This window comes from Nannobrachium achirus (assembly GCF_963921795.1).
Source record: "Nannobrachium achirus genome assembly, chromosome: 5".
Classification (NCBI taxonomy): domain Eukaryota; kingdom Metazoa; phylum Chordata; class Actinopteri; order Myctophiformes; family Myctophidae; genus Nannobrachium; species Nannobrachium achirus.
Window position 1 is genome coordinate 24,469,926 of NC_137814.1, and position 72,089 is coordinate 24,542,014.

Consider the following 72,089-nt stretch of genomic DNA (forward strand, 5'->3'; position numbering starts at 1 on the left):
ACGGTTCAGACCGCCGCTTCGTTAAAACATTCAGAGCCGGGACAGTGTTCCGTTAAGAGGAGGGAAGCACGCTGTCAAAATCCCATACTAAATAACCTGCCACAGCACAAACGCGCGTCCACGAAGTAGTAAACAATCTTCTAAAGTCAAATTAACATACACAAGTGTAGGCTACAAGTTACATTTTCTAATTAAAGTGCTTCTGAATTGTTCCAATGTTGTAATCCATGATGAATGATTGTGTTTCGCTGTGTTTGCGTCCATGACATGTCCACACTGCTGGCTCTAACGTAGCCTCGGAAACCCAGACTTTTAGCTCTAACGGGAGCTGTGCCTCCCCCTTTTTATGATCCGTTTCTGAAATGAATCCGTTCTCGACACTGACTCATTACTCTGTCAGTGCTCTGTGTCCCGCGACTGCGGACTGGATCCCATCGTTCATTTAAAAGAGCCGTTCAAGAGAGCGGAATCGTTCGCGAATGTCTCATCTACTGCACGCTGCCGAGAGACGGGGCAGAGTTGAAACAGCGGAGATTTGTTTTAACGGTGTGTTAACTCTATGGTTGTACACTGCTATGCAGATAACATTTGTGCTCGCGCACCGATATCACCGAAAACACTGTGTATTCAATTCATCTCTTAATGTATTATTCTATTATGTTGACGTGGTTTAAAGCAACACTTTTTTTTCTCTTTTTTTTACACAAAGTAGACTATAAAACGATTCGTCGACGCGTCGGATTAACCCCCGCGACTCGAATCGACTTCATAAATCCTGTGTCGAAGACAGCCCTAGTCAACTCCCAAGTCCCAAATGTGTCCAACCTTAGCTGAGATATTGTACTTGATTCTCAGGGTTGGGCTGAGACGTTATTAAAATGTCCACTCCTAGCTTTGATCAACTTCGTCCTAGGATGCCAATTACAGAACACTGCTCCCACACCCAGTGACAAACCACCCCTCCATCCCACACCCATAACTAGTTTCCATCTGCTAAATCCTCTTGCTTTGAGGTCAAGCACAAACTACTACAAACTGTCCAACAGTTTGGATAGGCAGGAATGGAGGATGGAATGTGTGTGTGTGTGTGTGTGTGTGTGTGTGTGTGTGTGTGTGTGTGTGTGTGTGTGTGTGTGTGTGTGTGTGTGTGTGTGTGAGGGGGGGGGGGGTCTGAAGCAGAGGGGGTCTGAAGCAGAGGATGAGATGGTATTAACATGGCAGCTACAGGTCAATGTGCCTAACCAATCAGAAGAAAATAAGGAGACAGAAATAAACAGCACAGGAAAGACAGGGAAACAGAACAATAATATTCAAATACCACAGCTGTGCTAGCAATGTATTTAGACGGTCTGCTTAGCGCTATTCTCTTTGAATACAAATAAAAATGTCATGAAAATCATGGAAAGAGCTGGGTGTAAAAACCGCAATACCGTGGTTGTGTAATGCATACCGCAGTGTCGAGTTCATTACCGCAACGTTTATTTTATATTTCGTATTCATTTTTATTATTTTATTTCATTCAAAACAACTTTTTTGGGGAGATAAAAGTACTGCGATATTGTCATACCTTTGGTAAACAGTGATATATTACCGCGATACAAAAAATCTATACCACCCCAGCCCTAATCATGGGCAGCCTAATTGTGACAAAACTTGGGGTGTGAATATTTGTTTTGGCATCCCACGATTCTATTCAATTAAGTTACTTGGGGGTCAAGATTTGATTAAAAATCAATTCTCCATTCAAAACAATTCCAAAATTCCAAATAAATTGTTGACTTTCCAGCTAATTTGTTTGTTACACCAACATCGTCTTGTCAATAGGTGTTGTCATTGTGGCGAGTTCTAAAGATTAAAACAACAGTGTCTGTGTTCCACACACAGAGCGACGTACTGACACAAACAGGGAAACTATGCGAAATACGGAGACAGAGGCCGATATACACAATGCGTTCAAAAGCGCTTGCTGTCATTGAAAACAGAACCGGCTGTATCTTAACCTACTCCATTTTATCAGCAACGACTGACAGAGTCCACGAGACACACATCATGGAAAGAAAAACTATCACGAAATCGCGATAAGTCTTGATTCCCTCATCACTCCTATAAAAACGACATGCCTGGCTCAAGTAAGGTAGCACCAGTAAGGACGTGCTGTAGATAAAGAGAGACAGACAACTGAATAAGACAGAAGACAAAGCCAGACTTGGGGAGTAAAACGAGAGACAGTACAGAGAAGGACAAAGAGTGAAACTTGGAGGCATGGTGCTACACAATGGTGATTTTCACTAGCAGTGAAACAATAGCATCTGTGTCATCCAACAGAGGCCATAGTGCTCTCTGCATGCCAATGGGAGTGCCACTGTCTTCACACTATCTCCCTCTGTCACACACACACACACACACACACACACACACACACACACACACACACACACACACACACACACACACACACACACACACACACACACACACACACACACACACACACACACACACACACACACACACACACACACACACACACACACACACACACACACACACACACACACACACACACAGCTATTGTCTACCCCTCCATTGGCCCTGATTTTTTAAAGTTTCGACTACTTACTCTGGCCAATCCTGGGACAGGAACAGACTTTATTAGCATGAAAGTAGCGTAAACTGATGACTGAAATGTGAATACAATCAAACAGACAAACACCAAGACATAACTTATGAAAGACATGAAAAATAGTATGGAGGAAATCCATTTTAGCTTCATCCAGCCGACGGCTGCTCAGATGGTTATGGTGAGCGTTCAAGGGGGAGCAGTCAGGGTCAATTGTTTTGGATGCATGTTTACTAAACGCAACCGGGTTTCACCAAGATCCACCCTTAGATGCACCGGCCTCTTTTCCCTTCATCGTTATCCTTTTATTATAATAGTTATATTGGTATAGTTTGAATATGGCGTATTATGTTCCATAATTATACTTTAGTGTAATGAAGTATTTTTGTTTGCGTTATCTCAGTGTATTATTGTAATGGGTAGGTAATCTTGCAAAGTTCAGATAGGCTATGCAGCCTACATAATTAGATCGTAAGCCTAGAGTTATTCATTTTAAGAACCCTTTCGGGCTATAGGCTGCATCATCTGGACGGTCTTCTATCCTGAGGGCTACAGTATTGGGTGCTTTACACTTTTTCATCCGTATGACACATGAACCTCTTAACGTCTTCTTCAAACTCACTGTCATACTCAAGATAACTTAATTGAAAGAGCTGTTTAATTACTTTAAAGTAACACGTCGGGCGATGACAGTGTCCCCACAGGGTGGGTCTTGGTGAAACGTGGTTGCTGTTAGTAAATATGCGTCTTGGACACTTGGCTGGGGCCTAGAGTTGAATCTGGACCGTTTGTTTCCTAGACAGCATCTGTACTGATTCAGCTATGGCTGCCCCAATAAGTCAAACCTGTCTGGTTCAGGTTGCCATTTGTAATATAGAAATACACAACTGCTGGGCGCCCGCTGGCCTACCGGTCCAGGCGCATACGACTTGGGCTCAGTGTAGCCTGGCAGTGTGTCCCTGGTTCGATTCCCAATCGATCCTGAGCTGCCTTTGCTGTGTGTCGCTCCCCATCTCTCTCCCCATTTCGTGTCAGTCTACCGTCCTATCAATAAAGGCATAAATAGCCCAAAAACATAACTGCACTGTGTAAAGCAAATGGGAAACATCAACACTATATTTTTCATTCTTCATAGCCATTAATTCAAGGAAAAATAACTTTGTCTTTGATACCTCTGGTCTGTTAGAACTGCGATTCCCAGAAATCAGTTTGAAGAAAAACCACAGATTAACACCAACAAAGCGAATGCTGCATTGCTGCAGGGTCCTGGCGCGAAGATATTTTGGAAAACAGTCTGACGTTTTCTGACTGTATTGTCACTCAAATCAACTCCAGTTTTACAGGAGGACATGGGGAAATTGTTCCATGCACTGGCATATAGCATTGCATCAATGGCCATTTCAGCTCCTAAAATGTGTACTGTACATGTTAATAATGTACGTTTTGTTATAGATAGATAGATACCTTTATTATCCCAAGGGGGAAAATCAGTTGCCCAGAGGCAGCACAGCAGTATAAGGTTATTTACAGAGTTACAGAGAAGTATGAAAAAGATAAAAGAAGAACAAGAACAGAGTACAGTAAAGAGCAAGGTACAACAAGAATAATAGAATAATACACACACACACACACACACACACACACACACACACACACACACACAGTCAGTCCTTAAGCACAACTATCAATATACAGTGCCCAAATCAAAGTGACCATAACAGTCAATGCTAGTTAGTGCAACAAGTATCTCACCATCATGTCAAACACAAGCAAAATACTCAAAACTACTAACACAACCTAATACAGGCATTGACACTAAGGCTTGCCCACCTGCCCCCGGCAGGTAAATAAAACCTTCGGGCAGGTGAAGTTGGCTTTCAGGTTGCCCGACTGGGCAAGTGCTCATTTGAGAGGGGACACAGCTGTCTCTAAACAACTCAAGATAGCTGTCTAAACACCTGAACGTGGCCAGCGCGCTCTGTCTTCTGGTCTGTGGAATGTAACAAGTGTGAAATATTCAATAATAGCTATGTAGGCATTTGGATTTGAAGGTATTGAGGTATGACATTTGTTTTGCGCACAGCCACAGAAAGTAAAGAAATAAGTGTTACATTGAGAGGTAGTTAAAATCTTACCTACACTATCATTTTATAATGGACAATTTACTTTTCGGGCAAGTGGGCATGACCTTCGGGCAAGTAGAACATGACCTGTACTTGCCCGACGGGCAAGTGCCTCTGAGACCTTAGTGTCAACCACTGTAATAGTGCAGTGTCCAAAAGTCAGTGTGATAAAAAAGAACTAGAAAAATAAAGAAGAAAAAAAACAAGAAAAGGTGACGCAGTAAGACACAAGAGCACCCTCCCTGGAATGTCCTTAGAGGTCAGTGTAACTAAAGTTTCAGTATAGATATAGTATAAGCATTGCCCATGTTGGGCATAGTCAAGTGAAGAACCACTGGTGTAAAGTTACCCTGTGGTCTCAAAGGAAAGTAGGGTTTTGGGAGATTCTATTGTAGGGTGGGTTTCAGAGTGACAGAGTCAAGCGAATTCAAGAGCAACTTTGGAAGGGAATCCCAGCCTGCTGACACACAGACTAGACCTAGTACCTGCTGTCTACCAATTCAAGCAAGGACTATTCCATGAAGAGTTTGTGATAGTTCCAGTTGAGCTTTAATTGGTCAGCAATTTGGGATGTGAATAAAGATTCTTCAGAGCAGTTTGAAACATAGCAGTGATTCGTCCAACAGTTACAGTATTGTTCCATGCTGGGATTTCCCCTCCATAATGCCATCTACATAGATATTATCCCCTGCGCTGTTCTGATTTTAAAGAGTCAAGAGTGACAAAAACACTTGTGCTTGACAAAAAACTAATCCTTTAAAACAAAACCCCCTCCCCTGTAAAACAACTCCTGAACCATTCAAAATGTTCAAATTGTCTAATATATTACCATTAAAATATGCATCAGAAAAACGTGGCCTTGGAAAACATAATTGTAAAAGTTCCAGTCCAGTGTTTTTCTCCCTCTCACCGTGGCCCCTCTAAACAAGTCAACGAAACTTTGCAGCAGCATTCGGAAAAAAGTACCTCAGCTCCGACCACAAGAAAGGACAAGGAAGAGAGATGGGGGAGGAAAAGAAGAGAGAGAGAGAGAGAGAGGCGGAGAGGGGCCACAATAGTGCCTAACATCTGTTGTGTGTGTACGGTCGGGGCCTCTTATCTCTGCCTCTCTCTGTGGCCCGCTGAACACAACTAGCTGCCATCTTGGCTCACAGACACGCTCAGGCACAGAGTGAGTGGGGGGAGCACAAGCAGGCTGCGGGCTATGGCAGTCCGGATGAGGGGAAAAACAGAGCAATCATCACATTTAAAGTGGATGCTCTGTTGTTTGTCGTGCAAAATATATAGGCCTATATGTATACAAACATCGGGCACAATAATGTTGATCACTTTAAATGTCTGTCATATGTCAGCGCAGATTGCGTAGACTGAAATTGGAACGGAGTCAAAGTTGTGGTGGGTGACCGTTATGCAAGCTGACCGATTACAGAAAACGTCATGGAGACGGGTACAGAAATAATGCGCAACGGACCGAGAACAAATTAGAACGAACGAGAAAATCACCGACTGATTGATAGTGGAAAGAAACGTCACAGTAAGCAACAATGTCGAGGACATGGCAGGTGTTTCAGCGTTTTATTCCCAACAACCACCGAGCCGAGTAACAAGTCAAGTCCCCCGAAAAACTTCTCCGCCGGACACACATTTTCACCACAAACAGGCTCTCATCCAAACTTTTAAACTCGCAGAAACGCTGCACGTAGACAATAAAAGAAAACACAAAATGAACTTTACTTTCAGCTCTCAACAGAAAAAGTGAACCGAAATGAGGAAAGGTCGTTTTCCAACGTACAATACGCCGGATAGCACCTTTAAAACAGCCCCGGCAGGTTATTATGAAGTTAGCTCTTGGGGCTAAAATATAGTAGTGGCCTAAAGACAATGAGGACGATCAGTGTGTGAGCTAACAGGCTAACTGAACTTCTGTGTCCTGTAGCAGTGGGCTAACCTCCAGAGGCTAGCATGGCTAATTAGCCTATCACCCGGCGATGGCTAATTTATAAACTTCGTCGCGCAACCCTTGCTCTCAACAGAGGGAATAATGCGTTTTCGTAGTTTCACCCCCAAATAAAGCATTCTAAACTTTAAAGTGTCGACCCGGTGACACTTTTTGCAGTTCAAAAGACATCTTGTTGAGCGACGGACACCGACCCTCGCATAAATGAAAAGCCTTTTTTTTTTTACGCACGTCGTTCTATCTGGACCGTGGAACGAATCGCTCACCTCCTCGGGATAAACTCTCGCATTAAAGGACACCCTCCCAAGCAGCGGACGAACGACAGACTAGTTTTAAACGCAGGTTAATAAGATTATTAAGTGGTTTGTACATAATACGAGGTTATAGGCTATATTAATACATTATAACCGCCTGCTGGCCTCTCTTCAGTCCCCTTCCCGTCCAATAACACTATGGAGTCCATCCATAGTATGGACACTCATCCTGTCCCTTCTGCCTCCGCCGCCACCAAAAAACAACAACAACTACACTTGTAGTGTGTACACGCAACCTGCGGTGTGTTTCGTAGAGAGAAAACTCAAGTGTTATTAGACAAAAAGCGACATACTTCGTCGCTGTGGTGTCCGTGCTCGTGCGTTTTTTGGAACCGTGGGGAATCTCCCTGCTCCGCAAGGCGAGGAGCTGCTCTCATTCAGTCGGGCCAGTGACTCACCTCTACGAGACGAGTACGCTCTCTAGCCACCTCGTGTCTCCTACAGCAACACACACAATTAGCTAACCCGAGCTAACCAGGCTAACACACTCACTCACTCACTCACTCATACACACAACACACACACCACCGGTGTGTAAGTGCGTGTGTGCGCTAGTGTGTGTGTGTGGGGGGGGGGGGGGCCAAAGTAAAGTCCCAACACTTTACCCTCTATAATATTCAACAAGTCGCCAAAAAAGTCGCTTATAAGAGGAAATATAGCCGCCACGTTGCGTGGAAAAATATTCTTTCCACTTTTGAACTCGTTATTAAAGGGGGTGCTTGTGTGTGTGTGGTGGTGATGATGCGGGTGGCAGCGAGGCTAAAGTTGCTATTGTTAGCATGTCGGCATGGCAGCTCCGCCGCGGACCTTTCAATGACTTTCTGTCCAAACGAGACAACAAACGCCGTCCAAAGCGTCCAGCGGAGCCGGCTTCGTCTCTGAGAAAAGTTCCTCTGAACGAGAGCCTCCGCGAGGCACGGACTCCCAACTTCCTTCCGTGGAGGATTAAAAAGTCTCTTTGCACGGAGGGGGAAAAAAGTGAGAAAACTACTTACCAATCGGGCTCTAATCTAAATGAAAATGGTTCTAAAATCACCCCGGCTACAAACAACTCATCGCCTGTGAACTGTGTTTAGATCGATCGTATAATTCGAAATAGAATCATCCCAACAAGAAGGGGAAAAAAAGCTCATCGCTTCTCTTACCCAACAAGCTTGGTCACTTCGGGGCTTTTCTTTATCAAATCAACTCCTCGTTAGTAGGTTTAGTATCTCCGGTTGCTCGAAAATCCACCGTGGTCCTTTTAAATATAAATAAACAGAAAAGTTCAAGTTTTATATCTCATTAGATGTTTCTCCGGCGTGTCTCGTATCTACGACCTCGCCGAGTAGTGTGCGGGCTCTTCTCTCCTTTGTGTTAATTTCACTCAAATCGAGTTTAATCCGATCGATCCCTCGGCTTGGTCGCGCTCCCGAGTCCTCCCCTCCAGACACTCGCTCACCTTCCTCGGCCAGGGGGCGCGCTCCCGAGGACCTCTCATGGATAAACATGCGGCGTGCGCGGTCACTGACCCCAATGTGTATACATGTGTGACGCTTTTGGGGGAGTTTTATTTTATTTTATTATTGCGTTTTATTGAAAGATGGGGAAAAAATTGTGTGCATAGTAATGAGCACGCAGTTCTTTCGTAAATCAGCGATGTTGTTACCTTGGGTGACATTATGTATTTGTATTATTAGGCTAGTATTATATTATTATTATTAATAACTATTTTTTTTTACCGTGAGATTAGATGTAATAGGATAGTGCTGTTTGTGATCCGTTTCTTTATAAATAGATGCCAAAATGTAAAACAGTTTGAAAAATAAACCAAGTAGACTAGACGTAAGTTTTTCTTTCTTTCTTTCTTTCTTTCTTTCTTTCTGTACTTTGATCTATAACCCCAAATATGTAGGCTAAATACCGGTTCTGAAAAGAAAATCAGCGATGGATCACAAACGTGAGATGGCCTACTTTAGTAACATGTAGGTGTAGTCTATGTGCTGTTTACTTTATACATGTAGGCCTAGGCTAGAGGTAGAAACCCCCTGAGGAAAACATATTTAACACATTCTGGATTCGAGTAAATAGGCTGCAATGTCCTCGAGTCTCGCTCTCTGCATGCTCAGCTGCATGGAGAGAGCATTACAGACAGACAGGTGTTCCACCTACATCTGGATAGCAGCAGGATAGTCCTATCTTCCTCTAGCCTACTTCTGATCTGGATCCAGAATTATTTACACCGCTTTAAATGGCCTAGACAAAGATTCGAATGAGCGATTGAGCGCATCAATAAATGCAATTCAACTACTGCCTATTTAGGCCTCAATTGGTCCTGATGCATGGTTCTTATATCGCCAATACAAACAGCATACTTCAGTGTGGGGGCCCATTGCACAGTTTCTGAATGATCAGGGCAATTATGGAAAAATAAAAGTAGGCTATTAAAATAATAAAAGGATGCGTGTGTTTGTTGCCAACAACGAAAGCATTGGTTTGAAGAGTAGAGTTGCATCGTTAATGAACCTCTCTTTTCGTAATTCATTTCTCTTTCCATTCCCATGTATGTTTACTTCCAACATGCACATTGCAGAGATATCGGGCACGGCTATAACCCGGATGTCACCGACGAGGCGGCCGGTAATTTTATCATAACAACCTGGCTCTCACAGGAGAGCGCCATTTAAAGACACAGGACCACTTTAACTCTTCGTTTTTATTTCAGTCTCAATGACACTTCGACCATTTTCAATATTTTATTTGTATCTAATTTATTTAATTATATAGATTATTCTTATTTAGAGGGCTACTTTCTCTAGTCTATAGACCTACACTATACAGGCTACCTGTCTGTATCCTACGTTTCCCATTTTAAAGTTCAAGTTGATTCCATTTGGAAAAGTGACGCCATTCCCTCCCTTTTCCTTTCTTCTCCATTTGTCAAGGTCCAAGTTGACTTTTATAAGTGTGTAGGCCTATTAGTCACATTTTCCCCAAGTTTATCTTATTCTAGCCTATAGGCCTATATAGGCCTATGCCTAGTCAATAGACTGCAAAATGATTATTTAAAATGTGGCTATATATATTCAGGGGTGTTTTACATTCCTAATAATGCTCTAAGAACAAGCGGGTTTATTAAAGTGTTACAAGGAGATGATAGTCCCCTGGTCCTCTCTTTTCATGGGTTCAAGTCCGGTCTCTCTGGTCCCTAGACTCTTGCGTCTGGTCCCATGACAATGAGGAGCGGTTCCACAAGACATACTAATGAACTTTTTATTTTTTTGCCTCTCAGATCAACTTTTAGAGCCTGATGTGTCTGAGTCAGTGATTAAACTAATCCATTAGTTTGCTGTGGTAGAGCCAGGAAAATAAATCTTTCGAAGATTTCGAATTATCTGAATTAATGGTTCAAGGTGTGCTCAGTTTATCTTGCTAGACAGTTAATGACACTTAGAAGTGGACATATGGCTAGGAAAATAACAATGTGCACCCTCCCTTCAGAGTCTTTTTAATGACAGTTATGTCAAAGGCTGATCACGTGTACGCTTCCACATGAGGATCTGTCTCTGCTATTTGACAAATCCCTCCAGTAATAAAAGTTTTCCATGAAGTGTTTTCCACCAGAGGAAAATAGGTCATAGTGAATGACGCACACTGGACTTCCAAATGATATTACAATTTGCTAGGTTTTCACATTTTAGCACGCATACTCCTCCATAGGAGCTTTTTGATCCTCGTTTACAGACCTCATAATCTACAAACAATACAGTATATGTGCAAGCAATTGTTTTTCTTGTTGTTGTCAGTCTTCTTTAATTGATATTACACAGACAAACTAAAGCAGAATTACCAATATAAATGCCTTAAAGGAGAAAAGGAGAGTGATTTATGTCAGTTATTTATGCCAAGTCACAATGTTATTGCTGCGTACAATGTAAACAGAAGAATCTGCAGATATAACTAAGATTGTCTGTACTAGCCTATAAATGGTCTCACCAGATCTGGAAAACATACAGATTTCGATACTGCAAACATCAACAAAACAAATTTCAATCAAAACAACTACAGTATTAGTACTAATGGTGTACTAACCAAGAGAAACTTTCTGCTAGTCTGTTGACATTGCTTTACTTCACTCGTAGTATAGAATCCATGATGCTATTCTAGAAATTCTATAGAACCCTGGTTATTATGGTTAAGTCAAAGCATTGATGCACACAGGAATGTTATCTCTGAATAACATACAGAGTCAAGTTCTGTGTTCATTTAAAACAGAGTGTAAAACATGGACCATTTGGGTCCAGGTTTACCCCCTGAGTTAAATTAACAATGAGGATTTTACCATGCAGTTCTCAAGAACTTTCCTCTTAATCGTGTGAATCACTTATTATGGATATCTGCTTTTCAGGAAAGATTAAAATGTTCAATGCCTGCTGCAGGGACGTGGGACCTTTTTACCATGTTTAGTTTACATGAAGGCTATGGAAACTCAAATAAATCCTACAGCCCTGACAAACAAATAACATGGCAAATAACATTTTGATGCACCCATGAGGACTGGTAAGTGGGAAAAAAATAATAGCCCATTATAGATAATAAAATAAAATAAAAATGTGAGCAGAACAAAAAGAACAATGTTCGCAAGATTACTGAAGATGACAAAGGAATGTCTTCGGTATCTTTATGCTTTTTATGTTCTTCGGCTCCTGCACCTTTTCTGCACCTGAACATCTTTTCTACATCCATGCCAATAGTAGAGGAGATTTATTCTTTCATCTTCTTTTTTTTCTTTACCACAATTTGGGCTTGGGAATTTAGAAGATGAACTGATCTCCCCCCACCCACCAAAAAAGGAAAAATGTAAATAATGTATTTCCCATCAGTACTGTAATGTTGTGTAGGTGATAACCACATCTTGTATGTAGCAAAACCTCCCCAAAACCATGTAATTCTCTCTGACAAGGTCTCAGGTGTATATTCAATACATCCGACAGTGTATGAGCCCAAATACCATACCCAGCATGGACCCCCGATATCCCCCTGTTTGACTTTTGAGTAGAAGTTTAGTTTCCCATATGGGAGAAGTGTGTTGAATTGGAAACTTAGCACATGGGAAAACAGCCATCTGTTGCAGAAATATGCATTGAACTTTATGGCCAGAAAATATATGGGCCAGACATGAACCACCGATCCACATGGGACAGGAAAAAAAAGAAGAAAAAAAAAGAAAAAAAAACATATTTACCTGTTACTCACCAGACTCAGCTACATTTTCCTTGATCGCTTGAGCTTCACACGCAAGAAGAAATGACTTTGAACTGCATTGTGCATCAATGTTATGCACATATGCTGATACATTTATCACTGACATAACATTAAACAATTCAATTAGTAAATTCACATGATATAGTTGTGTGAATGAAACCATACATTTCACTTTGGCTACATTCCTCATGGCAGTGATCGTCCATTTACTGTAGCTTCTTCCCTTTAGTTTCCAACTCAGAAATTAAAGGGATATTTCACTTTAAAAAAAACCTTTGGTCATTTTATTGTCTAATCAGGCATTTATGAACACCCTGAACAGGCCTTCCTCCTGCAGGACTCCCCATACACACCCATTGTAACTTCAAACTCCATTTAACCATGATAAATTCATCAAAAACACCTATTATCTTTTCTGGTGACTCCTAATACGTGAGCAGGCCGTGCTTTTTTGATAACCCTTTTCATTTATTTGTAATAATTCTTTAGGAAAATGGGAAAAAAAAGAATACAATAAAATAATTATAAAAATAAATGAAAAATGTTATTGAAAAAACACGGCCTGCTCATGTATTAGGAGGTTAGTATGAGTCACCAGAAAAAATAATGGGTGTTTTTGATGAATTTATCATGGTTAAATGGAGTTTGAAGTTACAATGGGTGTGTATGGGGAGGCGTCCTGCAGTAGGAAGGCCTGATAACATTTACACCAATTATCTAAACTAATTTAGAAGCTCGTCCGAACTCGGGAACGATGTAAATAGGGAATGAATACCCCACCCTTTAATGCAAACCCCATTATACCTGTTGTCAAAGGACCCGTTTTGACCATCTGTTTGCCCGTGTCCGTTTATGCCCATATATGGATGTATCTGTCAGTCTGCGTCCATTTTATGCCCATATATGGAGATCTCTGTATCTGTCTGTCGGGCGGCCGAGCGTCTAGTCGGGGACCGGCCTACTCAGGAACGATGTAAATAGGGAATGAATGCCCCACCCTTTAATGCAAACCCCATTATACCTGTTGTCATAGGACCCGTTTTGACCATCTGTTTGCCTGTGTCCATTTATGCCCATATATGGAGATCTGTCTGTCTGTCTGTCTGTCTGTCTGTGTCCATTTTATGTCCATATATGGAGATCTCTGCAGATACAGTTCTGGGTCCATTTTATGCCCATATATGGAGATATCTGTCTATCTGCGTCCATTTTATGCCCATATTTGGAGATCTCTGTATCTGTCTGTCTGTGTCCCTTTTATGCCCGTATATGGAGAGCTTTGTGAATCTGCGTCCATTTTATGCCCATATATGGAGATATCTGTTTATCTGCGTCCATTTTATGCCCATATATGAGATCTCTGTGGCTTTTTGTTTGTTTCTTCTTTAAGCAGAATACGCAGCCTGCTTAAATCTGCATCATTCAAGTCATCCTCCCAGTCCCAGGCTTTGTTGCTTGTCTTATATGTTTGTCTTTGTCTCTCTCTTTTCTTTTCTTTTTCTTTTTTGGAGCAGGAGAGTTCAGCTTGAGTTTTTTTGGAGAACTTGTTTTTTGTCGGTCTTGTGCTGTTGATTTAGCTTGTCTTATGTTTGTCTCCTCCTTCTGCACCTCAGCCAACCCAGATCTCGACTACTGATCCTTGTTCTCTTCAGCAAAAGCTGTACAGTCATTTAAATCTGCATCATCGATGTCCTCCCAGTCACACTCTTTGATTTCCTCCGGAACAGCCTAGTGATGTCACAATGAGTCAGCGCTTGCGCCGATTTCCTCCGGAACAGCCTGATGTCAACAATCAGTTCCGCATACCGAGATTCCGAACGTTTTGCACCGGTTCTGGAAAACCGCGCATCGGGTCGGGTCGAGGCCCAGCACTGCACTCTGCGCCGCGGTGGGGAACGCGGGTACCGAATCTGAAGCTGGTGGGACGAACGGAACGGTTCTCGAGATACGCGGATTACATATATATACACACACACACACGCACGCAGAGACTTCTCGCATTTATTGTAAGATATTGAATCAAGCAAATTAAAATCTGTTCAGGATGTTCATAAAAGTCTGATTAGACGATAAAATGAGTTATTTTTAAAGTGAAATATCCCTTTAAGTTAAAGTGTGAATTTAGGTTACGGTTCAGTGCTTTGAATCAAGTATTGTGTATTTTTGGAAATCTCACACCTGATTTCCATGTTAAGTGATTTAGCATTGAGGAAAAAAACAACCCAGGAGGTCAATACTTATAGTAGAGTTTGGATGGTTAATGGCCAGGCCCACAGCCACACACAGCTGTTAGCTGGGTGTCTTGCTCAGGGACACTTTGACACATAGACCAAGGCCGGGACGTGAACCAGGGACCTCCTCTCAGCTATGGCCAGCACTTTTGGCGTTTTGTGCTTTATTTCAGATATAGGTCAGTGTAGAGAGGCAGGAAACCAAGGACAAAGAGAGGGAGAGACATGCAAGACAAGGGTCAGAGGAGAGCCTGGGTCCTTGCGCTCACCAGGACATATGGTCCATGCACCACCCAGCTGATTCACCAGGCATCCAGTTACCAATTCAACTTAAAATTATAACTTTTAAAAGTCTTTCATTTATGGATAGGGTGAGCTCTCTTCAACTATCAACTGTACAGAAAGCAATGCGCAAAATGTCAACTTCAGCACTGATGGGTCTTTGCATTTACAGTATATTTTGGTGTATTATTTTGGAATTTTATGTATCAGTATTTTCAAATACATTTTCAATTAATGGTCCCCCATAAACAAAATCTCCCTAGCCTGGTTCCAGCCCATAGACCCGCCCACTCTCAGAGCAGACAGCTGAGTCTGAAATCAGGCTACGATTTCCCATTGACAGTTGAAATTTGACATGAAAACGTCTCTCAAAGTTATGTTAGGTGTGTTCATATGCTAATGGTGATGCGATTTCAGATCAATTGCTCCAGCCACTGAGGAGAAACGCTGTTTCAGACAGACAGACAGACACTCACTCACTCACTCAGACATTCGCAAAATTATAGTATAGACTAGCCCTTACCCGTTCAAAGATATGAGCTCCAAAATGATGTGCAGTGTGTGGGTTATGGGATGTGCACTGTGCACACAGTATATGAGGGATGGAAAGTAACTTTAACTGGTGCTTGCATGATGTACTGTAGGAGCATCAATGTAAGAAACCCGTTTCGTTTAATGGCTACAGAGATACTGGCCCCCCAGCCCGCCCGCCCGCCCGCCCGCCCGCCTGCCCGCCCGCCTGCACACACACACACACACTCCTCCCCCCCCCCCCCCGTGTGTGTGTGTGTGTGTGGTTTTTTTTGTGTGATTGTGCATGGCCTGAACAGCACCCCTCCCTTAACATGTGTGGTCACAAAAGGTACTGTAGGCTAAATAGATATAGATACACCATAAAAATGCGAATATACAGCATACGATTTGTGAAAGTGACAAACGGGCTTCACAGTTATGTCAGGTGTGTTCATATGCTAATGGTGATGCGATTTCAGATCAATTGCTCCAGCCACTGAGGAGAAACGCTGTTTCAGACAGACAGACAGTCACTCAGACAGACAGACAGACACTCACTCAGACATTCGCAAAATTATAGTATAGATGTATGACTGTGCAGCAGGGCATCCTACACTACAGCATGCTAATTGTTTGGTTGATCTACATCTGGTTTTCCACTATCCCACAAACATGATTCATGAATGTCAACATCTCTCTGTTCTTTCCAGATGGATAAAGCAGATGCAGTGAAAAGTTTATGGATCTATTAATCGTTTCTTTCACCAAACATAAACAAAGAATAGTCACAAAAGTCTGAGGAACACGGCAAAACAAAAGAGGAAAAGTACTCCAAATGAACCAGACCAGAAATAAATGTTTTTTTGTTGTTTTTTCATTTCAAAACATTTTCTTTTCATAGCCAGATGATCATCAACATGACATTTGTAGAGTTTAGAATGTTTTATTATAGTTTATTGTGATAGCATTTTCATTTTTCTTTTTTTTTTCTCCTTTTTTAAAATTTTCCAAAGAACCAACACAGCAAATAACGTCAAGGAAGGAGAGAGGAGGGAGAAAGTGGAGAGGAATCGAGAAAAGGGGAGGGGAGGCGGGGCAGGGGGGGTCACATAGATAAGATATATCGGTCGGTCCATAGATAGATAGGATGGATGCTTTCAGGTTTGGCTTCCCCCCCCTGAGCCCCCCAGGATTCACACTTAATACATGTCGTTTACCAATAATAATGATCAGAATAATATTATTAACTATGAACAAAAAGAGAGAAAAGAAAAAAAAAACACTTTGCAGAGGAAAGCTACAGGCCTCTAACCCAATTCACTGCTGTGATATCCATACTCCCTACAGTAATACGACGTTGCCTAAAAACACCAACAGATAGAGAAGACTATAGTTTTATGTATGCATCATCCATGTATGCATGCATATATGCAGGCTGGATGTGGGTGAGAGAAACTATGTGCAACGATACAAGACAACAGAACTTCAGTATTGGTACACATTTCTGAACGTTTTGACATTGTACGTGTTTATACAGGTTTGTCATTGTGTATAAATGCATATACTACAGCCATGTAGATAAGCATGTGTTAAGAACAATGCATCATAAACTAACTTAAAACTTGTTGCCATTTTAGCAGCTGTCCAAATCTCTCTGAGGTTAAGGCAGACAGCTGATGTCAGGTCAGATTTATTGGGCACAGGTAAACAAAACAATTTGGCATTAAAAATAGAGATGAAAAAATATAGAGCCAACGTTACTATACAATCTGAGAAGTTGAGGACAGAGAGAGCAAGAGAGAAAAGGAAGGGAAGGAATTTGAGGGTAGATGGGAGGACACGTATCAAGTAATGAATTAAGTAAAACAGGATGATAAAATCTTGCCTATCACAGCAGGGCCTTGAAGCAAAATACTGCAGCAGTTATCAATCAAGCTCTGATTATAGTATACATCCGCCAGTTGATTCATGGTAGAATTCTGGCTTTGCAAAAGGGATACCGCAACATTTTATATTTGAGTCTGTTTACCAAGCTTGTCATTAAGGGGGGTGGTAAAAGGTTATACATCATTTATCCTTTCACAACCACAGCAACGGGTTGGTAGCACCGCTAATAATTCATCATGTAAACCCTACTAGCCTTGAGCTAACAAGATAGTTTGGTGATCTTTGAGGATGGATTTCAATGAGGAATGTCAACAATGTTAACTAAATGTTTTTTCTTCTTATGAGGCACAAATACCAAACTTCTTACTTGCCGTGTTGCGCCGGCGGTGACAACACAGACAAGAGAAAATGCCACGTTATCCCCTTCACAGCGAAAGCAAGAGAAACAAGGGAGCCATATATACACAGAACGCAAAGTTAAATACAGTTAAAACAGTACAGCCTTTCTTTAAAACAAACTTTTTTTGTCCTATTTAATTTCATTTAATTGTGGCCATTGCTCAACCCTCCTACATGATTCTCGCTCTAATCCTTCAGTTAAGAAATTATTTTTCATTTCAATTCCAACTTCACTTTTCATACAACAGTTTGGTCTTTTATTCCCTCCCATGACAGTTTAAAACATTTTTTTATTTTGTTTGTTTAAACCACAGCCACCTTCTAGTGTTCATTAAATACAATTCAGCTCATGTCAAAAGAAAATACAAAAATAAAGACACAGAGAGAAGAATAACAACCATTGTTATTACTTATTAAAAACAAAACAAAAAACTGTGAAAAGTATCCACCACAGTTGGTTTTCTGGACAGACATTTGTTGGTTGCAGTGTGATAGGGAGGTTGCTAATGCCACCTGCACTCTAAACAAAAACAGATGCACTGAAATCACACAATTATATTGTCCCAAATACACCACAGACTGACACAACATGTTCAATATGTTGCTATTAACGCGCTGTGCCTGTATGTGCAAGCAGACAGTTGTGCCATTTCAACAAGTCCATTTTTTTGAGTGCCTGCTCACTGAAGCACAGGAAATACAGTCACCCTCTTTTTATGTCTCTCTCCACTTCTAAGGATAGTCAGCTCATGATCTATTAAAAAACAACATACTTGTAGATATCTGAAGTGTTGAAATACCTCTACACAATGTGATCATGTTGAGGGACTGACAAATTATGTTCCTATGTGAACAACTGTGCTTTGCCCTGTCCTAGCTGTGGTTACACAACGTGTAGCTAGCTTTTTTTCTTCTTCTTGCTTTAACCAAAAGCGGATCCATTGGCAGCAAGAGCAACAGTATCAGAGATACAGTAACATGGCTGAACATAACCCCGCCATAGGTGGCCACGACTTGATTAGTTGCATTTTCAGCAACATAGAAAAGCTTAAGCCTGATTTATTCTTTAGTAGCGAAGTGTTGTATGATGTGTCGCTTGATAAAAAAACTGAAAAAAGTGACACTTTTTTTCAGTTGAAAATACTTTATTTTTGTCGAGCGACACGCTACACGACACTCCAGCTTCAGGCTTTTAGAACAACGGCTCTCCAAACTCCAGCAGGTGTGCAATTCTCGGTTTTATAAAAATAAAAGACTTCAAATTCGTTTATTTTTTATAAAATATCAAAACCTGGACACCTCCAGAATAGTGAGTGTGTTCGCCTCTTAATATCTTTTAAGTCGACTTTGTTCCTGCGGGGGGTTTCCCAGTGGAAGGGAGGAGCGGACGAGGCGTGGCTACTGGCTAGGCCCTTAGGCCTAGTGGAGTAGAGACGTCCTGAAGACACACACAAAGATGGAGATGGAGCGACAGCAGGAAACTAAAAATAAAAGAAAGAACGGGGATGGATGGAGAGTTAGGACCCGGGTGGATGAAGGGACAGAGTGACAGAGATGAGAATGGAGAGGCTTAAACAAACTTGTTAGTGAGTGAGCGTGGCCAGTTATGGAGAAACGCAAGGAGGTTTGGACAAGGGAAGGAGAGGGGACAGAGGGAGTGGAAGGAGGAAGAGAGGGGAGGGTCTGAAGAGATGTGTTCCGATGGTGTTCAGCAGCATCCGCCCCCAGCCTGTTGTCCCCCCTGGTTACCAGTCAGCGAGGAGTTGGTGGTAGGATGCTGGGGTCCGATCTTAATACCATTAGCCTGCACGGAGAGAGACAAGAGATGTTTGGCTTAATTAGTAGGCCTGGGATTGTCCTTCATTAAAACTGCCATAACAGCAGAAGTGGGCGACAGATTGAGTGGGTGACATTAAAACCTGCAACAACATTCTTAAAGCGTTCTTTTAGCCTCACAATACACAGCATTCTGAGGCCGACTCAATGCTCTGCTTTGTGAACAAACGTTAAAAGCACACTTATTCTCCTAAAGATTTATTCATGTCGTATAGTCAATTTACACACAGACAGGCGATGGAAGAAATATGAGTGAGAGGCAGAGAGAGCATGTGTGTGTGTGTTTGTGAGGGATATATAGAGCCGTTACTTTCATCCCTCCCTACTCTGCCCTTCAGACAGGAGTACAGTACAGCATCTGAGAGCTCTCTCTCTCAGTACAGTGGTCTCTTCTCTCTGGGAGGCTTGCTCTTTCTTGCTGTAGCCCTCTCTCTCTCTCTCCCCCTCTCTCTGGCTCTATATTCATATACAACCCCCCCACCCCCGCCTCCTCCAGTAGCAGCAGTGCCCCTGGGAAACGCTGCGTGCCTTTAAATCACATTTATAGAGCTAAGGCCACGAGGGTGTGTGCGTATGTGTGTGTGTGCGCGCTACGTTTGTGTGTGTTCTCACTGTGCCTGCCAACTGAGGGGGAGGAGGGGGTTCTGCTTGGGGTTCCCTCTCTCTCTCTCTCTCTCTCTCTCTCACTCTGTCAGCTGATGTGGTTTGGACCGGGTGCTTGGCCTCCCACTCATTTTCTTTTTTCTTCCCTCCTCCCTTCCTCCTCCTACTACTACTAATAACAAACAGACCAATGGCGGCAGAGGGGCTCGCCTGCCTCTGGCTCTGGCTAGCTGGATAACAGCCTGGCCGACTGGCCCAAAAAGAGGTGGAATCAGTGACAGGCTGGTTGGCTGTCTGGCTGAGTGGCACACACGACTACTAGACTGGGCCGAAGGACGGTGTGGCTTTACAGACTGCATAAGCAACTGGCTGGGTTGGCTGACTGACTGTCTGTCTTACTGCTGCTTGACTGAGACCTTGTGGGATGTGAGGAATTTATGACCTGGCAGGGTGCCAGGCAGAGAGAGGGAGGAGAGAGAGAGGTGGGAGGGCAGCAGCAGTAAAGCAGGAGAGAGAGAGCAGGGGGACAAAAAGACGGAAGGGAGCGAGTGGAAAGTAGAGCAAGGGAGGGAGAGAGGGAGAGTTGAATTGAGAGAGAGAGAGAGAGAGAGAGAGAGAGAGAGAGAGAGAGAGAGAGAGAGAGAGAGAGAGATACAGAGACAAAAGCCGCTGGGTGTGGGTAGGAGGAGGGAGAGGAATGCTGGAAGTTTGGCTTGGCTGGACTCAATGGAGGGCCTAGCCCAACCCCCCCTTTTCCTTTTTGAGGCGAGAGGGAGCGTGGCAAACCACAGACATACTCCCAGAGATACCAGAGACGAGAGAGGGACCAACGAGAGAGAGATGAGAGGGGGGAAAGGCCAAGAGAACGGCAAGAAAAGATTGGAGGAGGAGCAGAGGAAGGAGAGAAGAGCCCGTCTCACCTCATTGTTGATATCAAACACACCCTCCTGGATCTTCTCGTAGATCTCCTTGGCTGTGTTGATGAATGCCTGAGAAAGACAGACAGACAGAGTGAGGTGAGGGAGCAATAAAGCCTCCGTTAGTATTTCCAGTTCTTACATCTGTTTATGTTTAACTCGCAATAATCAAAAGTTAGATATATAAAAAGAATAAGAAAACATTCACAGGAAGGCAGCAGGCATTAGGGCCACGGATGAGGAATGTTGAAGTAGTCTTGTTTGTATTGGACCTCGTTCAGGGCATTAGCGTCCAAACCCATTTGTGTGAGTGTTATGAGCAGAGCAGAGTAGCCAGCGACTGGCTTCCCACAGGCCTCCCAGACAGAGCTACTGGTTTGGGTTTAAAATGGTACCACAGATCACCACTACTAACTACAATAAGTACAACGTATTCACATGACAAAGCAGAATCTAATATGGGATCAATGTCTATCATAGTTTCTCTGAAGGCCCTTTCCCACTGTAAAAAACAAACGACAATCCACAAACAACCACAAATATCTGACTTCTGTCTTTAGCGGGAAAGGTTACAATCGGCATTCATTCCCGGGGATTTATTGGCTCCAGCTCTGATTGTAAATGACGGAACCAGTACACCCAAGGTAGATAGATATGCAAATCTCTGCCGCTTTTTCCAGGACACTATAAGACAGTTTCACCTGATGCAAGAGGAAATAAAGAGACCAAGCCATGGGCTCTACCGTGTGAGTATCCCACTCAGAGATCTGCGAAACTGAAACATTATATACTACATTACAACCAGCTGTAATATTTTCATTCCAAAGTAAATGAGAATTAGTCAGAACTTCAGAAGCAATTTGAACCATTTGGTAATTAGAATCCTCTAATTATACCACCCCCTGAGTGATATTTTTTCATAATAGCAAGAAATCCCCAAAGAATCATTCTGATCGGTTTGGATAGTTGTAACTGTGCAGAAAGACACACACACACACACACACACACACACACACACACACACACACACACACACACACACACACACACACACACACACACACACACACACACACACACACACACACACACACACACACACACACACAAAGAGAGAGCAGGCAAGCAAGCACTAATTGCAGGCATTTCACAAGCACACTTATTTTTTACAGTCTGGAACGCACTATAATTGATAAGATGACAGATCTTTGTATTTGTAATGGTGGATTTATTTCCTGTTGTGTGCCCCATAATGATCTGGTGCGTTTGTGGCATGACACACCAGAAAGAAAAACAAAAAAATGAAGGCATCGTCCTTTACTGTCAATGGGAATAAGAGTCAATCACTTAGTGCACATGTTAGTGGGAAAAGGTTATGATGGCTACAAATAAATAAAAACAACATTTCTCTCTCACAAGTTGTCACAACTATAGAGCATTAAATTTAAAGACTTCAGAATAAACTTCTAAGCTCCCTGCGCTGCCGGACAACTACCATTGGATCACACACACACACACACACACACACACACACACACACACACACACACACACACACACACACACACACACACACACACACACACACACACACACACACACACACACACACACACACACACACACGTACGTTGATGTTTATTTCTACAGAGTTACTAGGCCCTAGGGCCCTGTGCTGGGATTAAACTGGTGCGGAGGGCCCTGGGACCAGTGTGATACTCCACACTACTGGTGGTGACAGCCGTTTCACAGCCAACCATCTGTGAGGAATAATAATAAAAGAAACAGTGCCCCCATCTGGTGAAATCCACACATTGTAACACCTGGAATAAATACACCCTAAAAATTAAAAATAAAAAAAAACACCCTGCGAACCAGGACTGGGTCTCTGCTTTCTTAAAACCACGCTGTGAAAATTGTTCTTTACGTTTACAAACGCCACACTGTTGATGAGGCGAGCTAATGTCATTCTGTGTCCGCGAGGCTATTGCATTGGAAGCCTTAATGAACGTAAAGATGGATGGGTGGATGGAGGGTGTAATAGAATAGAACCAAAGAAAACAGAAAGAAGTGGAAAAAAGGGAAGGAGGGGAAGAGGAGCAAAGAGAGGATGTTATGGGAATGTGCATCTCTGAGGGTCTTCCCAGCAGACTGGTGTCCACCCACGGACCCTGACGACCAGCCGAGCACTCCGATTGGCTGCTGGCTGTCACCGAGGGGAGGAAGGGGGTCATGAATATTTATGAGATATAACTGCTTGATGCACAGCTAGGAGGGGGAGGAGGGGAGGTACATATCAGTTACTAGAGAGTGAGCAACAGCGATGGAGGGAGGGGGAGAGAGAGAGAGAGGGTGAGGGGGAAAAAGAGGACAGAGAGAAGGAGAGAAGGAGGGAAGGTAGAAAGTAATACAAATGAGTCAATGATAGACGGCAAGGGACTGAGCGATAGAGATGGAGGGAAGTGGAGAGCGGGAAGGGAAGGGTGGAGAGAGAGAGAGAGAGAGAGAGAGAGAGAGAGAGAGAGAGAGGAGACGTAGGGTATCAGGAGGATTGAGAGGACACTAATGAGACAAATTAATCATACCACACACACGCACGCATGTGTGCATGCCTCTTCCTGTATTCAACACCTCAGGAAAACAGCTGTGTGTGTGTGTGTGTGTGTGTGTGTGTGTGCGCGCGCATGCTTGCGACTGATAATGTGTAGGGCATGAGAGAAACTTAAGGGGGGGTAAAAATCAATGTAAACACACACACACACACGCGCGCACACACACTGGTGCCCAAGGCCTGGCGTGCTGTGGTGTGTAGGATGGGATTATTTATGTGATTGGATAAGTGAGAGAGAGGTCCCTGAAGACATCACCATGCATTCATTAAATATACCAACACTGTGTGTGTGTGTGTGTGTGTGTGTGTGTGTGTGTGTGTGTGTGTGTGTGTGTGTGTGTGTGTGTGTGTGTGTGTGTTACTACACAACAATTGGGCTGATCTCTGCTGTGTGTGTTTATGTGTATGTATTAACGAGGCTATTTATGGTACATGCCATGAAGGCACTTCATTTGGTAGAGCAGCTTTGGCCGTTGGGTGGGAACGGATATGTGGTTTTGTTATGGCAGGTCGGGTCTTCATAAGTTGTGTGCCAACAGATGAGCCGCTTGCGGGTTTTGTCATTTTTAAAAGTGCAAGTAAAATGGGCAATTACTTGCACAAAACATCTGAATATTGATTATCAATAGTCAGTCCTTGAATGCATAAATTATTGATTGATCTTTTTTTCCTTTACTTTACTGTATTACCGTTACACAGAGTCTAAGTATAACTGACCTACAGCAAGAGAGCAACCAAATGAATGAAGTGGTGAAGGTAACAATGCTGTAGCCACTGGACCACAATTCCCCTCTCAAGACTTTCTTTGTCAACCTCATAGAAAATGAGGGAGACATTCCCTGCCAAACGCTACGACAACAAACCTCAGATTTTTCCTCTTTTTTCAACTGCTGCCAACATCCCCAGCTTGCGTCTGCACCACCATAATGTTCGCTTATAGACAACACAATAATAAGCCTGAGCTAATCATTCTGCAAGATTAAATGACATGTGCGTCATAATCAGCCTACTTACTAGTGTTTACATTTACGTGTACAAGAATGTCGTAACGATGCAAAGAGAAAAATTACAAAGACTTGGAAAAATGTATGTCACCGTTTATACAATATTGAGAATAACAATTATCTAAGGTGCAACTACTTGGCTATTACAGATGAACTGTGGTGTGTGCATGTGCACAAGTGTGCTAACAGTGTTCTCTTACTTTCTCTACATTAAAAGCGGTCTTAGTTGTGGGCTCGCTGAAAGGCGAGACCAGTATGTTATACCCAATCTCTATCCACAACTTTCCAACATCCCATAATGCATTGCGCACAAGTTGGACGGAGCTTAAGGCGTCGCAGCCGAGTCTGATCTACAAGCTCACAACGGTTGCATCTGCGACGCGACGTGAGCTTGTATGTCTGCTGTTAAACGGAAGTGTGGTGCAAATAATTCTCCAGTAAATTCCCGCGGAAAGAGGTGGATAGGTCAAGTTCATTATATATATAAAAAAAGACCGACAGTACTACAAAGGCAGGGCCCTTAACCAATGAGGAGCAGCCAAAGGGTAGATCTTTGTGCCCATACATGGTGTTACATGCAAGCCCACACTGTTTCGTAGGAACAGTGTTTCTAGTTGAGGTTTAGGGTTGGTTCTCTTACCTCCTCTACATTAGAGGCAGTCTTAGCTGAGGTTTCCATGAATATGAGGCCGTGTTCTCTGGCAAATGCCTCTCCCTCCTCCTTCTTCACCTCTCTCCTCGACTCTAGGTCACTAAACGCACACACAGATACACATCAACACAGGTGCATTGGAACAGACCACAGGCTACACTAGTGTGTCTATTCAAGGTTATAGTAATGTTATCAAGACTGCATGGGATGACACTGCAGTCAGTGACTTCTTGTATACATATCTGAGCTGACATTTTGTAGAAGGATGTGAGAGATGATCTTTTTTTTTTTTTTTTGTAGCAACTGGGCACAAGCAGGTAGAATATTTAAAACCCTTGGAAGATTGTGGACTTATTTTACAATGCTATTTCTTAGAGGGTCAGTCCGTACATATTAGTAAATATTTCTGAAATGTTCGGTTCCCATACATACAGGTACAATGTGATGCAAGTCCTTATTGAGCACCACATTCACGGTCGAATACCACTTACCTCTTGTTTCCGATGAGCATGATGACCATGTTGGAGTTGGAATGTTGGCGTGCATCCTCTAACCAAGTTGTCAAGTGGTTGAAGGTGTCCCTTCTGTCAAACACATACAGAGACACAGCAGTCAGCTAATTTATTATTCAGTCAAATACACCGCTTACATATTAATTAGCTATAAGTGTAGATTTTCCTGGAATGCAACTAAAGTGCACTTCAGTTGCAAGTCTGACTATCTCTGCATTCATATTTGACTTAACTCGTTTTAAATTGTGTATGGAGCCTTTTCTCTCTCTACACCATGGCTTCCACAGTTTTGTTTTTGTGTGTGGTCCACTGGAAGCCATTCCCTCCCTGCACTGCTCTACGTGGTTGACTTGAACAGTCTCAGTGCAAAACACGTCAAACTAATCTCTCTCTGCCCCTCCTGTCACACAGTTCACAAATGGATAAGTAAACTTTCCAGCCGGAGGAAAAGGCCAATAATGTCATGGGAGGCTGAACCACAGGGGACTGGCGCGTATTCAATGGGAATTATCAGCATCCCAGTTTCAGCTGCTGGAGATGACACAGTGTCCCTCTCTCCTTGTTTGTCCATCTGGATTTTTTATTATTATTATTTCTTTAGGGGAGAACCAGAAACATCCTGGTTCATATGAGTGCATGCCGACTACGGAGGTTGCATGGCTCCATTTGATTTGGCGTTACCTTGTGATGTCGTAGACTAGCAGTGCTCCGGCTGCTCCTCTGTAGTAAGACCTGGTGATGGAACGGAATGACTCCTGACCGGCCTGGAGATGAAGAGATAGATATTCATTAACATGTGAATAAGATGAAAAATGTCCGAGGACCTGCTGATGGACTCCTATACCGGGTCTGGAGTTTTTTTATACACACAACAACCAGTCCCTGGTTTTTAGTCCGGATCCCCTAGTGGAATCCAGCTCCAGATGTTCCAGCCAGCTGGGAGTGGTGAGTAAGGGCACAGAGCAGGGCCTGTTACGTGGACACAATGCACTTCTCTAACACAATCCTGTTGTCTCTCCACTTTCCAAAGCCTCTGTCTTTCTCACTCCCTCTCTCTCTGACAAGTGTTCCTGGGATCAAACCTGTGTCACTCTAGTTACGGTGCAGTCTCCAAAACCACTCTCTGCCTTTCACTACTCTCCAACAGGGGGTGCAAGACTGGCCTCCTCTCTCAAACCCCCCACACACCCCCTACTCTACTTTATTTCTATTAGGGGGATGACCGTTAATGGAACAATACCCATTGGGAACGTATATCCTCTCCGGTTATGCAATATCCATTGTTCCGTTGTGAGGGTACACAATGTACCCATTGTACGTATTGTACAAGTACTACAGTACCGATTATCATAGTACTTGGATGCAGTACTATGACATATTGACGACATCGTGGATCTCCAATTATGGGCAGAAAACTGCCGATCCGACAGACTTCCCATTCTGCAATGCACTCCCTTAGGTCAGCGATACACACGGCAAGTGTTGAAGTTGAGGATCGCTCCAAGACTCCTCGATATGCGGTGGAAGACACAGACAGGCACAAGATTTGTGTAGTAATGACACTATATTGATCAGGGATCGCCATATATGGAGATTTGTGTAATCGTCTCTGACAGACGCGGCAGCCTGTCCTTGCATTTGTTCCTTCCGTCTGTGACCTGCTAATATCCAGCAACATTGGGCAGATCACAGCAAAACTGTGCACTCACACTTGCTGGATGCCAGAGCAGAACCTCTGATCCGAATTGTTCAGATCAGGACGTTATAGTGCCACCAGGAAGCAGATTTTTGCAAAACGCATTTATATTACTCCTACAGATTTGTCCAAACATCACGCAAATCGATACACAGTATCTCAATAGTCATTAACTCTCCTACCGCCAGATTATTTATTTATTTATTGGGTCTGGTGCCATCAAAAAGCGGCTTACCTTTGCAATGTTATAGTAGAATGTTGGCCTTTTTTTTTCTTTTTTTTTTGACTCTTGGCCTATTTGGCCTTTCTTGCATGCGCTTTCGCTGACCAGCCAGCAGAGGGGGGCGTAATGCCATTAATGTGGCCGCTTCCTCCTCCCATGGTCTAGGAACACACATTGGCAACAAAGCCCCTGGGCCAGAGATATCAACACGGAAGCGAAATGGTCTCCGTTGATGTAAACGCATATTGGATTTTTAAGAACATCACTGCTCGCCATGTGATTACAGTAGACGGCGGCGGGACCCCTCATCAGCTTACAGACATCAAACCAAGGTACAAAAGAACGAGCCAAAGAACGTACAATTGGCGTTGAGGTTCTGTAAAAAATGGGGCGAACGGGAACGTTCAAAGCGTAGAAAGAGTTAAGAGAACAACGTCTTTCAGATTTTTCATATTCCATCCTGATTGGCAAAGATTGGCTTCGTATTGAACAACGTATTCTCAAATCATGGACGTAGCGTGCAATTGTCGCATTTGCACGCACATTGTCACTAGGCCGAGGGAGAAATAAATGCCACACTACTATTATTCAAATCCTATATTACCTATAAATGGACCGATTGGTGTGAAGCACTCACGCACACTCCCTAGTCCCTAGAGGCCAAGGAAAAACCTCTGCCCTGCATTTTTTACGTCAGCATTTTATAGCGCCACCAGGAGGCAGATTCAAAATATTTTAATATTACTCCTACAGATTTTGTACAAACAAATCGGTATGCATTATCTCTATAGTCACGGGATCAATACAGATCTGTCAAGACTTTTCATATTCCATCTTGATGGGCAAATATCAAACATTGCTGGCCCAAAATAACCTAACTACCTGACCTGGCGGACACCTGTGCTCCACGGAGCACTTTAGGTAGTACTAGTTTAGAGATTTTTTTTAGGCCTGCTCATCCAACCAACTGCACTGCACTCCCTCAGGTCCTCTGCAATACAGACGCCGAGTTAGAAGTCGATCGGTCAGACAGCCTTGAGCGGTTCTCGAGATACGCGTACACGCAGGCAGGGGATTTCCAGGCATTTATAGATCGATAATAGTTTAGCACATATAGAGTTACCGTAGATAATAATTCTATGCTCTCGTGCTGCAGTGTAACTGAGTGCTTTTAACCCAGTAGCAAATACACAGCAGCGCTATTTAGTCTTAAAAGAGTAGTTCACCCCCAAAATGACTTTTTTACTCATGCCACTGAGAAATGCATTTGGGTCCCCATCGGGAAATCAATGGGGGTATATTAACTATAATCAACATTTTGTCTTAGGAATGCAACAAATACAAAAAAAATATATTATTGAACTCAAGTCGCTATGGTGGGAGTAATAATTAGGAAAAGAGAATTGCATTTTGGGGGAGAACTACTCCTTTAACAGGGCTGACATGAGACAGCTGCAGCTCAGCATCTCCTTCTCAAAGGATGCATCCCAACAGGCAGGCCACCAGGCCATGAGTCAGTCAGGAAAACAGTCAGTCAACCAGCCAGGCAGTCAGTAATGCTATTAGTGAATAAATGATAAATGAGTCCGAAAAAGAGAACGCTGTGTCTGTCTGCCATCTGGTCCAAACACACACAGAGTCAGTCACACACACACACACACACACACACACACACACACACACACACACACACACACACACACACACACACACACACACACACACACACACACACACACACACACACACACACACACACACACACACACACACACACAGTCTCCCCTGGTTCTTTTGGAGTCGTCTAACCTCGGAGACCACTAGAATGCTGCCAGGTAACAGTACACCGTTGTGCGTTTTATTTGAGGTGTTTTCAACAGACTATTTGTGAGCCACAACTGAGACACTTAAGCTTCTATTGACTTTTGGGTATTTGACCTCAGGGAGTGTGTCCTAACGAGCCATGTAAAAAAAAGACATTGTGTCCTTGCTGTAAAAGGCAGACAACCAGAGTGTCAGAGCTCAGTCCATCCTGTGGAGTTTCAGACTTGCTCCACTGTTGCTCATGGAGCTCTGACTCCACCTGCTGACCAGTATGTTAACTGCACCCAACTGCATCTCATTATAGACATTGAGTGTCAATAAAATGACATAACACACAGTGTTCGCCTTTAGAATGTGCTTTGTAGAGGGTGGAGGTGTAGGAATGTTATCGTCTCGATTGGGGGTTGGTGGGTGGGCGGGTAGGTGGTACGAAAACACTATAGGTTCTTTGAAATTCTATGCTAATGTGTTAATGTAATACTTCAAATGACCTCAGAATTTACAGATTGTGGCTTTATAAATGCACAATTAAACTTTGGTAGAGGTTTGTGCGGTGTTTCCCATGATTTAACACCAAATATTGGCAAGATACCTTCAATAGTTGCTCGATAGATTAAAGACTGATTATCCAATATTCTCTCCACTGACCGACATTTGATGGTGAAACTGTTCCCAAAGTGAAATTCTTAGCACACAAATGAAAGCAAACAAAATGGATTCTGCCAATGTATGAAATTATGAAACCAGACTTTGTTTGTGTCTGTTCTCAATGACAAAGACAGTGAATCGGTCACAGAAGCATATTACCAACCAGATCTTCTTCCTGTTTAAAATAGTCAAATCAACGTTTTTATTTCCAAAAGATGTATTGGCAGAATTCATTTTGTTCACATTCACTTGTTAAAAGTGTGACATTGAGACCCGTTTCACTGTGCAACGTTAAGTCAAGGGGGAGAATATTTTGGATGATCTTTTGAGAAACTACTGAAGATATCTTACCATTATTTGATGTTACAAAGTGGCAAAGTAAACTAACCAAACGGCTACTAAAGTTTAATTGTCGCCACAATGGGCCACAAAATAATGGCAAAAATGTTTGCCGAAACACTGGTGAAAGATTATATTGAAAAAATAAACTAAACTCACCTGGCGGAGACAACATCATAATAATTTATCACAAATCCAGTCTTTATTTACCCTGGGTAAGAGGCGTGATAAAAAAAAAAGAGTGTAATAAGCTCGTACTGATTGGCCAAACCAAGACGGGCAGAATTGAAACTGCAAGCAACCTCAGAGGTTTGAGAGGTTCTCAAACTTTTAATCTCACAACCCCATATTATTAGCAAACTTTTCATTTTGGTCGCTTTAACGGTTGGTGGTTTCTCTTCTTTTTTTTGCTTGCCAATATGCGACCCCAACAGCACCTTCCTGTGACCCCACTTTGGTTCGCGACCCATGGTTTGAGAACCGCTGATTTAGAGCGTTGTTCACGGAACTCACCATGTGAAACATTGACAAAACTGAACTCAGAGCAAAAACACGGCTGCTGTAGATGGTTAAGTAGAATTGATGGCTGAGATGCTGCTGGAGGTTTTCCAGGTGCATAGGAACCAGAAGAGAGTATAAAGCAGAGGTTGTGGTTTGCCAGCCAAGGAGTGTGTGCTGCAATAATAATTTACGTATTTAGCAGACACTTTTATCCAGAGCCACTAACAATAAGCAAAAAATACCAAATACCAAATAAAAATAAAAATAACAAATACAGTTTCGCTACTCACCAAAACAAAGGTTGCTTTGGGTGAGTTAAAAGCTTACTACTGCTACTTCGTGGACGTACTCGGGGCCCCCCACCACACGCCTAAAGTACATTTCTAGGGCAAAATTAAAAATAATCTGCCGGATGGAGACACTACTTCTAGTTCTTTTGTCGTCGCCATCACCATCACGGTGCCAACTCACTACTACCGCGCAGGTCAGAGGAGCGCATTAACAGAGCATTAGTCTTGTTGGGTGTTATTCGGCTCCGTGACGTTGGAAGCGCCGTTTCATGAAAAAAGTCTTCAACCAGAAAGAGTCTCCGTCTGGTAAGTAAGCCTTTCAACTCGCCACAGCAACCTTTGTTTGGGTGAGTAGCCAAACTGTATTTGTTATTTCTGGACCAGACGAGAGGCTGCGCAGGCTTTCCCTTCGGCACACCGGATGGTGCCTGACATAGCGTAAAGGAGAACGCCTTCTAACGTTATGGACCAGAGCTACAAGCACACATACCCGAGATATACAACGTTTTTGAAGGCCTGCAGACGATCTACCGACATCTCGTTGCTGTTATTATCCTGTTCAGTGACATGAGTAGTAAAGATAATCCAATTTATTAACTCATACAGTGCCAGGCGACTTTTAGAGCAACTTTCTCACTATGGAGTTCCCTGCCAAGCGACTTTGGGCGACTTTTACTTAGAATTTTTTTTTTTTTTTTTTTTTTTTGGACCCAATTAAATCTAGTAAACATGATTTCAATCGCGATTTTGCATGTTCCACCCCCCATACAACCCGATCTTTCAAACATGGCAGCCATTTTTGTTTACATCTGAAGAAAACATTATGGCTGATAAATCATGAATGCCTGAACGGATTTCCAATCTTTTTTTTTTGTTTGAAAGCTGTGAACAGCCTGCACGAACATGGTGCATGATCTGTGCATGGGCGTGCATGATCTGTGCACTATAAATTACATGGGAGTCTATGGAGGCTTCTGGCACTAGTGCCACTCGAGGGGCATTTTAAATTGGCAGTAAGTGAGTTAACATAACCATTGAACCCTAGCAACCCTAAGGGCATGTCATAATATGTGAACAGTCTGTGAAAATATCAGATCTACAATAAGAATACAATAAAACGCTCTCCAGTGTCCTTTGGGTTATGTTTCATCACAGTACCTTTTGCACATATGTGAAATTGTTCCTCTGCTTTTATAAGTAGCAATGAGTGCCATTAACACAGCGCCTAGGGAGCAGTTAGGTTAAGTGTCTTGCTCAGCGACACTGACAGACGGAGCCAAACTGGGAACCTTCCGTTTCCCATACAGGGATGGGACGATAATCGTCATTATCGTTTATCGTGACAGATTAAAAGTTAGTGTGAAATTATCCTCCCTCATGCATTTTTTTTGCTGAGCTGAATATCCGGTACGGTCAAACGTACCTGGACATCTTTTTTTCACTCTACCAAATCTCTTTGCCAAAAAATAGCCAATCTACAAAACGTGTCGCAATGTAGATCGGCTATTTTTTGGAAAATGTTCTGGATAATGGATGTTGGGGGTATTTTGATTATTGCAATACTATTGTAAATCGCAATTTCTTTGGTTAGAATAATTGTGACATGACATTTTCATATCGTCCCATCCCTAGTCATAACATGTTACGGCCTCCCTAAAGCTCACTAAGCATTGCATTGTAGATCAAATATTGTCGGCAAAGAGATTTGGTTTAGAAAAAAGGAGGAGACTAACCCATTTAGGCCTGAGGCCGATTCTAAAAACGTTCTAAACAAGTGATTGCCTGGCATTTGTCCTCAATATCCAAACTCAGGCCATGACAAATGACGGGCATGGCCAGATAAAATTCTATTACGTCATGGTCATGCTATTATCAAACATTTGTATATTACCGTGTCCCAGATCTGCAGTTTGATCTGTTTTCCATCTATAGTGATCATCCTCGCTCCGAACTCCACACCTGGAGAGAGACACACACACACACACACACACACACACACACACACACACACACACACACACACACACACACACACACACACACACACACACACACACACACACACACACACACACACACACACACACACACACACACACACGTACGTTAATTCATATGGCCACAACTCACATCAAGGTAACAAGATGCTTCATATCCATCTATCAGAAGGAATCCTGTTGCTAACATCAGTAACGGTGTTAACGCCTGAACAGTTCTCAGTGCCTCTGATGGTTTCAGACAGCACAACACACCATTTGCCATATTTATTGCCTGATATATTGGTATTAGCTGTGGTGTTGTGAGCTCTCATAGAGGGTCTTACCAATAGTGAGGTCGTGAACCGGCTGAAACCTCTTGTCTGTGAACTGTAGTAATAGACATGACTTCCCCACACCTGAAAAATAAACACAAACAAACTCAGTCTCAGCATCGTTATCAATTATTGTTACACAGATTGACAAAGAAATAAGAAATAAGTCTGAGCATCCACTTAACACACGGTAACAACAACAAAAAGAGGTCACCCCCCATTGTGTGTGGATTTTCAACACGAACCAGCAGTTAGTTGTGGATCTAAGGTATGCGAACTGCTAGGAAAGTATTCAATCAATCAGGTTATATGGCATCATGTAGAGACCAATTTAATTGTATAATCCTGTCTGTGTATGACTTGAAACCATAAAACATGATCATGATACATTCAATTAAAATCACCTCAAATGCATCTTTAAAAGTGCACACTTCATTGATCGGGGGCCATTCAGGTCTATACTGGGTCTACTTTTTTTCCCCCTAGTCGGTACCAAATCTCTTCCCTGAAAATCTACAAGTTCAACGCTTGTACATTTCTCTATTTTTGCCATAATGTATATTATTATTTTACATGTTCCGCTGAAAGTAGCTCATGTCCCCACATCAAATCAAACACAATGCATGAAACATTACGGGAAAAACAATACCACCGTTTGAAGTCTTAACTCATAATGTAAATGTACCATACTGTGTTCTGCATGGGAAGATGGGATGTTTGTGCTTAATTGTGTGGATGCAAATATGAATCATATTTAAGTGAGATTCACAAGATATTCATTTGAGGAATCACAGAGGGAGGGTAGTGTTGCTTGTTGACCTCTGTAGATAGATACCAGCTTAAAATAAAATATAATGAAAATATCAGATATAAGCTTCGACACAGAGGTCGAGATTTTTGGTATTTGACCTATGATAAAGCTATTTTGGGCTTGTTGCAAAAATAGCCTATCTACAAGCTCACTGTGAGCTTGAAGATCCATCGCACAACCAAGTATAAAGTATTACGTTTTTCTTTTGTGACTTTTCATGAAAGACACCTTTGAAGTTCAACATATTGTTCACTAATGGTCAATTGCTGTTTACCATGGAATTAAAAGCCTCTCTCAGGCCAGACGGCTGGGTATGCTGGAGGATTAATGTCCTCTCTTACTCAAGACAGGATGTTGCTGTTTTCATCCTCAGTGGTCTACAGCAGAAAGGTTAATGTTGATAGAAAGAACCTTTAGGAAATAAGGTAGTGTCTTGTGTGTGTATGGCATCATAATGGAACTCTCAGTCTCCACCCACACATTGTTTGAAGAATCAAATCTTATCAGTCCGTTTCAAATACCCAATTCCTGTGCAACAGCTTTACCTACCTCCATCTCACAGTGTGCTTTATAAACAGGCTTCCTTAACAGCAATAAACATTCTATATTTACAGCATGTCATAGTATTTTCACAATGTTTTGCAAAAATATTTGACTAAATGCCCATTTATACTCTTTAGGTACGAAAATAAATACATCTGGTCAAATGTGATGTAACCATCAATGCTCATGTGATGCTTTCATGTGTCTTTTGCGTTGGCATGGATGTTAACTCTTTTACCGCTTTGGACGTTCCCGTTCGCCCCATTTTTCACGGCGGCGCGATGCCAATTGTACGTTCTTTGGCTCGTTCTTTTGTACCTTGTTTTGATGTCTGTAAACTGATGAGGGGTCGCGCGGGTGTGTACCGTTAACACATCTCCCGTAAAAGTGCTCTCAAAAACCCACTGGACGTTAGCATCAATGGAGTAACAAAACACTTCCTTGTTATTTTCTCTGGGTCTATTGCTCTGTAGCGATTTAGTGGCCTGGACGGATGGGAGCCGACCGCAGCCATTTCACATTAATTCTTGCATGAGGCTGCCCTCTACTGCTAGTATGACCAAAGTGCACTATGTAATGATAAAAAAAATAAAAATAAAAAAAGGTAAAGGTAAGCTGCTTTTGCTGGCACAAGACCCAATAAATAAATAATAACATCTGGCAGTAAAACTGTCCTGAGTAACTACTAAAGTATTGGAAACATCAAATTTGGTGTGCGGACTCTTTCTTTCTTTTATAGTAAAACTGTTAACACAATTAGTGCTGCAGGGTATGAAGGGTTAACTTTTCGTTGACGCCACGCAGATCCGCCCATTAGCACACGCTGTTATTGTGTAAGGCATGCCTGGAATGTGTGTACACACACGGACTGCTGAATGACATCAACGATTACGTCATCTAGTCACATGACATGTGTCATGTGACAGTGTGTCATGGCGGCCGCAAGGGTGGTCTTGTTGTTGTTGTTTGGAGCTGTGCTATGGGATATAAAGTCTTATTTGGAGTAAATGAAGTCTCTTTATGGGCCTCTCCATTGACTTAACATGGAGGAGCTTCACTTCGCGTGCACGCCCAACGTGCGTTTTAAACAAATCGCGGACATTACCGATGCGGCCGCGACCGGAGCTACATACTGTAAGTATTAATACATTTACTGTAAATACAGTAAGATTGACGGTGAGCGCTGTCAATGGCGTCGTGTAGTAACCGGTTTTAATGACGGTGAGGATCGTCAAGGGCAGCAGAACAGTTAAGCAATACATTCACTAAGTGCAACTTTAGACTTTTCTGAAAACAAACATGGCAATCATATTAATTATAACCGAAGCATCAACATAAGTTTAAAAGTTCTCAATAACTTGCACAACCTCTCCACAAAACGTTTAGCAATTTTTTTCAAAGTCTTCGTTGTGTAGCACTAGTTCAAAAAAAGAAACAGCTCTACCACTCATCTTGGGATATACGATAGTGTCAAATTCAAAATAAAATGCTACTCGGAATTCTTTCATTAACAGCACATTTCCACAAATATTCACACTGATTCTCAACCATCAATGCCCATTCAGCTGAAGGCATCTACAATTCTACAATTAATCAGTGTCTATGTAATTTTCACCTAAAGCAGAAATGGACCACACACAGGAAAGAAGTTTTTCCGCGTCTGCGTCACGCATCGAAAATAGACAGTCTACAAGCTCACCTCACAAGCTCGTAGTCGACAGGCTATTTATAACAGGGCACAATCAAATATAAATTAGGCAGAACATTTCCATTGGTAAACTCTGCAGACTCAGCCCCCTCATTTGCATAATAACTTGACTCAAGACAGGTGATTGGTCAAACAGGAGGCCGACCTCCCCAACATCCAGGGGGTCAGAGGGCATTGCCATGGCAACAGATGGCACTAGCTGCTGTGTTGAGAGCAACCATTTTAGCCTCAAATGTCAACAGTCACCATAACGCAGACAATATGGGAGATGGAAGGGTGATAATGTAATTTTTCACCTCCAACTGAAGGCGTGTCTCATGAGATTCTTGCTGACAGGTTTAACACAAAAAGGAAGCGAAGGTTGCAAGGCAAGGCAATCGTTTTACATTCTTAGAGCTTGCAAATATGCTGGCAATTTTGTTTTGTGTCCCAGTTTCTCTTTTTTGTTTTTAAAGGGGAAGACCACCCATTTTCAATATTGAACTATGTGATTAATATAACTTAGAGGAGTTGTGTGGAAATAGAAAAAAGTTCCCCCCTTCTGTGTTGCCTAGAACTGGAGGTTGGTTTTGGGGTTTGTATTGTAAAGTACAACGGTGTCACTGTGATGTCATCAAGTTGTACTTTACAATACAAACCCCAAAATAAATCCTCCAGTTCTAGGCAACACAGAAGGGGGGGAACTCTTTTTCTATTTCCACACAACTCCTCTAAGGTATATTAATGACATAGTTCAATATTGAAAATGGGTGGTCTTCCCCTTTAAAGTAAAGTTAAAAACAAGGGGTGGAGTTACGCACGCACGCACACACACACACACACACACACACACACACACACACACACACACACACACACACACACACACACACACACACACACACACACACACACACACACACACACACACACACACACACACACACACACACACACACACACACACGAGAAGAAATACGTCAACATTTTAGGGAAGAATGAAGTTGACTTCAATGTTAAAGTGTTACAACTGTGGCTGCGCCGACACCAGACATTCCTCTCTGATATAACCCAGCAACGCTTAGCAGCTATGTGGTCAACATTGTTACTTCTAAGAGAGTACAGATCAGACACATTGAAAGAGTTACAGAGACATACAGACAGTGAGAGAGCGAGAGAATGCGTGTGAGAGAGAAGGATAAGGAGAAACCAACATACAGAGAAGACAGAGCGAGAGATAGGGAGAGAACCCTTCCTCCTTTATTGTTTCCAAGGGTTACCATCACCAGGCAGAGGCGTTGCTAGGCAGGGGCACTGTGGTGATGAGAGGATGGAGAGAAAGGCAGGGCTCAATGTAAGGACTTTGTATACCGTCGCTGTTAGGTGGAAACCTTGTATGTCCATAACTACTAATTGTTTAATTAAATTGTGAAAATAGACTATGGTCACAACTTTTCCAGTACTTTTGTGCGACACTCTTGTGGGCATTCTTAAGAAAAAAAAAACTAAAGTTGAAATATGGAGATTTGAGATTTCCACTCCACAGCGTCGCTATAGGATGTCACTATCCCCTGCATTACACCACAAAACAACAGGGAAATTCGTCAAACATATATGAAACCAACCAGTAACAGACTTAATCTGGATCGTTTAGGTTAACCAATTATTTTTCAATAATCGTGATATTGTCATATAAGTCATATCGCCCATTCCTTCAGTCAGCCCTTCCTGCCGAATGCATAATGCATAAGCAAAGTGGACAACAAACATAACAGGAATGTTAAATTAGGTTCATGAACCGTTGTGATTTTATGCACCATACAGTATATTCTGCACTTAAGTTTTATAATGGGATACATTATTTACAGCCTTACTTACCAACATCACTACCATCCGTTCGGAATTTGGGCCGAATAGCATGAAAGAGCCCTGACAGCACATGGTTGGTTGTACAGTAGGGCTTTGCAACGGTACTCTGTGTTACCGGTGAGCGTGCACAACACCGAGTACTTTACTTGCACACCGATAACACCGTTAAAATAAAAAGAAAACGCATCCGCTGCTCTGCTCTGCCCCGAGGAGCGCAGTAGAGATGTGACGTTCGCCAACGATTCCGCTCTTTTGAACAGCTCTTTTAAATGAATGATGGGATTCGGTTCTCAATCGCGGGAGGCCGGGAGCTGTTCCTTGTGTGGGAGTGTCGAGAATCAGAATTCAGAATCAACAGATCATCCACGGGGCGAGGCACAGCCCATCAGACCGCATGATGTCTCGTCCCCAATCGCAGGGCACGTTCCAGGAGACTAGTTGTGGCTTTATAATGTCACAGCGCGCAGTAGGCGGAAAAACAACGATTAGCCAAACAAGAAAACGCAGGGCTGTTGTAACACTAACAGTGTTGTTGCTTTTTTACAAAGCTGAATTTTTAATATGGTCGGATGGTTGTTGTTGTTGTAGCTTGAGGTATCATTGGCTGCTACTGAGTGCTCACAAGACGACAAGACACGCAATGGTGGTTGAAACGGTGTTACCGATAACCGCGGTGTTGACACGGACGATATTTTTGGTGTTAAAAATCTCATACCGTTGCAACCCTATTCTACAGACTCCAAATTTCGCACGCAGATAGCTCAGATCTTACGTTCTTAGCTAGGCCTCGACCCGACCCGATACGCGATTTTCTGGAACCCGGCGCGAAAGGTTCGGATTCTCCGTAGGCGGAGCTGATGTCTGACATCAGGGTTTTCCAGAACCGGCACTGTGTCTGCAGAGATCTCCATATGGGCATAAAATGGATGCAGACAGATATCTCCATATATGGGCATAAATGGACACAGGCAAACAGATGGTCAAAAGACACCAGGTATAATGGGGTTTGCATTAAAGGGTGGGCATTCATTCCCTATTTACATTGTTCCTGAGTAGGCCGGTCCCCGACTAGACGCCTGGCCGCCCGACAGACAGATAGAGATCTCCATATTTGGGCATAAAATGGACACATACAGACAGATACAGATATCTCCATATATAGGCATAAATGGACACAAGCAAACAGATGGTCGAAACAGGTCCTATGACAACAGGTATAATGGGGTTTGCCTTAAAGAGCGGAGCATTCATTCCCTATTTACATCAATCCCGAGTTGGCCAGGTTGCTGACCAGACGCTCGGCCGCGGCCGAGCTTCTAGTTGTTATAATTGTCAGAGGATTAAGGATGAGTAGCGTTTGTTCTTTCAGATCTAGAGAGGATGTGTGTCATTGGTGAAGGTTTCTACCTTAATCATGATGTAAACACATCAGCCACACCACCACACAGACTGTTTACCTGTGTGGCTAACCGAGTTGCGCTTATCAAACTACAGTCATTCAAATAAGCGGAGAGAGCAGCTCACCCCATAAGAAAACAAACAGCAGCACTGACTGGCTTCATTTTGGATTGGGTGCTAAGTGCTAACCAAGCCCCCAGAACGGCTTGTAAATATTGAAGCAGCCACCCTACTGACCAAAGCTGGAACTGCAAGCGGGGTGAAACATACATGCACGAGCATAAGAGCGTGCCCTGGGGTCTACAATAGGGTTCAATGGACGTGGAGTGACGTTTGTGACGTAATTACGTCTCGATGTCTGTAAAATTGGCAAACCTTTGTTTGCCAATTTCCCCCACAATGCACCTGGATTCTGCTACTTCTGCATGCTTCAAAACGCCACTGAGCAACTTCATTGAAATGAATAGCTGGGGGCGGGGCTATCCATTCTCTATTATATACTCTATGGTGCTAACTGGCCAGCTGGCTACTAGCTCGCTTACTGTGCTAACTCAGTAAATTAAAGATAACACCCATTATTTACATTGCTTTGATTTGTTAGCCTTACTTATTTAAGAGATGGGTACCATGTATTGTACACAAGTAATTCACAATCCGTTTGGCACTGATTAACTAAATAATTAAAGCTAAGTTGCGTGGATCTAAGGATCCACTGTTTAAATATGATTTACCTGCTCTATAATAATTTCAAAGGCAGGGGATAGACGAGCCGTGGATTTGTATTCTAAATAAATGCTAGTTACTGTACGTTTCACTTTGTGAAGGGCTTGACTTTTAAAATAACCGCACCTCCCCCAACTCTGATGGATTTGTCGTTTCTTTTTATCAGCTATGGTTTCAAACTAGGAAACCACAAAGCAATGGAACATTTCCAGAATGGCGGGTGACAGATGACTAACTTTATTTGAACACTGTTCAGATTGAAGGCTCCGTCTGCTTGCTGCATTCAAGTAAATGTTGCGCAAAACACTCCATCATGCAGTTATTGCATCCAAGGCTCGTGATGTGCACTGCAAAGTTATATCTAGAAATATGATGACATCATGTCATGCTATGGTTAATTATGGATAACCAGATTAACCACCAACATTACCAAGTGTACATGTTTACAATAAAATGCCTATCCCTACTGGCCAGCATTAACACACCGGAAAACATATCGAGTTTCCACAGATGTTCTTTCTCATTACATTGAACTGATTGAAGTAATGTAATGTTCTTTTTCTTACATATAGCTCAGCATATGTTTTCTTTTCGGGATTGTGCTAGGTGTTAATGAGGTCAATAGCACGAGTCAGTAAACGTATGTTATCTCAGGGGGATATGATCACTTTGTATACCTGGAACAGCAGAGAAAACTTGGAGAGGAAAAAAAGAATGGACAACACTCTGCCCTGGCTTACTTCAACAAGTAGGCCTACTTTGGAGATAAGTCACTTAACAATTGTGTAGCTCTACAGGAGGGGTTCACTGGCCTGTGGCTGTACGGTTAGCTTCCTAGGTGTGTGTATAAGTTAAACGCGTTAGAAACACTGGCATATGGGCACTCAGGTGGCGCAGTGGTAGAGTACAAGCCTGCCACCGGGGTCTAGGGGTTCGAATACACCGCGGTGCATCCGGCTTGGCCGGGCATACTGTATATACGAACACAATTGGCCTGTGTTCAGGGAAGGGACGCTGGGCAGGGAGGGTGATACTTGTACTTGCACATGATCCTACACACTGGGTCGGGCAGGTGAGCCAGTAGGGTACAACAGCAGTGGCAAGCTGTGTGCCGAATTAATTGGTATAACAACTAAATTGGGGAGAAAAAAAGATTTAAAATAATTAGCTTTTTTTTTCAATTTGCTATTTTTGGCAAAGAGCCTTGGTGTAGAGGGGGAAAAGAGCAGACTAAGTACAGAGTAAAAGGTCAAGTTTATTAAGTATTGACGGTTCAAGTGGTTAAATATCTGAAAACACAAATTGATATGAATCCAAAATACACTGACGATTGTGCGGTCAAACAATGAAACTGTATGGAATCTATGATAAGGTTGTGGGGGTCCCTGCTTCTTCTCTCTCTCTCTCAACTAAGGGGTCCCTGGCCTGAAAACGTTGAAGACCCCTGGTATAGGGACTCTAGGGTTAAAGTAAGATGACACAATGATTAATGATCAACTTATTACACAATTCTTTTTTCAATTCTGTGTAAAATCAACATTATTGGGCAATAATATTACAGCATTTCTCACCCCTTTATACACTTGGTTTTAACCAGTCAGACAGTCTCCAGGGCCAGCTGTTACCAGCTTACCATTTATTATACTGTGTAGAATGACCCCAGGCCTCACTGTTATTGTCTCAATTATTCTCCTGACTTATTCTTATGAATTATGCATTTCTTATCAGGCAATGCCATCAACATAGCACATTAAAGCAGGAAATAACGAGCTGTGGTATCATAACAACTGTAATAAATGTGAGCTGTCCAAACCACCTAAACATACATTATAAAATAGGCTATACTTGTATGTAGCAATCGATTTATTATAGGCGACACAACAATTTCTGTGCCCTTGTACACAGCACTCACCTGAGAAATGATAATCGGCTGTGTGACTGAGCATCATTAAAGATCACCGAAATTACCAGGCGTGGCCTATCCATCGAGTGAACTGTCTGTACTCCACGGAAAGTAGACTTATTTTTGGTTTAAAGTTTGAAACATGCACACAGAGTAGAGGTGGTTATAATTTAGGGTGTGATTTTGTGGAGAAAACCGTCTATCTGGCTGATCTCTGGATGAGCTGGCTGAAGTCTAGCAGTTTAAGAGAATATCTTAAACTGCCCTGAAAATTGAGAATGACCCTTTTCCCCCCTGGGATCATGGACATTTTGCTATGTGATGTCACATCACACATCACTGATGTGCACTAGGGATGATAATCGTTATTATCGTTTAAAAAACAAGTCACAATAATCGTAACATAGAGATTTAATTTATAGTGAAATTATCCTCCGTCATGCACTGGGATCAATTCACCTTTTATTTGCCGAGCTGAATATCCATTTAAACTCTATAATTGGTCAAATGGACCTGGAAATAACGTACTTGATAGTCTTTTTTTCACGCTCTAACAAATCTCTATGCCAAAAAATAGCCGATCTACAAGCTCACAACGTGACGCCTTCTGTGACGCGTTGTGAGCTTGTAGATCTGCAATTTTTTGGGCAAATGTCCTGCCCCAGGATAAAAGATGTTGGGGATATTTTGATTATTACGATAATACGTGACATGACATTTTCATATCGTCCCATCCCTAGTGTACACCTGCACAAACAATAACCATTTTCTTCTACAGGTGGAAACAAGAGATGAGCCTCTCTTGATGAGGCTTTCATGATCCTGGAGCTGTACCAGGAGGGATATAGTCGTGGTCAGCCAGAAACCATGCATCTAATTTACGATAATAAAAAGATTAGCCGTTAAGGGGAGCAGTTAAGGGTTTAGTGTCTTGCTCAGGAACACTTTCGACACATAGACCAGGGCTGGAGGGCGAACCAGGGACCTTGCGTTTTCCAGATGGCAGATGGCCCCTCTACCCATTTAGGGCCATTTACCCACTGGGCTCAGTAGCTGGTTGTACAGACATAACAAACTATGTGATACTTATCCCTTCCTACTCACTTTTGAAAGCTTGAGTTTTCCTAAAGTACCAGATTGAAGATGTGCCACTATCAGAAGAAGGATCAACACTTGTGTTTCATCACTACTTTGATATGAACAATAGGAGGAAACTGTGTTGGTTTCTTATTTCAGTTATAAAACAATTGTATTACATGCCACCACATAGTTGCTATAGAAGTAGGGCTGTCACAATTATTACATAATCGTCTAATCGCGATTATTTGACATAATCGTGATCGTTTTCCATGTCAAAAGTAGTGGAAATAGCAGATCTACAAGCTCACAACGCGTCGCATCGCGAAGCGTTGTGAGCTTGTAGATCAGCTATTTCCACTATCAATGTTCTTTATAAGTATAAAGTTGTCAAATCTTTGTATATTTAGCTTATGTGTTTTATCTACCATGTGCAACTTCAAAGCCAAACAGAAATGTAATTGTCAACGAGAAGAACACAATTAAACCGTCAATCGCAATGATTTGAGAGAAAATTAATCGTCATGTAAAATGTCATAATCATGACAGCCCTATATAGAAGCAATTGCTATTTTACCCTAGAAGCATACAAGGCATACACTAAGCTGGAGGTACTTTTGCAGAAGAAATACTGGTTAACCTAGTGCCATTAAAGAAAACACAGATGAGACTGAAGGACACTGTAATAGAAGCAATTAGAGGGCAACAATACGGCCTTTGGCGGAGGCTACTGAGGCTGTAGTAGTCTATGTAAACGAGGATGGAGATTTCTACAGCATATTTCAAATCACAGTTGAGGAGCATTAAAAAAACACCACCACCAAGCAATGATGATACCGATACTAATCGGCTATTTTCGCTATTTTGTAAAATAGGGCTTGAGTTTTCCTAAAGTGGTTAAACACTTTTTAGAACAAAAATATTAACAAAGAGTAGGAACAAAAACATTAACAAAGAGTAGGAACTTAAAGTGAAGACACTGTTGGCTTCAGAACAGCGCTGTAAATGTGAACTATATGTATCAGTCACAACTTAACACAGTTACACAGTTTTGAGCCAAGACTTCCTGACCATCTGCCCTTCCTCGTGCTCAGTATGGAACAGTAGACTGATGATAACAGAGCTGACTTAATGCATGATCACTGTGATCACTGCGCGTTTATCTCTGCAGTCATGTAAGATCACTCAAAGAGCAGCATCAGGGTTTCCTAATAGATACACGTGAATTTTCAGTTCACTGGTTGAACGACCATACTGGTCCATGTAGGGGCAGTGACTTGGGGTAGAGAAACCATCATTAGAACACAGAGGGTTCCCAGTTCGATCCCAGGCTCCCCCAGAGTTAGTGTCGAAGAGTTCTTGAGGAAGACAGAGGTGGCTCTGTATGGTGTATGCTAGTCAGTCACTAATATTTGATACAGTCTGTTTCTGGCGAAAATGTAACCAATTTGGCGACAGTAACATTAGCGTTTTCTCACCATCAGTTGATTCTTCATGTCCATATGAGTCAAACTGCTGAGATCATTTGTTTATGTTTGGAACACAGTTCTTATATGACGCGATATGAAAAAAAGTCTATGGGAATTCAAACTGGGGGGAAAAAAACAGGAACCAGGTAGGGTGTGTAAATTACATCAGACTTCGGTGCTCTATATAAATAAAATAATAAATGCACCATTTGCCATGTTTAGCTTATAGATTGCGACTAGCCCTACAACATACAATGCAGTGGACCATTGTCATAGTCCATAGCATGCAGCCTACTGTTGTTGGTTTTATTTCAGTACAGTAAGAAAATCGACTAGCAGGGACTGTTATTTTTTGTATCATATGTAACGGTTAGGGGAGACAAGGCATAAAGGTAGTCGACACACCCAGCTGAGACAGGAAGGCCAAATGTAGGCCAAAACTAGACCTCTTGCCAAAGACTGCCAGATAAGGACATCCTGCACAGCCTGTTTAAGGCAGGAATGTTGTGCCGTTATTCTGCATAGAATGGTGAAACAGGGGTTATTCTTGTTTTGCTGCGAAGCCAGCAGTGAGGATAGTCACAGAGCCGAATACACATCTGTAACAGGGATTGCCAACAGGGCGTGACACCCAGGGACAGTGTGACAAGATTGTCTAATGTCCACAGTCCAAAGCTTTTCACCTCAAAATGCTCCACACACACACACACACACTTAAAATCACACCCGTGTGAACTGAGCGGTGGTCGTGGAGGCTATGCAACAGCACTACTGTGTGTGTGTGTGTGTGTGTGTGTGTGTGTGTGTGTGTGTGTGTGTGAGTGAGTGAGTGAGAGAGAGAGTGTGTAGGCCTATTGCAGTTGATGCTCAGGCTAGACTCAGCAGCACCCTCTCTGGCCACCAGTGGTATTCAGGCTACATACACACATACACGGATACATACACGGCCATGCTATGGAGCGGTCTACCACCGCTCAAAGATTCTCCTCCATCATGTTTATGATCGCACAAACACGTTGCTTGCATGAATCCAACATTCTTTAACGTTACTCAGCAGCATCATGTTATCCTCTCTCGTACATACACTGTAGTATACATAGAACATCTAGTGAGATGCGCAGGTCCCATCTTTTTTTTACCCACACCCACCAGCATTTTAAAATAATAAATACAACCGCCCAACATCTCCTACCTACGGTATTTTCAATGAAAAAATACGATTTTGTCCTGACAAAATGGCCAACATCGGTTAAGACTGTAAAATGTAAACAGATTAGTCAAACTACATATACAGTAAATGCATAAGCCGTTATGTTGTGTATCAAATCTACCGACAACTGCTGTCATTTCAAGTTGTGTGAGTGTGTGTGAGAGAGGGAGAGGTATCTATGCTAATTTTGTGCCATTTGCAAATAACAATCTCCACTGCAAGCATTACCTGCAATGCAATGCTTGCAATATGTTTTAAATGAAAAAAGGCTATGTTTGTTTCTTAAAGTCTATATTGTGTCACAGAAATACGAGGTACTGTAGGGATCTGACTCATTACTGCTGTAAAAGTTAACAAACCCAGCTCTCCTGCATGGAAAACCAAACATCTACTGCTCACGCAATGGGGAAACTGCTCCTGGCCAAGGAGGATGTTAGACCTCAGGGCATCAGGATGGAAGGACTACTCTGTCTGCTACATAAATACAGAAGGGATTTAAGTTCATGAGTTTTGGTAAATATTAATCCTCAGACAGCACTCACAGCAAAATGATGAGTCATGTAACTTAATAATGCATGACTATTAAGCAAAACCCACATATACTCATTTAACAGTCCATAATTAAAACAAAATGATGTGCCGTTTGCCTAATTTCTAGTCATATCTTCTACACCGTGTTTGCTGTGATCAGTTTGTGCGTGAGTGAGTGAGTGACCAGACTAGTTAACTTGGGACTAATTTCCTGTCTCTCTGTTGACAAAGAATCATCACATGATCCACTCTAGGCAAACAGCCTCCATCTTTATGTAACTCATCCTATATGAGGACAAAAACATAACTGTCTGTCACTCAATCACACCGCAACCCCACCCTTCAGACACGGAGGTCATTCAAATCCCTGCTGGCATCAACTCACAAGCTGCACTCCTTTCTGGGAAGCTCCCTGAACAGAGCAAATTGAGAGTTTAGGTTTGTACTTTGTAGTTCTCAAAGGAGGGAGCAGAAGAGGTGTCTTAGGACCCCAGAGGTTTGCAATGGGATCCGAGCTCTTTGCTACACAAATAATAGTTACCGGTATTTCTATGAGTGTTTAATCATGATTTAATACAATGAGAGATCATGATTATTTTCACAGTACATTTCAATAATATATCATCATACTAAAAGTATCTTAAGATGCAGGTCTGGTTGACAAAAACAGAACCTACTGCCCATTTATCTGACAGCCCATGACAAAAAATGTATTCCCTCGTGTCAACATACATGTATAAATGGTCTCAGCATAGCAGTCTGTATTATGTATTGGGCATTTTCCATACTTTTACAGTAGATTTCAAAGGGGCCATGCATAATGTCTGGAATGTAACCCTCCTTCTACAGACTAAGGTAAGGTAGGGGTGCTAGTGGGATCTTCAACACTATGAAGCTGTAAACAAAAACACTTTGACAGCTCGAGCCACGAGACTGTTTCACAACAATAAACTTGAACACACATCAAAATATGTCATGGCCTAAAAGAGAGAGGAAAAAAAAGTGGAAAATACATTCTGCCTCTACTTTACTGGCAATATACACGACTTCAAGGCACTATAATGTAATGTAATCTAAAACCGCTTCTGTGGTCAAGAATGTGTTATATTTGTCTAAAGGTTCTATTGGTTTAGGAAATAGTAGGCCACAGATTAAACCAATCCACTATGTCCCAAAACATGTCACTCACTGTACACACATTTTACATGTTAAACATGGATGTTTTATACTGTACTCGTACAACTCAATGCAACAAGACAAGAAGGCAATCTTTTCTAATAGACTGGGGAGTATTATTATTGATTGAATGATGAAATACTTTTTTTTTTTCTATAATTTTTATCCCACGATTGTGTAACCCATTTTTCACCCAGTAATCCTGGGCTCTGCTCTCCCTCTGCCGCGCCTGGGGAGACAACGGACTGACCTCATGCTTCCTTCAATGCATGAGTAGTCCAAGTTGTTTCTTTTCACCTGACAGGGGGAATTTTCCCCAGGATGGAAGTAGCGCGTGGAAGGAACACGTTATTCCAACCAGTTACTTTCCCCTCCATCAAGCGCCCCGGCTGGCCAGGGGGAGGCATTATTGAGACCAGGATTACTGCATGTTTTTGTGAGGTTATCAACCCTAAGAGACACAGGGAGAACATGCAAACTCCACACAGAAAGGCCCTACCGCCGACCCCACCTAGGGTGTGGGCACTGATGACGCGGAGGGAGAAACACGTCCCCAGCACCCACAGCGTCCCCCGGCGGGAATCGAACCCAGGACCTTCTAGCTGTGAGGCGAATGATGGAATTATACTTTATTAGCAGTTTGCATAGGAAAAGCACAGGACAGTACAGTTCAGATACAAGGTCTAGTATTAGGATCATGTAAACCCAAGAAAGCACTATGGCTTGTTTACATTGGGATCCTTTGTACTCAATTCATTGAGATTTTGTCTACTTCCGACTAATCCATATCTTTGAAAAAGGGTCACAACAAAGCTGCCGTGTCAACTGTGTCTTACATTTAAACATGAACACTTGAACAGTGTGTGAACACTGAAATAAGATACAACTAATGCATTTGGGGAGGGGGAGGTCTTCGGGTTGGCTCCATGTAGCAAAAGGATCCTGTTCCTCATCATCACACCACCTCAACAAAAACACAGATGTGACCAACCAGGCAATTCCATTTCATAACTGATATTTACTGCTGTTGATCCTTGTTTACTCATATTTAGTTCAGCAGCCTCGGGCAACAACATAAGATGCACCTGCTGCTGTTGAAACACCCAGGCTAGTTAACCAGGCCCACGACAGAATACAAACGAAGCTAACAGAGTAAACAAATGAAAACCTTAACCCACATGCCCCTTAACATTTCACACGTCGCACTGATAGACGTGGCTGGCATTATAGACAAAAACAAGGTATCATAATCCTTTAAATTAAGGCCTGTTTATGCGACACGAATGTCTGATCATCCTAATCGTTATAAAACGCCATTTCGGAGAATACTGGAAGAGTGGCCTTCGGTTTGTCTGCCAAGAAGAGACGTATGAGATGAGATCAAGTGTGTTCTTGTTAATAATAACGCACGTTAACCACGCATGGGACGAGAGAGCGAGCATAGGTCACGGCGATCGTGTTTCGTGTACCTGCTGAGTTGTCATATTTTGCTGTTGTGTACAACAGCTACGTAGTTTTAACGAGGCAGGGATATAGTGTCGGCTAAAAGGCTAACTGGCAGGGCTAACGTAGCTAGCCCGAGGCTAACACCCCCACCCTGGGCGCAGGGGAGTAGACAACAGGCCGAACGACAGCCACTCTAAACGTGTCAACAACACATTAACAACAGCTCTCGTCAACACAACACGGAGACAAAACGCTGCGCGCGTTGCTTTTGGTGGCCCACGGTGTGTCAGGGCCATTTGGAGTGCTTTTCAGACAGTGTTAAAGGGTGTCTGCTGTCACAGTCATTCCCACCCCTTGCGTCTTCCCCAGCTTGCTTTTACCACGTCATTGGACCGTCCAACACTGCGGAAATGGAGCGGAGCTAGCGCTGCTAGCAGTGGTGGTGGTGGTGGGAAAAAAGTACTCACGCTTTGTACTTGAGTATCTATCAATCAAATAACAAAGTACGCAATGTAAATATTCTCCGTTTGTACAAGTACAAGTCCGTAATTCTAAATTGACTTGATACAAAAGTATTAGTATCAAAATGTACTTCAAATGTAGAAAGTACTCATTATGCTGATTGTCCCATGTTCCCAAGTTTTTAAAAATACATATTTTGAAAATAGCACATCTACAAGCTCAAGCCATCTGCTATTTTAAAATGCCCTACATGTATAATAAGGGCTTAAATCGTGAAGTGGGTAATGTATGTTTCCTAATAATAATCTTAATCTACAAAGTAACTAACTAAAGTTTTCAAATAATTGCAGTGGAGTAAAAGTGCGATATTTGCCTCCTCGATGTAGTGGAATAGACGTTTACTGAAAATTGGAAATACTCCAGTAGAGTAAAAGCACCTCAAAATTGTACTGAAGTACAGTACTCAGGTAAAAGTACTTAGTTACTTCACAACACTGCTAGCATCATGCTAAGAAGTGGCTAACGCCAGTGCTAGCTGTCAACTGGTCGATCTGCTCAGTGCTCACCCGTGTCTCCGATGATGATGTATTTGAAGAGGTACGCGTACGCCATGGTCAGGCCCCTTGCTGCTGCTTGCTGTGCGAGAAATGGCGATCACCTGTCCCTGGCCGTCCTGATCTCAGCCAAAAACGACCGTTAAAACCGTGTGGGGAATTAAAGATCGCCCGGGTTTTGTTGTAGGAGTGCTTTTCTCTGGCTGTCAGACGGGCAGCTTGCTGCTTTAGCCTCCTTTTCTCTCTCCCTCGGTGCTGCTGATGGGAAGGAACAATAAACAGCCTCCTCCGACTCCTCGGATGGCTACGTCATGAGTTCCGCCCCCGCCACCTCGCCACGCATGCCGCCCCTACATGCATGCGCGGAGCTCCCCGTTAGATGTCGCCCCCACACCATAATAATACAGGGGTGGTTCTCAAACTTTTTCATGTCAAGGACCCTCAAATTGATCACTTAGGCTAGCCCCCCATTTGAAAAGATATGCCTGGGAGACCCCCATAAGAGAAGATTTTTACGGCTCTAGTGATTCCCAACCACTTTAAGTTCAAGGACCCTGGGGGGGCAAGGTTTGACATGCATTAGGCTACATAGATAGATAGATAGATAGATAGATACCTTTATTATCCCAAGGGGGAAATTCAGTTGTCCAGTTGTAGCACAGCAGTATACAGTTATTTACAAAGTTACAGAGAAGTAGGAAAAGATAGATAAGAGTAAAAAACAAGAGCAGTAGGCTACAGTACCAAAAAAGAGAAGGTGCATCAATAGAGGGGGCGAATTAAATATAAGTATATATACATAAAGTGTCTTACAAAAAAGAGACCAAAGCAGTCAATGCTAGTTAGTGCAACAAGTATCTCACTGTCATTGTTAAACAAGACAAATACTCAGAAACTACCAACAGCCTACAGACCCCCATTTAATGGCATTTCTATCTCCGAGACTCCAATTTATTTTGTAAAATCAATATTAATTTAACTCTCTGGAGTTTGGACCCTAACGGGTGCATTTGTACACTCTCAGAGTTAACTATCATTTGAAATCTACTATTCTACTGAGGCCTGTGTATAGGCCTATATGGCAACCATTAAGACGTGTTTCAGCTGCCTATATGCTCATTGCCATGATGAATGCAGTGAGGAAGACTTGATTGCCTGGAAACCAGATGGAGAGATTACGTTTAAATGGTGAAACCTGTAATCTTGCTTTCAAAGTATGGCAACATGTTTTAACAGACACAGAGTGAGAGACAGAATGGTCACACTGCACACACAATGAAGTGGAAAGTGAGCTACACTTCCTAACTGCCTGTCCACTGTACCAAGACATCAGAGAAACATACTTCCCACAGATCAGAACCACCCAAGGAGAGTTTGAAAACATGACCAATGATGAAAAACTCCCATACCTGCTGGGTGAAGTAAAACAATGTGCAAACACAAGCAAGATGTGTGAGCTGCTATGATAGGAGAAGGATATCAAATGGAATCCAACCACCTTAAAAACCATTGTATATATCCCTGCTCTGCCTGCACATAACCTTGGTGCATGAAAAATGTTACACTCTTTTCACCTGTACATATTTTTGTTCAGATTGTATTGTATTGTATTGTATTGTATTGTGTAAACTTCTGCCTTGGCAATGTAAACGTATGTTTTCTCATGCCAATAAAGCCCTTTGAATTGAATTGAATTGAAACTTGACAGAATGGTCAACTCAGTCCATGCCTTTGCTGTGATGCCCACAGAGGTGACCTCGGCATTAATCAGTGGAAGTTGGTGTTCTGCTCACCAAGATACTGGGGTCAGTCATTCTTTGAGACAGCCACCGCCTCAGAGTTAGACCCTACCCACTCCAGAGTCAGAATCAGCTCAGCAGCACAAGTCATTTAGGTCAGGCCAGTCTGACCACACCTGAAACCTGTCCAGCTTTCCATTCAGGTCCCTCTTGAAGCCACGCACGCACGCACGCACGCACGCACGCACGCACGCACACACACACTTCCAAAGAGTTTAATAATATGGCAGGCCACAGGTAATTCATTATAGATTACTACTAATTTATTGTGATTCTTACAAATAACATGAGTTCATCTAAACATAACTCTGCCTTTGAACCCCGCTCTGATCCCCTCCCAATAATCAATGTTATCTAATACATATGAGAAAGAAAGAAAACAAAAAAAGGTTACAAGATATTGTCAAATTTGAGGGCACAACCACTTTTTAGCAGACTTTCTTAATGTCAGATGATGCATAAAGCATTCATGGATTATGTGAAGGTCTCGTAAAGCAATCCCAAATATTGAAATGGTAGCAGAAGCTTCTACTGTAGGTATTTTTAGGTCCTCAGAAAATTCATTGACTGTTTATTGCAGCGATCACACATATCAATATCTGATAAAGAGAACCATGAATATAAAAATGTACATCTGCAAGAATTTGTAGCAGTGAGAATGAGACATATTGAACATCCGAGTGATATGCTCAATAGACATTAAATTACCATAAACGTTATAAGGGCTTGGTTAAGAAATTATGAAATCCTACCATTTGTGCCCATGAATACCCTTCTTAAAATAATGTTTCATAGCTTTGGCTCAATGAGATAACAGAAACTCTTCATTTGGAAAGAATTAGATACATACTCAAAGATAAATTGGAAGATTTTGAAAGGACTTGGAAGCCTTTCTAAATGGCTGAAGCTAAATCCTGTGGATGACCCGCAACGCGTGTAACTGGGGGCAGCACTTCAGGGGAGGGAGGGGGGGTTTTGTTGATTTTACTTTATTTGGTTTTGAATGTACATTTAAATCTACATCTAGAAGATTGTTTTCTTTCACTGTATTGTATTTTCTTTTCCTTCTGTGTGTGTGTGTGTGTGTGTGTGTGTGTGTGTGTGTGTGTGTGTGTGTGTGTGTGTATTTTTCTGTTTAAAAAAAGAAGCACTGTTTTCTCTGTTTGGAAGATGCTTGGCAATTTTGAAGGTGCTTGACAATAAAAAATATTTGAAACAAAAATAATGTTTCATAATTGGATTGAGGGAACAGCTGGATACAGCTAGGATCAGATAATAGGAGTTTTGAACAGAGCATGTCCTGAGGTAGGCATACGTTAACAAAGAAGAATTCCCTATGAACCAGCAAAATAATTATTCTGACATGATCCACATATTAGCCACCCAATTAATAGAGCAAATGAGGAAAGGCTGACCCACTATTTTGGCAGTGTTTTCAGTAAGACTAGTATTTTTGTTTTTGAGCAGTGCTCCTGGAAGTAGCTAAGCTCCAACATCTGGCTTTTTCCGGCTCTGAAGTGTGGCCTACATCTCAGCACAAAGTGCTCAAAGTTAGTTGTAAGGCCAGAACCATGTCCGGGTTCTGAAACAAGGCCTAATTCTTGGCACAAAGCGCTCAAAGTTTGTTGTACGCCTAAGATACTTGAGTGATGTTGGTGTAAAGGGTCAGGAAAATACAAAATCATCCAACATACAGGAATACCTCTGAGACCTTCTTCTAATATATTTTAATTGCTAAAGATACTTGAGTGATGTTGGTTTAATAAAGGGTCAGGAAAATACAAAATCATCCAACATACAGGAATACTTCTGAGACCTTCTTCTAATGCAAACACATCACCTATTGTGGCTGCCACTGCCAGTGGCTGTCATGTTGGCGAACAAAAGCAGTGACTGAAAACCACCAACCTGGGCAAGTTTCATAACATAGTGGGAAAAAAGAGGAGAGATTACTAGTTTTACAAACAGCTGCTAAAGGAAAAGAGTAAAGAATAACCTTTAGCCAAGATACAGTAGATACAGGGTTGCAGGTAGTATACAAATAAATCAAAATATTATTTACTTTCCAAATATGTGTTTAGCAGAGAATGATATGCTCGTCAAAAATGAAAGCTTTTTTTAATAGTAATGTTACACTTGTAAGTTTATCAGGCTTTGCTTTTACGTTTCCATATTTCCCTCAATAAATGATAATACTTTGCTATATTTCTTTCTTGTTTATGCAGATGATCAAGAGCTCAGTAAAAAGTCAGATCCTTATGTCAGATGTTTACTAATTATCTTAGCCTGTGGCAGTACCAGCACAAACCACTTCAGTGGCTTCAACATCTTCACTCACAGATTTGTCTTTCTCTTTCCGTTTAAAAAAGCCTGTTTAATCAGTTCAAATATTAGATCTGGTTATATGGGAATAACCTGTTAAGGCTGCCCAGGGCTGGGAATGTTACTATCCAAAGCCAGACGTTCAGAGATCCCTGCTTAATGTATAGGCTTGAACAGCCAACAGAGAAAACCAGTGCTAATAAACCTATGCCCACTGATTTGAAAACCAATCCTGACACCCAGGTATAAAAGCATCTGTCCCAGGTATAAATAAAAGCCCTAAAGTCATTGCATTGGTTCTGCAATGGTGTTATTTAGCCCATTTACTGATTGATTGATTGATCGATTGATTGATTGATTGAAGACTTTAGAGTTTGCATAGGGAAAGGTACATGACAGTACAGTTCACTGGTACAAGGAAATCTAAAATTATACCTAAAAAAGCTTTTGGGCTTGTTTCATTTGGGGTCTTTTTTAACTCATAACAGAATGTAAATTCTTCGAGGGCACACAAGCCAAATGCTAGACAGGAAGGCCATTAAATAAAACACTGAAACATATTAATGACATAAATACATAAGCTGTTTATTACGTCTCAAAATAATTTGGCATTTACAAATGACCAATATTTGAAGAAAGTCTAGAAACTCCTTCAAAACGTTCAGAAATGCTCAGCCCTGGACTAACTAGATTCATTTGATCGTGGGCGGGGGGCACTGGGTCCTCAGGGCATATCATTCTGGGCTATGGATGGGACAATAAGCAATATCATTTATCGTGATAAAAAACACTAACGATAATCGTATCGTGGAGATTTAATTTATCGTTCTCCGTCATGCACTGGGATCAAGTCACCTTTTATTTGCAGAGCTGCATATCCAGTACCACTTAAACCCTCTATAATTGGTAAAAGGTACTTATAACTTACGTACTTGATAGTCTTTTTTTCACTCTCTACCAAATCTCTTTGCCAAAAAATAGCTGATCTACAAGCTCACAACACATCGCGTTGAGACACGTTGTGAGCTTGTAGATCTATTTTTTGGCAAATGTTCCGTCCCAGGATAATGGATGTTGGGGATATTTTGATGATTGCGATAATATTGTATAACGCCTTTTTTTTGGGTCACAATAATCGTGAAATGAAATTTTTCGTTTCGTCCCATCCCCATTCTGGGCATATCATTTTTGGAGCGGCAGAAGGCCAAACTGAGAGGGAAGGCGCGGCCACAGCCTTCATGGCCTCCATGAAATCCCTGCCCTGCTACCAGTGGTGGAAAAAGTACTCACATATTTTAGGGGCATTCAGGAGCGCCTGCTGGTCCAGGCGCATACCATTTAGGCATTGCCACATGGGCATAGATGCCTGGGGCATGGATGCCTGGCGGCGTCGCCTTGACTTCAGTAAAAGTATAAAAGTGTTGGCATCAAAATGTACTTAAAGTACCAAAACATCTCTTTTCAAATAGTCAAAGTATAAAATAGGGAAAAAGTGGTTTATGTATGCTTTATTAGATTGTAATTTATACCTGCGAAGTAACTAGTAACTTAAGTATTCAAATAAATGTAGTGTAGAAGTAAAAGTACAATATTTGGATCCGAGATGTAGTGGAGTAGAAGTAAAAGTACTGAGATTAGAAATACTCAAGTAAAGTACAAATACCTGAAAAGTGTACTTAAGTACAGTACTAAGGGTGCCCTCACACCAAAATACCTATGAGAGTGGAATCCGCGTCCCGCCAATGCATTTCAATGAGAGTGAAGCGGTTTCATGCCAGCAGAGGATTTCTGCAAAAAATGCTCCCTTCTCATTGAAATGCATTGGCGGAACGCGGATTCCACTCTCATAGGTATTTTGGTGTGAGGGCACCCTTAAAGGAGAATACCACTCATTTTCAATGTTCAGTTCACAACTCCAAGGTATATACCTTGGAGTTGTGTGGAAATAAGCTTTTGTATGCACAGCCATGTGTCTCTCCAGTGTTTGGTTATATGGAAAGTCCATGTTGCATATGACACAAATGTGTCTTGTGGGGCATCTGTGAGTCAGCAGGTGTTCAAGGCGCTCTCGCATCTTGGCAATCATTCTTCAGGAACAGCAAGGACACCCAATTTGGTCATTGGGTCATGGATCCCTGTTTGAGTTTCATATTTCTGGGATCCTAATTTACAAGAGAATTGTGTAATATCCTGCTGCCATTTCACATTATTCCTGTTTAATTGGCTTATAGTAATAATACTATAGCCTACTGTAACTGATATGGAATTTGCCAGGACACAGCAGGGACATGGTAAAAGGCAGTCACCAAGGTCAACGTGTCCTATTCAAAACAAAATGTCAAAAAAATAATAGTATGTTATACTATAGTATAACATACTCTGACATTTTAACTGATACTCTTTGTAGTAAAAAACCTTTGGGATTATGCTTTTACAGTCAAAAAACATCCATTGGACTCAATTGACTTTTGGGATTACAGAAAAGTTAAATGAAAGCAGTTTTACTTCAGGTGACATTAAAGTTGACAGAAAACTTTAAGACTAGACAATATGCCTATAGCAACCACACTAATAGTGAAACTGATCAAAATAGTCTTTCTTGCACTGGACCCTGATGAAGGCTCTTGGGCTAAATTCCATTGGTTATTTTTGTATACTTTTCCTGGCTGGAAGACATGATTTATGAATAAATGCTTTTTAATTCAACTGAGCAGAGTGCCTTGGAATTTGTAAGTTCACCTGTTGTCTCACAGCCCACTATAGCCTACGGCTATGTCTGTTTCTTGTACAGTATGTGCCGTTTACATGTACATGTAATAATGGTGACCACTGGGGTCCCCAGACCCCAATTTTGAGAACAACTGATTTACAGGACAGCCAGACCTATGGATTCTACTTTTGCCTTCCTCTACATGTCCTTATGGAATTGGGCCTCATCTTCCTTGGTTCTAACTTCACTGGTTCAAAATCTGGTTACCGTCATGCTCTTGCTCCTCGTCTGTTGAGTTTCCCTGGCTTTTCTCATTCTCATCACCAATGCAAAACGGTCTCTTCAATTGGTTCGCGTCATCTAAGGTGATCAAGGTATTTTTTTTAGGCCTTCCTTTAGGTCTGCCTGTAGACTTATATTTGTATATTTTTCTTCTTTTTTGCACCTTCTGTAAATTCTCATCGGGCGAGCACAATGTGTTACTTCGCTCAGCCTCATCAGCATCAACACCACTGCTTTCCATTTCATCCGTTTCAGCCCCCTCAGCATCAACACCACAGCTCTCCATTTCATTAGTTTCATCCTTTTCTACCTCAGACACATTCGTACTAGTCTTCTCTATCTGAACTTTCATCCCTGGGTCAGGAACTTGTCCATGATAACGCTGGATGTGACTCTTCAGGCTAACATTGTGATTAAAGGACTTGTCACAGTGCTGACACTGATAAGGTTTCTCTCCTGTGTGGACACGCATGTGGGATTTGAGGTGGTTTGACTGGGTGAATGAGTGCTGGCACACCTCACATACAAACTGCTTTGCTTTTGTGTGCACAATCATATGCCTGTCCAGTGAACCAGGTGCAAAAAACTCCATGCTGCATATGTGACAAATGTGTCTTTTGGGGCCTCTGTGAGTCAGCAGGTGTTCACGGCGCTTTTGGATCTTGGCAAACACCAGTGGACAGTCAGGACATTGATAGGGCTTCTTTCTAGGGGGATGCCTTTGCTCGTGTGCAAGTTTGTCTGACCTCATTCTGAAGGTTGAGCAGCAATACTTACACACATGCTTGTAGCCCTCCTCATGGGTCTTGTTGTGAACTTTTAGATAAACCTCAGATACAAATCTCTTGCCACACAAATTACAAGAATAGGGCTTTTTGTTCTCACATGTGTGAGTCTTCTGATTATAGAAATATTTTCCACATTCAGGACACAGTTGTCGGAAATTCTCATCATATCTGCCATCTGCATCAGACTCACTGCCTGCAAGCTTGCCGTCTCCACTGTGGTGCTCCATGGGATCCCAATCACTGTCTGAATTGCGATCTCCAGCATCCAATTCACTACTTTGTCCTTCATCGGAGGAGTCATTTTCATCACTAAAACCAATAATTTCAGTAATGGCAGCAGAACTCTCTGGATCACTGGTGCAGCTGCGATCGTCACCCGAGGGCACTGGCTGTAATAAAAGATAGAGAAGAAATGAGCAGTAATGTCTGCAGTTTGAATGATTTTCATAGTTTTTCGGTTAGCTCAGTCATTTGGTTTGTATTTAGGGAAGTTTGGCAAATTTATAATCGATAATTAACCATTTATTAACAGTTGGAAGAGGTTAGTAGTACTCGACAGAGTGCAGTCTAAGTACAGTGTTCTGCTGCATATGTAGGTAAGTAGCTGTGTGTGTTTAAGCCCGTAGCCAATCAGGGAGCAGCATTTCTGGTAATGTCAGCATTAACAGCCAACGAGGGACCAGCATTCCTGGTGATGCCAGGGGTGATGACACTGAATGAACACCTCATGGCGCACTCTGCTGGTGCACAAGTAGGCCATGTATTGCCTACTTGTGCACAAGTTGCAAGTTGGAAACTCGACAGAGTGCAGTTCTAGTTATTATTATTATTATAGGGGTGTCCTGGAGTATAAACCCTGTCCACTCGCAACGATCCACTCCAAAGATAGCTGCGCCTGTCGAGCTTGCCAGCCCCTCTCCCATATACATTTATTATGTCTTTTTCCTGTTAAAAAAAATAAAAAATCGTCATGCTGCAGTATAAGCAATAACAAACATATTTCCATAAATATATAGCCTCAGGAGAGTCCCTGCTAGGGGCTTTGCTGTTTTACTATGTATAGGGGAGACAATGAGTTTCATCCAGGCATTCCAGCTCTAGTGTTGCAGAGGTAAAAACTAAAAACGCCAAACGACACGCAAGAGAAGATTGCTTTTTATCGACTGTTTTATCTGTGGCAGTCACACACTTTGTGCATGGCAAAAATAGCAGACCTACAAGCTCACAATGTGTCGTGCTGCGATGTGATCTGCTAATAATTCTAGCACTACCCCACCTGCTTGCGAATGGCTGAATTCAGCCCTTCCTACTAAATCAAGCTGGACACACCAAGGCAGAACTGCCAATCAATGCTCCACCAAACGTATCGCTTGCCTGTGAAACAAACAACTCATCTTCTATCGTGTGTAAACTAGAGGGTAGCACGGGTCCAAAAAATGGGAGCCGAGCCGAAATGGAGCCGAGGAAATTTGGACCGAGCCGAATGGCCCAGAGAAAAATACAGATTTTCTAGCCCCGGCCCAAAATAGATCCGAGAGTGATCTAATGTGAGTGGATCCGACCCTAAAATGGAACCGGGGGAAACGGACCCGATCTGGCCAGGTCTTTGGCCCAAACTGTGTCCTATGCTATATAATGCTTATTTTTTACCATTGCTTTTGAGACTAATAGCCTAGAGTAGACACTAGAGAGCAGAGCAGCAGCATCGCACTGTAGCCGCCGCTCCGAGGACCGAGAGGTGAGAGCGATTGCGGAGGGTTGCGTGCGCCGTGCGTCATGCAGAACAGTTAGATTTTCAGCTCAGTCCCAAGCTGAACAATCACAGTGATATCCACAACAAACCTGTCCAGTGAGAGTGTTACTGTCCAGTCAGTGTCCACGACACCACAGCTCGCATCACAAAACTTTCCTCCTACAGTGCTCTCGGCTGCCCATGACCATCAGAATAATCACAGACAGAGACGTGCAGAGAATGTTAGAGAGGCAGGGGCAGACATTTCTAAAAGGGCCTTTTGGTGGACAATTCTCTTTTGGTGGACACTTCTCTTGAATGCAGCCTTCAGTTATGGTATGGAAAGGGGACATTTGCATTTCTTTTACCATAGTAAAAAAAATGCATTCATGGTCTGGAGAGGGCACTTTTTATATTTTACAGACGGATAAAAGGGCAGGGGCAGGGGCTCAATGCATCTTCCAGCCAGGTGGCCTTTTTTTTGTTTCACCTCGCAAAAAAAAAGAAGAAAAAAAGCCCTCCATGATTTTCTCTTCAGCAGCAGCGCACCCTTGAGATTGGATGCACTGAACGGGACTCATTCAATAAGCGAGAACAGACGATAATATGGATTTGGGAGCGTAATTACAATGCATGTCTCATTAAAAACAATATATATTTTAAAGTTGAAGGATATATATGCTTAAAGCTCGGGTCCTCTCGGATCCTTGTTGCGACCGTCAGGTCGCATTTACTATCAAAACCTCCACCAGCTGTCTGTCCGTCAGTCCGTCAGTCACATGTCACACGTCACACTTTTGCCCTGCTCATATCTCCGCAACCGTTGCCGCGATCCATGCCAAATTCTGCACACACAATTCTCACATGCCCCTCTTCTAGCGCCACCATGAGGCCGATTCTTGCAAAACACATTTTTGGACACTGCTCCTACAATTCTTGCCCTAAAATCAAGCAAATCGGTACACAGTATGTCTACACTCATCTCATCAACATGGATCTGTCCCATTTAGCGCCACCTTCAGGCCGATTTTTTAAAACACATTTTTGGACACTGCTCCTACAGATTTTGCCCTAAGATCACGCAAATCGGTACACAGTATGTCTACACTCATCTCATCAACATGGATCTGTACCATATAGCTCCACCATCAGGCCGATTTTTTCAAACACATTTTTGGACACTGCTCCTACACATTTTGGCCTAAAATCACGCTGCGACCTGACGGTCGCTTATCTCCCGATTAGGGAGTCTTACTGGTGGGTAAATGTATTTTGGAATGCCCCGAACGGACCCGAGGCAATTAGAACCTACCCTACCCTAACCCGAGGGACAAGTGAACATTTTAGACCCGAAGCGGCTCGGGTCTCGGGTTATCGCGTCCTGGAAGACCTGTGCTACGCTCTAGTGTAAACATGACCCATGTGTATCTGTGCAAAACGTATGAACGTGCACTACGCAATGAACTTGCAGACAGGCACGGCACTCACCAAAGTGCAAAGCCACACCCATTCAAACAAAGGAGTCAAAGAGTGTCACGTCACTTGCGCAACTGAGCAGGGACGTTAATGAAGGCAAAGACGTTGGCTGCCATGTTATTTGTGTCCAAAGTGGCGCCTGATGCCTGATTATGGATCCCACTGGGAAAGATGGATGGAAACGGCATAGAGCGCTCGTTTTCACAGTTATTGTCCACGACATTGCAAGCGGCGCGAAGGCCAGCGGACCTTGGTCCTGCTCTTCGCGCCCGAGCGCTGCAGGCACGAGTGCCCGCAAAGAGCGGGCCAGGGCCGCGCTGCCGGCGGAGCGCCGCGCGAGTTACGAAGCCGTGGTGAATGCAATCGTTCTATTTATGCCCAGGCCATAAGGCCTGGGCAAGCGCACGATAAACGCAATGATAATTGGGTTTTGGTGCACCTCGCGCAGTCCAAGTGACTACAACGGAGCGCTCCCTACGTCCGGTTCAGCCAATCACAAGCTTCAAAAATAAGTCCGGGGCGTGGTTATCCATCTTTCCCAGTGGGATCCATAATCACGCACCACTGATACCCGAAAACACAGTGTGACTTTAAATACCTTCTCTGTTTGCTGACTCCTCCAGTTTCTGTTGAAGTGGCATTGGGGGCACAGCTGATGAACAGTCAGGAGGGACTCTCTTGTTGTCTTCTGGACTTCACACATGGAGCCACACACTGGACACTCTACAAAAAGTTGGAGGAGACAGTCTTCATCCACAACATATTTGGGGACATCATTTATGGAGGATGAGGCTTCTCTGCTCAATGGATAGGTCAGAAATGGGTGGAACAGGGAAAAAGGCAACATTAAACAGATGTCATCAATGTCAGAAGTGACAGTCCAATAACAGTGTAAATAATATAACTATTATATTCAACTAGCCATTAATATGCTTTGAACCAACTTACGATAGTGTGGATACATCATCATCTAGTTTCAGCCGTCGTCGTTTAGAGGGTAGAAAAGGTTTCCGGAATGTTGAGCTCTGGATTGGAGGTGGTCTTTTCCATTGGAACGGTGTACTGATGCCAACACTCACAGAAAGCACACTTATCTGAGTACCTAATTAGAAAAAAATGCCTGTTTCACCACTTTCACAATTAAAACGTTCAAAACCATTAAAAGAATGCAACCAACAGCCAATCTACAAGCTCACATTGCAATGCGTTCTGAGCTTTTAGATTCCCTAATAACCCTAACCCTAGATATTTTACTTTGTTTAAAACACTTCTGGGGTCATTCTAACCTTTGCTCAGGCTGTACCCAACACAGATTTTAAGTTGCTTGTTTCAATATTTAGATATTTGATATTAATTTGATCAGACACAACCCAATCTTTTTAGATGGGAAAAATAACCTCCTTTTTCATTTCTTCCTATACTTGAAATTTTCCCAGAATTCTGTAACAACCCCATATTCGTTCGGACGGGGCGTGTCTGTAAATATCTAAATATTGAATCAAGCAACTCTCTGGGATGCTCACAAAAGCTGAGGTAGACGTTAAATTCTGTGGAATAGCCTTTTAAAGGGTTAAATAAAACTTGATGAGTCATCATTACAGCTTATAGAAATTTATGCCATTACAAAAACACATGAGAATTGATATCCTCATATGTATCATTATGTATTCTATGTGACAAACCTTGGCTTCTGGTGAGTCTCCTGGTCCAGGAGACTTGGGTGCCAAAAGATCTCTTCAGTTGGGGGTCGGCTCTGATGATCTTGTACTGGGTACCAACCGATTTCCTCCGCCGGAGGTCAGTCTGGCAGCCTAGCAGTCGGAAGTCAGTCTGGCAGCCTAGCAGTCGGAGGTCAGTCTGGCAGCCTACTGAGCCTAGCAGTCGGAAGTCAGTCTGGCAGCCTATGTCCCTGGAATGTTTGAACTGCGAAAGAAAATCCTAGGAAGAATTTGGAAGGGAAGAAATTATCTTACCTTCTTCTGTCACTTAATTGTACAATCCAGAAATTGGTTCCATCATTATAAGTAATAAGATATTTCAGGTGATAAACAGTTAGCAGAACTGGTTTAGATCCGTTTTAATACATTTTTTGCAATTCCTTATTTTCAAAATTTCTGAGAGAGGGCGAGATCATTTAGCGACCTCCAACCGGGTTGCAAGTTCTCAAATTCGGCCCGAACCCGACCCTACCCGGCCCGACCCGACGTTATCGGGCCGAGCCGGGCCCAAAAATTATAATAATTAGTCGGGCCGGGCCGGGCCGGGCTCCGGGCTCCGTCACTCAAGCAACAGAGAACAGGCGCATATCGCTGTCTGCCTGTCTTCAGCGCAGCACTGAAACCTGCCTAAGTTCCTAACCAATGGACCAAGGATAATCGGTGACGCATACGGAAGTATAGTCTATCAGTCTCATAGAGCAGTCTGGTTGTTGTGATGACGTCACAATCGAAACCTTTGGATATACGGAAGTCTGTCACAGGCAGCGAGTCACCGTTAGCTCCGTGTGGAGCGGCTACGATGAAAGTTTGGAGCTGCATGTTAAATTAAAAGGCAGCAGGCAGTTTCACAAGTTTGTAATAAGTTATAAATCCAAGAAAAGTACATTCAAAGCGGAACCAACCTGGATATTATTGACAAGGACTTAAGAGGATTGTATTAACAACAACATCAACATGACCAACCTAAAAGCACCATACGTTGACATCCTCTTACCTTATAGAGACGATCATCTCGGCTGGTAAGATATTATTAATTCCATTATGCTTTCTGGTTAATCAAGTCTCCTTTGCTGCTGCTGTGTGCATTTATATTAAAGGCTTTACAGCCGCAGCGCGCCGCTTATTACATGCCTGAGTTGTATATGTTTAAGCATGGTGGTCAGGTGGTGTCGCGCACTAAACAACAGATCTGCAAGCCCAGAATGCAAGCCAGATGAACACGTTTTGGGTTTATAGATCTGCCGAGCCAGCTGCCTGCGTTTAATGCGTGACCGTTGAAAGGACGAAACATAAATCACGCAGGGAGCGACAAGGGCAGGGAGAGAGAGGATGAGAGCTGTATGATTGAGATTGACTGTTGACAACAACAGGGATTTAACGTTAGCACATTTTGTGCAGAACCTTGCATGTTTCATGAACAATTTAACATGTGAAGTTGCCATTTCGCCAACTGTTATATGTCTGTTCTCTCACTGTTGTAATTTGAGACACTGGTGCTGCCAGCTGCCTACTGGCGACGTTTCTTTTTTTCTCTCTCTCTCTCTTTCGGGTTTTCGGGCCGAAAATGATGAAAATTGTTAGGGTCGGGCCGGGCTTCGGGTCAGCCCACTCGGGCCCAGTTAGGGCCGGGCCTTAATTTTCAGGCCCGTTGAGAACTCTAGTTGCAACCTGGTCAGTAGTTTTCAGCGACCGGGTCGCTAAATCTACCGACCGGGTCGCTAAATCTACCGACTGAGTCGCTAAATCTACCGACCGGGTCGCTAAATCACCTGGTCGGTGATTTTGCAGCCCGGTTGGTAGATTTAGCGACCCGGTCGGTAGATTTAGCGACCCGGTCGGTGAAAACTACCGACCAGGTCAGGGGCGCTGGAAGTGGGGTGCTGAGGGAGCTGCAGCTCCCCTGGTGGTGGGGAGGGAAAAAAAACATTTTCTTTTTTTTTTTTCCTTTTTGAAATAAGCCTATATACACACACAGAGCTATATTAACTCATTTAGTGCCACCCCTTTCACCACTAGAGGGCGCCCAGTGGCCATAGAAAATCCCATAGAGATATGCTGGTATATGCAGAAGCCCTGCAGCCATGACTTGCCTGAACACTTTCCTTTGTGCATGTACAGGAAGAGGATGAAGTTAGCTTGAAGTTAGCTATTGGCTACCAAGCATTTTAGAAGCCTTATTTTCGTCAACTTAGCCATGATTAAACCTTGCACACCTCATGCATGGGAAAAAAACAGAGAAGAATGAGCTCTAAAAAATCCAATGCAATCCTGGATTGCATTGGAGTGGATTTGTGCAGTTTGTTCACAGCTTTCAAACAAAAAAATCCGATTGGAAATCCGTTCAGGCATTCTTGAGATAATCGCCATTATGTTTTACATGTTATGTAAACAAACATGGCTGCCCTGTATGTTAGATGGGGTTGTATGGGGGTGGAACATGCAAAATCGCGATTGAAATCATGTTCACTAGGTTTGATGGGGTCCAAAAAAAAAAATTCAAAAAAAATTTTTTCAAAAAAAAAAATCTTTTTTTTTTTTTTATATCCCGAACTAGTTCGGGATAGGCACTCTGGGATGCGATAATATATCCCGAACTAATTCGGGATAGGCACTCAATGAGTTAAAACAATAATGTATTTGACTTTGGGGAATAAAATATGTTGAAAAAAGGTGTTTGATTATCACATGGTGACCTAATCAGTAATCACATGGTCACCTTGCCACCTCCGGTCAGAAGGGAAGTCAAATTTTAATCCCGCTTTGATGGCACACCAAAGTCTATTTATTTGAGAACTAGAAACTGTCTATATGCTCATTGTTGCAAACTAACACCGTTGTATATGGGGAATAAAAACAGTAGAAAACTGTTACAAAAATAATACCCGATTTTGTAGTGTGTGCATGCGTGCTGTGTGTTGCACTGTGTTCTAAAATAACTAGTAACTATACAGCTCCTTGTTACACCGTTGTGCGGGGAATAAGCACCCGAAACCGTAATAAAAATAACCCAAAACCGGATAAAAAACGTGAATTTTCGGCGTGCGGCCAAAGGCTGCACGCATGAACTCCTCCAGGCTCAGCTCCCCTTGGGATTTGGGAGTTCCAGCGCCCCTGGACCAGGTTGCGACCAGGTTGGAGGTCGCTAAATGATCTCGCTCCTACATCCTGTCCCATTATTCCATGTTAGAAGTTAGAAGTTTCCCCACTTCTAATTTGTAAGCAATACTGTGATTGGGGGTCCGGAGGATGGTGATATTTATTGATGAGGATTGTGAAGGGGGGGAAAAAGACAAAGACAAAGTGACATTTGTGAAAATAACGTCATGCTTTTGAAAGGCTATGGTTGAAACATAAGTCATACATAATCTGACTGCTCGAGTGTGCAAATAACTGTTCCATAACACTTTATCTACATTATATTGTCTGCCGTTTTCATTTGGTCCATTTAGTAACGAACATTTCAGTGATATGTTACTTACAGCGTGTGCTTTTGACTCCTCTGCAGCGGTCCTCAGAAGCTTGCGTTTCTTAGATGGAACAGCTGTGGTGGAAACAAATATAACGGGTTGTTATTAGCCCCCCCACAAAGCAAACAAATTAAACTTTCAACTTAACTAAAATCATTTTCTGGAGACATGCAGAACCACAGCCTAAATCTTCATGAAATAGGTCCTGAGCAGAGCTGTAGAACAACTGCGAAGTGAGAGAATGGGCACAGAGGACAAAACAGATTCACAATTCCGGCACTGTTGCCCCTACCCATGCCAAACTTTGCACACACACTCCTTGGCTGGCAAACCACAACCTCCGCCCCTGATTTCTCAAATGCCCTTCTTCTAGCACCACCATGAGGTTGCTTTTTGCAGACAACATTAATGGACACTGCTATTACAGATGTTGCCTACAATGCTACCTCAGTAGCCACCCTGTACCTTCCCCTGCACCTTCATCTCCTCTGACTCTCACCATCGAGCAAGTGAGGCGACAACTCGCACAAATCAACACCAGGAACGCTGCGGGACCCGATAACATCAACTCTAAGGTGCTTAAGGTTGGTGCGGAGCAGCTCGCTCTCCCCTTCACGCATCTCTTCAACCTCTCTCTGAGGACGGGGAGGGTTCCACAGCTGTGGAAGTCCTCCTGCATTGTCGCGGTGCCTAAGAAGACCCGTCCCTCGGTCCTCAATGATTACAGACCAGTTGCCCTGACATCACAGGTCATGAAGGCCTTTGAACGGTTGGTACTGAACCAACTGAGACCGGCGGTCAGTGAACACCTGGACCCACTTCAGTTTGCCTACCAGGCTGACATTGGGGTCGATGATGCCATCACCTACATGCTCCACAAGGCCCTCACCCACCTGGAAGATCTGGGCTGCACGGTCAGAATAATGTTTTTTTACTTCTCCAGTGCTTTCAACACTATCCAACCTCCTCTGCTTGCAGAGAAGCTTGCGCTGATGGGGGTGGACAAGGGCTTGGTGGCATGGATCACACATCACAGACTACCTTTCAGGCAGACTACAGTATGTGAGGCTGCAGAGTTGCCGGTCTGATGTACTGGTGAGCAATACTGGTGCCCCTCAGGGCACTGTGCTCTCACCTTTTCTGTTCACTCTCTATACATCGGATTTCCGCTTCAACTCCAAGACCTGTCATCTGCAGAAGTTCTCAGATGACACTGTGGTGGTCAGCCAGATCTCGGGTGACAACACGGCTGAGCACGATGGTGTGTTAAGGGACTTTGTGCAGTGGAGCGAGGCCAATCACCTCAGGCTCAACGCAAGCAAGACCAAGGAGATGGTGGTGGACTTCCGCACTTCCAAGAGAGTTCCCCCGGTGCCAAGCACGATAAATGGAGAGGTGGTGGAGTTTGTGAATGTGGACAACTACAAATTCCTAGGAGTGCACCTGAACAGTTCACTGGACTGGTCGGACAACGCAGAGGCGATTCACAGCAAGGGGAAAAGCAGGCTGTTCTTCCTGAGAAGACTGAGATCGTTTGGCGTGTGCAATAGGATGCTACAGATGTTCTACCTGTCTGTCATGGCAAGTGTCCTCTTTTTTGGAATAACCTGCTGGGGTGGCAACAACAGAGCGGGTGACACCTTTAGCCTAAACAGACTGGTGAGGAAAGCGGGCTCTGTTGTTGGGTCCTCTTTGCAGGGGGTGGAGGAAGTAGCCAGAGTGCGAACGGATAGGAAGCTGGACTCCATCTTGAACAACTCCTCCCACCCCCTCCATCTTGAGATCTTCAGCTACTGGAGTAAGAGAGGAAATTACCGTTTTTCTAACCAGGACGGAGATGCGAGAGACTAGGAAAGTCTTTTGTACCGGCTGCTCTCAAGCTGTACAATGAGACACACAACAGTCGATTGACAAGGACTAACCTCCTAACGTAGGACGACGGTAGCCTTTTTCTTTACTGGAACTATATCTGCACTGACTCTGACCTCTAAGGACCTTCCAGGGAGGGTGCTCTTGTGCGTCTTGCTGCATCGCCCTTTCTTTTTTTTTTTTTTTTTGCTAGTTGTTTTCATCGCTCTGACCTTTGGACACTGCACTATTAGATTGTATTAGTAGTTTTTTGTTTTTGTATTTCTGCTTGTGTTTGACATGATGTTGAGATACTTGTTGCACTAACTAGCATTGACTGTTATGGTCACTTTGATTTGGGCACTGTATTATATTGATAGTTGTGCTTTAGGACACTTTATGTATATTTATATATATATTATTCGTTCTCTTTCTTGTTGTACCTTGCTCTTACTGTACTTACTGTACTTTTTCATACTTCTCTGTAACTTTGTAAAATAACCTTATACTGCTGTGCTGCCTCTGGGCAACTGATTTTCCCCCTTGGGATAATAAAGGTATCTATCTATCTATCTATCTATCTATCTATCTATCTATCTATCAATCAATCAATCAATCAATGCGAGCGAGGGTTGCTTATCTCCCGATTAGGGAGTCTTACTGGTACATACATACATAGGCCTACATACTGTACCACGGTGGATTCGAACCCACGACCTCCAAGATATGTCAGTCATTTCTTTGTATATTTAAGTTATTTGTCATATCTGCCCTGTGCCCTTGATAACGGAGCCTAAAAGGCAAACAAAAATCTATTCTTTATTAATATGTTCCCATGTTCAATGCCAAAAACACAATTAAATCGTTAATAGCAATTATTAGTGTGACAATTAATCATCAACTTAAATTTGTAATTGTGACACCCCAAGCTACAGTAACAACCATATGTGTGCTCACCATGATTCAGATATAATCATCCATCACACTAGCCTAGCACAGCTAAACAATCCACCCAATTAAACAAGGTGGGGATACTATACTGCAGTTAGTCAGCTGCATTAGTATATAGCAGGGGTCAGCAACCTTTTTGAAATGAAGTGCCATTTTTTGCCATGTCAATTACACGCCATCAAACATTCTGACATATTTTAATTGGCAAGCCATTGTTATAACGATCATTAGACAATAATCCACCTATCTCCCTGACAAAGTTCAGAGTTTAAATTAATGTAGAATTATGTGCAGGATATAATTTGCTGTAAAATTAGGTGACTTCATTTAATTGACAACATTTAAAAATATATTTGATTTTAAAATAAAAATCCTCTCTCTCACACTTCTGCCAGTGGTCACCTTCCCCTGTGCCAATGTTGAAACCCATGCCTAAGGTTGCCTACCCCTGGTATAGTCTGGCCAAGCCAGGCTAAACTAAACTCACACAACTCTGGCAAACTCACTAAGGTTGTCTTGTAAACCACTGTTTCTCAATGTGGGTTCTGTCTGTGTGGAGTAGGTATACCCAGGGGTCCTTGATGGGATACCAAAGGGGTCCCCAGGAAAATGAGGAACAGTTTTAAACACACAAGAAACTACCTTATTTTTTATTTATTGTTTTGTTTTTGTTATTAGAAAATAGACGATCTACAAGCTCACAACACCTCACATCATGATGCATTGTGAGCATGAAAATCTGCTATTTTTTGTTGACAAACGAAATCTTTGTAAATGAGGGTCCTTATATAAACCCCGGGGACCGCTGCAAATATGGAACATGGGCTGTACAGTTAAAGCTATACTGTGTAAGTTGCTCAATTAGTGGTCATTAGCGCTATAGCAAACCGCGGTCGCGTCTGGTTTTTCGGCCGTTTTTCGCCGCGGACCGGGCCTTCAGATCCCCGCGTCCGCCTCGCCCGCCTCGCCAAGTCGCCGCGCATCCGTAGTGTCCCTCTGCGGACCGGCGTTGGGGAGGTTTACAGGCTAGACTTCTAGACCAGTGTAAACAAAGCTGTTGAAGCAAGCTATTTCCTGAAGAGACCTCAAGATGCACTGTCATTGGCCGGTAGTGTATCATGTGTGTATGATCTGCAATGTGATTGGCCAACGTATACACAACGTATACGGATGATGCAGATGACGTCATTTTGCCGCGAAATCCCGCCCCTGTCACGGCTAAGTAGAAAACATATAAAGGAAAAGGCTTTTGGGGCTGAAATTAACGGAGTGGGGGTTCTAAAACTTTAGCGATTTAATAGTTAGGACAATTTTAAGATATGTTTTATAAAAAAAGTTACATAGTATAACTTTAAATGTTCAGTGTTTCACTCAGTTTGTCCAGGGGTCCTGTTGCCTACATGTGCATGCATTGTGATGTTGTCGAAGACATGTGCACTGTGTACCCTTGTCACACAAGTTTGCATCTGGAATCACAGCAGGTGATGTTGGCTCAATGATGTCAGTGTGAGATGCCATGGATGTACGAGGGCCATCTATCCTCTCGGTGACAGTAGGTGCCAGGCACTATATTCAAAAGCACAGAACAGACAGACATTATCAATAAGCATAAGTTATGTAACACTATTGATGACAATTACAAGTAGAAGCTGTCAGCATAATACACATCAGTGCTGATCCATCCAATATAGAGGAAACATGAGGGGATGTCAAGGGTAACCGGTTACTTCGCCAAAAATCCAACTCGCCAAATTGTCCACGCTCATTGGGCAGGCTTGTCAATGCTCCTGGATTCGCCAGGATGATTGGCAATTAAATATACTATGTTAAATATTTTCTGGGGGAGGACCCCCAGATGAGAAGTCATTATTAAGGATCATTATTAATTAATTTGGCATTTTAAGGCTGAAATTGTACCCATACTAGTAAAGCAAGCATGATAAAAGTATCAAACATGCACAAAATTCAACATAACACAGGAAAATAGAAGTTTTGGGGGAAGGAGTCAGAGGACCACCAGACCCCTGTTGGGGAGTTCCGCGCACCCCCTAAAAAATAAATCTCCTGGATTCTCCTGGACTGACAGTCCAATGTTGAAGTGACTGGTATTCATGTCAAGTAGTCCATGACTTGTCTTTGTCAACAAGTGACCAGAGGTAGCTGACTTTTATAGAAATACACTTTGGAAGTCGGTATGCATTTATATGACGGGAGTAGGCCTAATGTCCTTCAATTCTAAAAGCATGAGACATTCACATTCATTAGACGGTTGGCATACGCGTGTCATAGTAATTCGATCCCAACACAACATAGCCAGGCTACATGATGAAACCATTCAAGGAAAAATATTGTTGCACACGTTGTCAGTTGTCATCATGCCCTGTGGTGTCAGTGATGTCATTACGTGCGCATCCCGCATCAAAAACTCATTCAAGTCGCCCAGGGACTCATTCATGTCATGGTCCTGGGGTCCCGGGGATGCGCCTCCATTGGAGTCCCATGTTAAAATAATTTACCGGGTCGCGGTAAAAGAAAAACATTTTAAAATTCCACAGACACCACCATTGTTCATGGGTGAAAGCATCCTACTTTACCCTACG

The 72,089-nt window shown here is 42.7% G+C and overlaps 2 protein-coding genes across 2 annotated transcripts in view; both read right to left on the reverse strand.

Annotated features, from left to right (window-relative positions):
- Positions 1-8,351, reverse strand: part of chd7 (chromodomain helicase DNA binding protein 7) — a gene marked incomplete at its 3' end in the record, with an annotated part of 108,095 nt that extends 99,744 nt beyond the window's left edge. Inside the window, exon 1 of the mRNA XM_080725656.1 lies at positions 8,160-8,351. The remainder of the gene's footprint in view (positions 1-8,159) is intronic.
- Positions 8,352-16,164: 7,813 nt separating this feature from the next.
- Positions 16,165-50,677, reverse strand: rab2a (RAB2A, member RAS oncogene family). Its single transcript, XM_080725317.1, has 8 exons — positions 50,409-50,677; positions 33,550-33,621; positions 33,118-33,185; positions 26,387-26,469; positions 25,685-25,777; positions 25,182-25,293; positions 20,930-20,998; positions 16,165-19,374 (listed from the first exon to the last, which is right to left on the reverse strand). Exons 1-8 carry the CDS (start codon positions 50,452-50,454, stop codon positions 19,279-19,281), a joined length of 639 nt encoding a protein of 212 aa, XP_080581443.1. The 5' UTR covers positions 50,455-50,677; the 3' UTR covers positions 16,165-19,278.
- Positions 50,678-72,089: the final 21,412 nt, after the last annotated feature.

Excerpts from the sequence above, each read along its gene's own strand:
- rab2a (XM_080725317.1), bottom strand. The coding sequence starts at position 50,454 with ATGGCGTACGCGTACCTCTTCAAATACATCATCATCGGAGACACGG. Across the intron at positions 33,186-33,549 it reads GGTTCACGACCTCACTATTG|GTGTGGAGTTCGGAGCGAGG; the intron begins GTAAGACCCTCT and ends GTCTCTCTCCAG. Across the intron at positions 20,999-25,181 it reads CTGCCTCTAATGTAGAGGAG|GCATTCATCAACACAGCCAA; the intron begins GTAAGAGAACCA and ends TGTCTTTCTCAG.